Here is a 71,582-nt window from a genome sequence, read left to right on the forward strand (position 1 = left end):
GTCAAAATTGTGGGATAAAACGTTGAAATTATGAGATAAAACGTCAAAATTATGAGGTTAAAAAATGTAAATTATGAGATAAAACATCAAAATTGTGGGATAAAAAGTTGAAATTATGAGATAAAATGTTAAATTTGTGAGATAGAAAGTTGATTTAGGGATAAAATATCAAAATTGTGGGATTAATAAAGGATTCAATTATTAAATATTCAATCCAATTATTCCGTTAAATAAAATATTTCTTAATGCATTATTAAAACTATAATAAATTCTATTTTAGCTCTATTTTGTACCTCTGTGGGTCAACATGTGTGCTAAGAACTGTATTGGTATCAAATATTTTGGTTAAAAAACAGGCCATTAATGGACACTGAATATAGTCTCTACTGTAATGAAATTAATCAGTCAGGCCAAGTTAAAATGTAAACATTTGAATGCATTTGAATAAACATACAGCCCATCACAACAGATACCTGAGGTTATCTGGGGTCAGCGTTAACTTTGTGCTAAGTTGGGCTGGTCATGTGATCAGTGACATGATAATGAGCCTGGATTATTGCAGTACTGTGCCGGATATGACAGTGATCCCGTCCTATCCTAATACACACATCCACCTCATCAGGACTGAGGGTGACTTAGAAATGACCCCTGCGTCACATCAGGCCACTAAGATTAGAAAGGTGATCCCATAGTCTCTAATACCTGTTGTTTAGTCACACATTTCCAGGCAAACAGATATTATTTGTCCGGTAAGTGGTGGGAACCCCAGAGAGGAGGCTGGTGATTAAAGCACAGCTATAATTATCAGCTCATTCACCCCTGCAGGACAGAATATGACCAGCTGATGCTGACCAACGCATGACACAGCTGGGCTTCTCCTGAGATCCGTGTGTGTGTGTTTCTCTGAGCCTCAGGCTCGTGTCGCATTTATGACCTCATCTCTTAACGAGTACAGCCTAAGGACACTGACGATGTTGTGCGACTGAAACGGAAGGTAAACACCCACGCCTGTGGGTATTCAAATCAAAGCGCTAATTAGTTGAGTCATTGCAATCTGGCTTTGAAAACGCTGGATTTACTGGTTTCCATCACAGATTTAGTCATGCACAAGTGCATTTAAAGAAAACAAAAGGACAGGCTAAACTTTTATGTGAAGTAAATGAAAGCCCACTTCTGCCACTTCAGAAAAAAAAACATGCTTTGATAAATTATATTTATGGCATAAAAGCCATAATTATGACATAAAATGTCAAAATTATGACATTGTCATAACTGATAAAAAAAAAAAAAAAAAAAAAAAAATCACAAAAATAAACAACAAAACAAAAGTTGAATTAGACAGTCAAATTATGAGGTAAAAAGTCATAATCATGGAAAAAAAAAAGTCAAATTATGAGAAAAGTAACAATTTAGAGGTAAAATTTCACGGCAAACTATGAGAAATTGAGAAAAAAGTCAATTATCAGATAAAAAGTCTTAAACATGGAAAAATAAAAAAAAATTATCAGATAAAAAGTCAATTATAAGGTAAAAAGTCAATCATGTGGAAAAAAAAGTTGAATTATGAGATTAAAAAAGTAATAATTAAGAGGTAAAATATTACAGCAAAAAGTCAAATTATGAGAAAAGAAGTCACAATTATAAGGTAAAAAGTCATTATCATAGAAAAAAAAAGTCAAATTATGAGATAAAACGTCAATTATAAGGTAAAAAGTCAAACGTGGGAAAAAGTCAAATTTATGAGATAAAGTAATAATTAAGAGGTAAAATATGGCAAAAAGTCAAATTATGATGAAAAAAGTAACAATTATAAGGTAAAAAAGTCAATCATGGAAAAAAGTAAAATTATGAGATTAAAAAAAAAGTAGTAATAATTAAGAGACAAAATATGGCAAAAAAAAGTCAAATTATGAGAAAAAAAGTCAATTATAAGGTCAAAAGTCAACCATGAAAAGTCAAATTATGAAATAAAAATTAATGAGGTAAAATATAATTATGGTATAAAGTAAAAAATATAAATTATTTCTTTTTTTCTAGTAATTTCATCTCCTCATAATGATGACTTTCTCATTTTCATTATCACAATTGAAACTTTTGTTATAATTGACATTATATATATATATATATATATATTTTTTTTTTTTTGTCATAACTGACTTCTCATAATTTTGACTTTTTACCATTGTTTTTTTTAATGCAAATTTTAACTTTTTGTCATAATTGACTCTTTCAGTTGTTCTTTTTGCCATTCCTACTTTTATTTCACATTCATGACTTCGTCTCACATCATTTCAAATTACACCATAATTGTGATTTACCAAAGCATGATTGTTTTCTTTCTCTCTTATGTGGCAGAAATGGGTTTCTGCATTTACTGTGCAGAACCCACCTCAGTGAGCACCACAACACCTTCCTGAACAGAACGCATGATTTCAGGAATCATTCATACCTCACTCATCAGAAACCACAGAACAAATGAAGATCTGAGATGATTTTCAAGCCTTTAAAATGAAGTCAGTGTTTGGAAGCCGTCTGGAATGTGGCAAATTGGATCTTGCTCACCGATGCGGCATGTTTGGGCTCATTCAGCCGGCGTGTTTAAGGGAAATGAGCGTGTTATTGTCTGAGATGCTGTATTTGAGTGTTTGTTTGCTCTGGACTGAGGTCAAGTGGCAGTGAAAGTATTATGTAGGTCAAAACAAATCCCAGACATCAGGTGACGGTCAGACTTCCTGACGGGGCTCTCACCCGCCCCCTGCTGGCCTGAGCGACTCGCTGCAGAGAAACTAAATGGAAACTGTATGAAATATTAAAGAAATCAAACCCTGCACCATCAGTTTGTCCTGGACTGGCATTTTATTTACAAAAACATCGACCATAAATGAAAAATGTCGCTCACTGTCAAACACAAGGGCGCTTCTACATGACACCAGCAGTTAAAAAGAATAAGAAATGAAGGATGAGCGCAGCTGACGTCCCATAGCACACTGCAGGGCTAGAACTTGAACTCTTTGTATTTCTTGGCTCCAGAGCGCGTGTCCTGCGGCTGCGCCTTGCGCTTCTTTTGCTGCAAGGAAGAGAAATATTTCAGGAAACAGGTTAAAACACTTAACTATTTATAAAAGACGACAAACAAAGATGGTACACAAAACACATTAGTTTAATCAGATACATTTAAGTGGTCCTATTAGGAAAAACTTTAATATGGTGGTTTTAAAATTCTCACAATTTTATTTTTTTTCCCTTGCAGTTTTATAATATTTTTAATTTAAATTTATTTATTTATTTGTAATTGGCACATTCTCTCATAATATTGTATAAGTATTTTAAAAAGATGAAAGTCATATTTACCTCAGATCAAAATGTGCAAAATTACAAAAAATTTGGCATAAAGACAAAAAGACTATTTAGAATTATAGAAAGTAGGACTTTGAGTTTCATGGTAATTAAGCACATTTAGTTTCAGGGTGATGACAATAAATAAATAAATAAATAATAAAAAAAGACAACTATAAAAATGTCTGTTTATTTATGAGCATTCACACAAATGTGTATATATATATTTTTTTTTTTAAAAAAACATTGTTTTATTATAAAATTATTATACAAATAAAATTATACTTATCAATTTTGTATATATACTACTACTAAATTAAATGTTTAATAAAAATATATGTAATGGATTTATAAATATGTACAATATAAAATAAAAATGTAGAAATAAAATAAATGTAGAAATATGTATATTATACAGATGAATATTATAAAATACAAGGTACATCATACCAGCATGTCCATTCATTTAACTAGCTGATTTTATGCTTATATGCTATGAAACAACATTAGGAATATCATAATGAATGTTTTTTTTCTCTATAGCTGTATAAATGGTCATTTAATGAATCTAATGAGAAAAATTATGAACAATTATGATGAGAATTATGAAGAAAGCTCATCATAAATCCATTATGCAATACAATAATTGAAATGTGGACAAAATGCAAACCCTAATGGACCCTGAAAATGAGCTTCAATTACAGGAATAAAGCAATTTAGAATTTCTTGTTTCTTAGCTTTTGATTTTGCATTGATATATTGATCGGCTGATGCATTTTAGACCAGTCTCACGAGACTCACCTTCTGTTTGGCGGCGTGTTCTGCCACCATGTCGCTGAAGTCCTCTTTCTCCACCTGCTGCTCTCTGACGTGCTCCTCGTACTTCTGCGTCATGGCCATAGGGTCGAGCTCCAGCTCCTCCGGCGCCAGAGCCACTTCCACACCCTGAGAGTCTCCGCTCAGCGCCGCGACTCCCACTTTGCGGCTCGTCACAGTCTATATGAACAACACGAGAGATGACGACTCAATCAGAGTCTCAATCACACAAACATTTGGCCAAAATCTCACTGGTTTTTCATGTAACTGTTGAACAAATACATCTGCAGTGATATAAACGTTATATAGTTGACATTTCCGCCGGCATCATACCACCCAGCTGCTGCTCGTTTATCTCCTCGCTGTCATTTTAAATGCAAATGAGTGCCTTATGGATGGAATGATTTGCATGTGATGGCTGTGAAAGATCTGATGGAGATGTAACGTCAGCGCTCTGCAAAGGTTATCTGCCATCTAGATATTCAAACCAACCAGGCAGAGAGAACTCTGGGATACGAGCCACATGCGGTCTAGTTGTGAGGTGAAACGATTACTATAACACATACAAATCAGTATGCATTTCTGCATTAATTCAGCGTGTTTTTAAAAAAATGAATGGGAAGAATATGCATAAGACTGCATATTGACATTAAATTCTGATAAAAAAATAATCTTAGTATATATAAGAATTGATGTTGGTCCATTAAAATGAAGATCCCTAATGCATCATAAGTGTATCATTTTAAATAAAAAAAGATTTAAGTTTTAAATGTAAAAGATTTGGTTTGGTCCTCATACTGCACAGTGTGACCCAATAAACATAACTCTAAAAAATTATTTAATAATAGTGATAATATCATTGGACTTTTATTATTTTTTAATAAAAAAAAATAAAAATAAATAAATAATAATAAAGTGTGGTAATACTATTATATTTTTTTAAATAAGAAGGGCATATTAAATAAAAATACAATTATTTTATGGTAAACTTAAAAAAAAGTTTACTTTTTTATATATGAATTTTAATCATTTTCAAACCTAAATTAGCAAGCTTTTATTTTGGCGGGTTGCCAGCAAGTAAGTATTGAAAATGGCAGCCAACGGCCCAGAATTATACTTTCAGTTCGAATAGAAATCTTATACAGTATTATAGTTTGTCGATCTAAAAAGTAACCCTGAACCACAAAATCAGTCTTAAGTAGTACAGGTGTATTTGTAGCAATAGCCAAAATACATTGCGTCATGTTCCATGAAGATATTTTGTGAATTTCCTACCATAAATATATCGAAACTTAACTTTTGATTAGTAATATGCATTGCAAGAATATCATTTGCACAACTTTAAAGATAATTTTCTCAATATTTAGATTGTTTTTGCACCCTCATATTCCAGATTTTCAAATAGTTGTATCTCTGGCAAATATTGTCCTATTATAACAAACCATACATCAGTTGAAAGCTTATTTATTTAACTTTGATATGGTTTATAAATGTCAATTCAAAAATACTAATTGTGCACTAACAGCAGTTATCCAGGTCGTTACGCAAATGCACGCTCTGAACTTGTTTACACAGCGCATTTTCTTATTTTGGTCGCACATGCAGACAGCACTTATGTGCACCCCTGGTTAAAGTGAAAGTGTACAGCCGTACCGTAGTCATGTCGTAGATGTGTGTGGACGCCATCATTGCGGCCCCGACAGGCCCCGTTCTCCTCTCCGGCAGCACTGTGTACAGCTGAGGCGTCTCGTTTCTATAAAAAATAAAAAAACAAACAAAAAGAACCCCACACAAACACGAGTTACATAAACAGCGATTTATCAGACGCTTTTATCTTAAGTGCTCGAGGAGATGATGGTGATAGTTCACCAATCAGCACTTTAAGAGCTCAAACCTACAACATTCTGGTTAACAGCCACATCTCTAAGCACTACAACACATTAGACACAAATGTAATTTGTTCTCGTGTCAAACTGAGGTTAAAAATGAGGTTTCTGCAACACTAGAGGAATAATCAAGCCAACATTGCTGCATAGGGCTTGTCAGAGTTCTCACAAAAAGTATTAATAAATGAGTTACAATGCACTTTTGGACTAGTTAATATTTAAAACATGAATTTCTATGTTCTCTAAATGATCAAAACTTTGCTGAAAACCCTGTTGCACAATCTTCTACACGTCTTCTGTTGTCTGACTGACTTATAATTGTACAAACATCTACCTTTGGCTCTTTTGTCTTTATACTGTGAATTTTTTTATAAAATAAATGCAACAACTATTTTGTTATTTATATTTCAAGATGAACAGTTACTGGACTGAAGTAAAGGTTTACTACATTATCTATACATCATGTATCAAATATGATCTTAAGGTTTTATGAAAAAGATTTATTTGTTCATCTCTCAGTTATCATTGTATTGTACTGCATTGTTTTCATCAAAGTTAGGCATGTAAAAATCATCTTGCCAAGATGTATTATTGGCAGATAAAGAGTGACAACTGATATTTATATATTTTATGCAAGTAGTCCTCTATATTGTTATGAAGATCTAATTGATTACATTACAAGCATCTTTTTTCTGTCATATAAATACAGTATAAGCATCTGCACCATATTTAATTTTTTTCCTCATTTTGGGTCTTTTTTCTTCTCCATATTCTCACTATATCAAACTACATGAGGCATAAAAGCCTGATGTTTCAAATATTATAGGCCTATAAACAAAAAACTTGATTTTTCTGATTTTGTCTAATGGTATAATAATGTGTCCCATGCTCAAAAAAATGACTTTTCTTACTATAATTTCATAGACTTAAGACTTAAAGTGAAAAGCAGATGATTTGTGAATAACAGTTAGAAATTTGGCTCCTCGCACATGCTCGTATTTGTGCACAGACACTCACCCGTCCATGGCCTCTTCGATCTTCTTCTTCCTGAGCTCAATGAGCTCTGGAGTCTCCATGCCGGCAGGAACGGAGGAGAAGCCGCCCGGAGTGATCAACCCGCTGTCAAAACAGACATCTGTGAGCCTTCATGTCTCAAACACACACAAGTCAATCAAAGTCTGAAACACTGAGATGAACAGCACCTGTCTGCTGGTGTGAAGAAGCCCGTTTCGTCTGGTTTTTCCTCGTCGCTCTCCTCCTCCTCCTCTTCCTCAGATGACTCTTCGTCAGACGGCTCCAGCTCGCCCCACGGGGTTCGATCTACTTCCTCCTCCTCTGCTTTGGCCTGTTAACATTATCAGGCAAACCAAACAACTGAATCAAACTGCAGGAATGAAAAGTGTGTAAAAAGGTAATACAAACAGGAAATGTATATTTCCTTCCTGAAGATCAGTTTATTAAAAGCATTAAGGCACTTTTGCTTCTTAGAGGTTGTGGTATCTAGTGTCTAGCAATGCAATGCAAATGTGACTCTATATTCAGGACATGATTTTGTAGTTTGCTCACCTGGAAGTCTATGGCATTGGTCCCAAACACATCTCCATACAGTGGTCTTCCTGTCTCGTCCACAGGAGGTTTACCCCAACCACCCGCATGATACCCAAACGAACAGCCCTGAAAGACACACACATGCCAGTATGAAGATCACAGCTTTATATGACCTCTACACTAATGCTGCCCAGCAGCTTCACATTGTACAGCAGATTTTCATGAATGTCTTGTGCAAGTCAGATTCTCTAATGGAGATATATGTGCTTTTGTTTTTTTAATTACAGTTACAAATTTTTTTAGTTACAAATAATGCGTGTTATCTTATATGTAATAACTGACAAATAACTCTCTTCCTTCAAAATTTTGCTTATCACTGCTGGAAGTATTAATTGTCCAAAATTACAACGGCATGTTGCAGGCAAAATTAAAAATTGCCTTTTTAATACAGACCAGATACTATACTGATTTTTATTTTTAAAAAATGGTGTTTGTCATGTTTTGGAACCAAACTCTTCACACACGAGTGTGTAATATGTTATATAATTTGTAGAATTTTATATATGGGCAATGACCAGAAAATGTATCAATTTAAGGAAAAATGTCTTATTTAAACCTATCTGGCAACCACAACCATGAAAGTTTGTTGAGGCCTACAGTAGTCAACATTTGAAGTGGATCAAAAAAAAAGAAAAAAAAAAAAATTGACCTAAGACAAGAACGGTATTGTTTTGGTTTGAGGACACCTTTGATGAAACATTTTGATCCACTTCAAATCTTGACTACTTTATTAAACCACATTCACACAGGTTATCGGCATCAAAGCCCCACTTTCACTTTGAATGGAGTGACGTCAAGCATTGCCGAACTGAATTGTGGGTTCGTTGCGTCGCGTCACTGGTGTTGCTCGTGGCATAAGTAAAAAAAAAAAAAAAAAAAAAAAAGAAATGCAACTTTTCTAGCGCCAACGCAGGCATTAGCCAATCAGAACGCTTTATGCAAATACACTAATGCAGATGCTAGCCAATCGTGTTTGTGTTGTGGTCCCAGCTGGATGTGATTGGCTGTCGTCACTTTGACAGTTGCATTATCACCATGCTTCAGACACGCCCAATGCCAACACACCGTGTAAATATACAGTTACCAATGCACCAAGATATAATATAAGACATAAAAAAAAAAAAAAAAAAAAAAAGATTCATAAATAAAATATGATTCATTGCACATACAATCTAAAAGTTAAGAACATGTAAAATTTAACACAAATTTTTCCAATGATAAGGGGAATAATGCAAAGTGTTCCTAAGGCAGTGTTTCTCAAAACTTCTTTCTCAGCGTCTGAGTATGTGTCTCTCACCTCAGGAATGGGGGCATTGAGGCCGGGGATCTTCAGGTTTGGATATGAGGGTGGAGGTCCGTATCTCTGCATGGCGATCAGCCACGGCGGAGGAACTTTATGAGAGTTCTGCGGAGACAAACGCATTTTAAAAGCACAGCTAAAATTACACAAAGAATTACATAAGTGCCTGAAGAGCTCTCCCGCTATTCCACAGAACAAAACAAGTTGCTTTGTGCAAAAAGGAAATGCTTTGTTGTGTAAAGCAGAGCAGGCTGAAGCACTCACAGGTCCTGTGGGCATCCCGAGAGCGATTCGCAGCTCACCGGACAGATCGCCTGGTTTCTTCTCCTTCAGTCGCGTCTCGAACTCTTTACCCTGACAAATAACGTATAACATTCAGACGAGAGTTATTTCTACTCCAGAAGTGACAGAGTAAATGACATGATGATGAGGAAACGCCAGCACACCTCATAATACAGGTCCCCATGTATCGTGAGCTTCGGTTTGATCTGCCATTTGAAGAAAGCGTCGTGCAGCTTCTGGTAGTCGATGTCGATCTTCCCCATCTTGGGCCGAACTTTCTCTCTCATTTTGGTCTTCATGGTTTTGGCGTCTTCCTACAGGAATACAGAGATGTCAGTGAAGTTGACAGCAGTGGGAAATACATCAACACAGAATGTTAAAGTTTAAATTAACTGGATTCACGATATTATAAACATCACTCAAGCACAGTCTCGTATAAAAGCAGTATATAAAAATGAGTGCTGAACCACACAAATGATCACACATCAGTGCAAACGCTGAGGGCCTCTTGAGTTTCATTTACAGAAAAAAATGAAACACTGAGCTGCTCTCGGCAAGTTTGACAGATTTCATTATGTCTGTAGACACTTTTTTTTTTTTTTAAGCAAACTCCATATTGTTGGACATAAGTGGAAAGACCATGTATTTTGTGACCTTGCTTTTACGACCTTGTTCAGGAACAGAATGCGCCAAGAGTAGCATAACCATATGAATAAGTATCACATATGCATATGCAATTATGTTAAGCACTAAATACGCATATTAAGTTATCCATCATTCAAAAGTCTGAGATCATACGATTTTTTTAATGATTTTAAATGGTCTCTTCTGCTCACCAAGACTGCATTCATTTAAAATAACTGTTTTCAATGGAAATATATTGTAAACTGTAATTAATTTCTGTGATCAAAGCTGAATTTTCAGCATCATTATTCCAGTCTTCAGTGTCACATGATCCTTCACAAATCATTCTAATGTGTTGATTTGCTGCTCAGGAAACATTTCTGATTATTATAATAATGTTGAAAACAGTTTTACATTTTTGTGGAAACCATGACAGTTTACCTTCTCCTGCAGGGCTTCTCTCATCTCCTGGATGCCAGTTCTCTTGATGAACTCAGGCAGCTCAAATGGTGGTTTCTCTATTCCTCTCTTCCCCTGCAGGTACTTCCTCTTGAAGCACCAGTGACGTGGTACAGGTACCGTGTTCCTGGTGGCCTTCAGGTGAACCAGCAGTTTGGGCTCCTGCGCAGTCACATCATGCATCTCCACCACGTCTGGACGGGCCACAAGCTGACAGAAATAAGAGGACAAACATTATGAAGGGTGATCATTCATTTCACCTGCCATTAGTTCTGAAAATAGCAATTGCTTTTACTTTAAAATGATTTGAACTTATTTGAATACTAAGCTAAATTGAAAACGTAATTACAATGAAGGCTCACCCAAAAACGAAAACTTGCTGATAATGTACTCTAGTGTTAGTTTCTTAATGGGAATTGATTTGGAGAAATGTAACATTGCATCACTTGCTCAACAGTGGATCCTCTGCAGTGAATGGGTGCCAAACAGCTGATAAAAACATTGCAATAATCCACAACCACCAGTCCATCAGTTAACATCTTGTGAAGTGAAAAGCAAAGTGTTTGAAAGAAACAAATTCATTATATAGGAGTTTTTAAACTTTAAACCATTGTTTCTGGCTTAAATGTGAGTCCATAATCCACAATAATGCTTCATTCAGTGATAAAGCCCATCTCCTGTTGACCTCTCACATCAAAATCCACTTAAACAGTTTTGGCTTGTAAATGGTGCTTGGGTAGATGGACTGGAGTGGTGTGGATTATTGTGATGTTTTTATCAGCTGTTTGGACTCTTATTCCAACGGCACCCATTCACTGCAGAGGATCTATTAGTGAGCAAATGATGCAATGTTACATTTTTCCAAATCTGATGAAGAAACAAACTCATCTACAACTTTAATAGCCCGAGGGTGAACTCACTTATAGCCAAATTTCAGTTTTGGGTTAACTAGTCCTTTAACTACATTTACAATTCAAAGATATTTAAAAATACCTTATTTTCGCTACATTTTATATTTGCTTTAATAAAAGATAAAGCATTGAATCCCAACATGGTTTTAGGAGTAATTTTGATAAAAAGAGGAGAAAATAAACAAATGGCACATTTGTTACCTGTTTGAGCTCTGCCACTGTCAGCCTGTTCATCCTCCTCAGTTTCTTTTTGGACAGCTTTGGCATGTCCTTCTTGGTTTCCTGTCAAACGGGAAGTGGATGGGTTAAACAAGAACATCAGGAAACCACAAGAGCTGGAAAACGTTCTGGCCTTCAACTCACCTCGTCACTGTCATCGCTGTCTTTCTTCTCCAGCTCGAACCCCTTCTTCTTAAATGAAAGGATTTCTGGCTTTTCAGGCTTCTCTGGCTCTTTTTCCTTCTCCTTTTTCACATCATCTGTCAGCTGTGATAGAAAAGCCATTGAATGTCACATCCATCAAAATATGAGAGTTATTTTCAGTCTTTAAAATATCCGTCTAGGTGAATGAAGCAGGATGAATGTCAAACTGATGCAGCAGATCAAAAGATCAACATGCAACACCAAACAAGCTTCTTTATTTATACTTTCAACACACAAAGTTTTGCAGTTTAGTTTCAACAAATGTTCACTCTGGACTCTGAAAGTTACAGTGCTCATCTCAAAATATCAAGAAATGTAGCATTTTCTAACCTTGAACGTCTCAAAGATCCTCTTGAAGATGATGTAGTTTGGATCGTAGATTGCAGGCTCCTCTGTCACGTACTCAATCTCCACCTCCGGCTCCTTTTCACGGCTCTCCTCTTTCTTTTTCTCCTCCTCCTGCTGCTGCTCCTCCTGCTGTCTCTTCTTCTTGTTCTTCTTCTTCCTGTTCCTGCGCTTGCGGTTTTTCTACAAGCAGACAAAGATAAATTCACTTAGAGTTTGCAGAACAGCAAGTCAGATCAATAAGAGCCTAAATCAAATACTAATAAAACTTACATCTTTTTTAGAAAGACCACTTTCATCATCCTCATCTGAGTATCCACGGGCGGAAGAATTCAGGTCCATCTCAGTCTCTTCATCATCTTCCTCTTCTGGATAAAACAAGCCACAGAAATTATTATTAGTTCTTCTACATTGTGTAAATGTAAGCACTACTAAAGAAATTAATACTTTCATTCAGGAAGGATGCATTTAAGTGACAGTAAAAACATTTATGATGCTACAAAAGATTTTTGTTTCAAATACATGTCCTTGTGAGCTAATTTAAAGAAAAAACCCTACAAAAATATGAGTTTTCAACATAATAAATCAGAGATGTTTCTTGAGCAGCAAATCAGCATCTGAAGGATAATGTGACACTGAAGACTGGAGCAATGATGCTGAAAATGAAGCTTTGATCATAGGAATAAATTACTTCTTAAAATACATTCAAATAGAAGGCAGTTATTTTAAATAATAGAAATATTTAGCTTTTTTACTATAGTTTCCATCAAATTAAACGCTCAAATTTGTTGTCCAAGTTCTGAATAAACAGTGCAAAGACTTCAAATAATGAATAACCTGAATGAAAAACTCAATGTGCTAATTCAAGTCTCGAAAGTAAATGTAGTGTTTCTCCCACTAATAATTAGACTTGATGTGCTCAAGTGCTCTCGTCTCGTAAATATGATCATTATCGACATTAAGGCGGCGTTTGAGCATAAAATAAAGCCTGTGAATTGGCAGTCAGTTGCTGACAGTGACCTGTAGGGGCGGTGCTGAGCTGCTCCTGCCTCATTTCCTTCAGCTGCAGGATCTTCTCCAGAGCCTGAGGAATCTTTGGCCCGATTCCAACATCTTCACCCTGCCACGACTGAACAAATCAAACACACACATTAAAATCAATACAGAGACTGAGTTCAACTGATCATTCATAAAGGCTTTCAAGGTCTCGTACCTCTCTGGCATCTTCTCCTGGAGGTGGCGGGACCTTCTGTCGTTGATTAGCAGATTGGGGCAACAGAGATACACCTGGGGGGGCGGGGCCACTCTGAGGTCCAACTACAGGATGACAGAAATCATGTTTAATGTAAAAATCACCATGATCAGTAACAAGTTTGCATCTGTTATATAAAACCAGGCAAAGGTTATATTAAAAAAAAAAAAAAAAATCCCTCAGTAAAATCCTTTACAATATAAATAGAAATACAACTGTAAAATTTGGTATAAGTGAGAAACAGCCTTTAAAGAAATATGCTGTAATCTGGGTGTGAATAGATAAAGTGCAATTAAATTTAAAAGTGTATTTTGAATGTTGCTTCCCACTAGACTAAATCACCACATTATAAAAAGCCAATTATTGTAAAATCTCAAATGCATGATTTGCTATGCATAAATAAAACGTAGTTAAAGAGAGCATCACAGTGAATCATTGATTCACACATTTCTCCAGTACGTAGGCTGTTGGGAGGCTGACCTCTGAGAGGTGGGATGGGGGGCAGGAGGTTGGGTCGAGGTCCCAGTTCGGGTCCTCTGGTGCCTGGTGCCGGCCCCTGCTGGATTTTAGCAAGTTCCTGTTGCCTCTCATGTTCCAGAAGCACAGCCGCCTGAGAGACGGAGACAAACAGTCACTATAAAAATACCAATCTTTGTTTCTGAATTCATATCAATTTGCACTGAATAAGAATAATGTCTAAAAAGTGAAATGTCACAGGTTTCTTTGTACAAATTATACACATACACAATCTACATGACAGAATATGCAGCAAAATGTTTACAATACTGTTCAAATGTGTCGGTAAGATTTGTTTGTTTTGGAAAGTAGTCTTAGATGCTCAACAAAGCTGCATTTATTTATTAAAATAGGGGCAAAAACAATATATTTTTTTTAAATAATATTTCAATTCAAGATAACTGCTTTCTATTAAAATATATTATAAAACGTAACTTATTTCTGTGATGAAAAGCTGAATTTTCAGCATCATTACTCCAGTCTTCAGTGTCACATGATCATTCAGAAATCATGCTGCTGATTTGCTAAAGCATTTTTAATTATTGATAATGTTGTGCTGCTTTAAATTTTAGTGGAAACAGTGATACATTTTGAGTTTCAGGAATCTTAGATGAAGAGAAAGTTCAAAAGAACAGCATTTATTTGGAATATTGATCAATTTAATGCATCCTTTGCATTTCTTTCTTAATACTGACCCCAAAACTTTTTAACGGTAGTGCATATTAAATAATTTGCATGCATAGCTATTAATGTTTGTGCACTATACCATAAATCATTTTAAATAGCACTGGTAGCAATATTAAATATTTTCTCACCCGTTTCTGCTGCTCTAGAAGCTCCTGTTCCTTCATCTGCTCATCCATCACACGCGAATCGCCCTAAAAACACACATATGGTTTTTAAACAGTAGTCATTTGACCTGAACACGAATTAACACAATTTTATTACATTCTTAATTGTGGTTGATTATTTAACCTCTTCAGCATTGCTTTTCATTTTGACTTTTAAAAAAAAAAAATGCTTCTCTATGCTTTCTAACTTAAAGCAGTTTGCATCACAGCTCAGTCTCTCTAACCTGCGTGGCTCTGTCGTCGTGCTGCATCATGCCGGGCGGCTCGATGCCCATGTGGATAGGTGGAGGGCCGCCCATCATGTTCATGGCCGGCATCATGTTCATGCCTGGCGGCAGGGGCATTGCGGGCATCGGGGGCATGGGCGGCAGTCCTGGCATCTGAGACACACACAGCATGCTTTGATTCTCAAATACAGAAAATGAGTGATACTTGCCATTACAAATACAATTATGGCATAAAAATAATAAATAAAACATGGCAGTACCGTAGTCATGCCCTTGTCATCTCCTCCTGGCATGTTCGGCTTAGTTAAAATGATCCCAGACTGCATAAGAAATAAAGGTTAGGCTCACACAAACAAAATCCAACTCATGAGTGCAGTGAAAAAGCCTGATTAACTTACCTGTGCGTAAGATTTTAACCTGTCTATGAGCTCCTCTCTGGGACCTGAAGAACAGAAACCACAAATGGATATGATAAACAACACTGGCCTCAATTAAACATTGTTTTAAATCAGTATAAGTGTGCTGGCGTGTACAGAAATGCTGCATTTGAATCACAGTTCTCGGTGTTATAAAATAAACATTCACATTGCGATGACTAGCGTCTTCATTTACGCTTAGCTAATGCCATTCACAGCCATGCTTGATTTTTATACCCAAATACATCTAAATACAGTTTCCCATAAAACATATCTGCATATGCAACACACTTTAGCGCGAAATTTAGTGTACTGGAGGCCTGAACAGCACAGACACATAACAGGCTAACCGGCTAACGCTAGCTAACTACAGAAAAACTGAACCAAACACCGCCACAGCGATCGTAATAAAACATTTTCATCTCACCCATATTAGGTGCTCCAAATTCGGCCAGTTTGGCCTGCAGCTCGCCGTGACTCCATGTGTTAAAATCTATATTTGAATCAGCGCCCGGCGGCCCGTCGCTAGCCATGATGAACCTCTACGGAACAAACGCGTTCAGGCGCAAGGGATCACGGGAGCGCCACGCACTTCCTCATGGGGTTTGTTGTTCATTACGTCGCGCAGTTTGCAAACACCAAACGCCACTTAGAACTCTTCAACAAATAATCAGTGAATTAAGTGCTTAACCTCAAAATGTTTTGTTTTACACGTGAACATTTTTGTGCCACTAATGCTAAAATCAAAATGCGACAATAAATTGACTGTAAGTGGCTGTAACATTTTCATTCACGGTCGAAAGAAGCGGTATTATTTTAACATCCTGAGATAGCCAACAATTTTTGGTTCTCGGAACATGCTGGAAAAGTTAGTTTTGGGTTATAAAAATAAAACATTAAATAATTATTTGGAAACTTTCTGTAGGCCTAATAAAAAACTTGGAAAAAAAACGTCAGGGGAATGTTCTGTTTGCTTGAGTACTATCAGATATTTTTTATAGTTATTTTTATTTCAGTTGTAGCTTTAGTATATTTGTTACATCAATTTAAACTAAATTAAAATGTATATTAAACTGAAAATATTGCCTATATATATGTATATATGTATATGTAGGGCAAATGTTTATAAATTCTAGGATGTGTTTGCCGTGTCTGCCACAAGGTGGAGGTCTTTCTAACGCCATCACCTTTCTAACACTTAAAAAAAGCTTTAATTGATAATTAATGTTAATATATTTGACTGTTTTACTGCACATTTAGTAAGAAAATTAATGTACTTAATTATACAGCAGTATACTCAAACAATTCTAACTTAAAAATGGTGAAAGCAGTGTGATATAGTTTATTTATTTATTTAAATGAACATTTTATATTTAATTATATGTATTTTTATATTTTATTTTGACATATTATATTTTTACCAGTGTTTCTTGTTCTAAAATAATCAAAATACTTTCCGTTTTCGTTTTGTTGCGTCGCGCCGCACGCTTAAACTCGCTATGTGATTGGCCGACTAGATGCTATGCCACGCCTTCCTCTGCAACTCCGAGACGCGTCGCGTTTATCACGCATTGCGCAGACGCGCCCCGGATCCGGTGGGCGTTTGTGCTGCTGGCGGGGGGAAATCAGCAGCAAGATCTTAAACTGCATGAACTCCAGATGTTCGGAGGATCGAACAATAGTGAAAACCTCTGGATTATATACTATTTGCTCAAGTGCACTGCAAATCAAGACACGAGGTAAGTCTGAACGCGTTTGGTCTTTTCTACATCCATGCGAACGACACTTTGATACTTTGTTACTTTGTTTCACTTTTGTTGCTTTACTCCAGTTGTTGTTGACAACATGTTTGTATTATGTAAAGGTTGTGTTTTAAAATAATTGTTTATCAGCCAATAATCATAACTATCTTTTAGAGTTTATAACATCAAAAGGTGCGTGAACCTCATTTCCTTGTTTTGCAGTTTTTTTAAGACTGCCTTTTAACTGTTCATTATTAACTCTCATATTATTTGCATGCATGCACTGATGTTACAGCACTGCTAAACCATTCAATAACATGTTTAATGTGTGTGAATGCATGTAGCTGAATCACTTTCTAAGAGTTGATACTTGTTTGCATCTAGATTGAGTTCACGTTCACTTTTCCATAGCATCTGAATAGTTGGAGGCTGAATGCATGCATGCATGCATGGCTATTAAAAGCCCTTTAAACACACACACATGGTCAGCTGTTGTGGTCAGAGTGGGTTTACTGAAAGACACAGGAAGTGATGAAAGAGAAGGCAGTTTCACCATATAACCCTATTACTTCTTATCTAAAATCCACACCCAGACTGTTTGTGTTTTCATAATGTCTTAGGAAAAACTTCCAATGTTACTTAAAATTATTCTTTTAGATGCCTTAGACCCCCAAATATCATCATTCTTGTGAGAGGAAATTTATACTGTGATAATAATGTTATAAAAATGTCCAAAGTATAATTTGGAAAATATTTAGTAACATTATTACAGAACTGCATTGGTAGGTTTATTAATTTTCAATTATGTACTCATTTATTACTTACAAATAGATTAAGATATTTACAAAAAGAGATAAAATTAAATATTTATTTCATATTTATTTTCACATTTGGTTTCCACTGATCACCTAGTGGCCCCCAGTTTGAAAACCTAAGGCACTGAACCCTTCAGTTTCGTTTTTCATGTTGTATTAAAATCACGTCACACGTATGATGTAACTTGAGATGTGAGCTGCACACACAAGTGTTATTAGCATTGTTGACATTGTGATGGTATCGCAGAAGAGACTAAAGCAACGTCTCTATGGGCGCAAACACCACCATTTACATTAGGAAGAATGGACATGTGTCACAGCTTGTGGGAATGAAACCACAGAGAAAATTCTGTCATTGTATGTATATAATAGTGAGAAGTTCAGTGGTTGTTTAGGGTGTTGCCTGTGAATTCTTTGACAGTCAGCCACGCCCAAAAATACAAGGGAAAATACTACCTGTAGGCTACAGTGACCTGACCTCGTGAAAAAGTATCTGCTGTTTGCTCTTAGTATTGCACACTTAAAGTATGTTTCAAAATAACTCCAGTAGTTGTTAATTGTTGCTCACATTGATCAATGGTTGATTTAATTGTATGGTTTAAAGTTAATTTCTGCACCACTAATTGCACCAAACAGAATTGCAGAATAGTTTTTCACTCTCTTTCTGTCTATATATACACATGCATGCATAAATGCACAAAGAAATGTTATGCATATTATTATATTATATTATATTACACACTTTATGTAATAGAGCGAGTGGTCTGCTGTTGGTTTCAGGTCTTGTAAAACAAGTTTGACCTCAAGTGATTTCTCAGTAATCTTTTTCCCAGTATGTAAACGTCTTCAGTCTCTGATTGGTTGGCGTCATCTGTTCAAAAACTGTGGTTTCAAGATGTGTCTTTACTTGTTTTTCATCAGTCATCTTTCATCAGCCCATCCTTCTCTAAAGAGCTGTGAAACTGACGTTCACACCCCCACCAGAGACAAATTCAATATTTAGTTTAATGTCTTTGTGAGCTTCTGAAAGTCAGGTCTGAGTGTCCTCAACAGCAGGAATGGATGATAGCATGAACATAATATTTCATTTGTAGGGTTAATGTCAGAGTGAAGCTCATAAAAAACGATCAAGTAACGCCCGGGACTGCATTTTCCAAAAGCATTAAGTATTGGAGGAACCAATAGTCTCTACTTACGCTTATGATGCTTTCGGGAAATGCAACCCTTCTTGACATTTTATCCCAAAAATATTATTTTTTCCTCTCTCTCTTTGTTCTTTTTTTCTGTTGTGTCATTATTTCTGTGCAAATAAATGCACTGAAAATGGTGTAGAAACAATTTTCACTAAGAAATAGCTAGTAAAGTTCAGAATGGATTACAAAAAATGTCAAGGAACACATAAAATTAAATGTGCAGTTGTGAAGAAACAAGACAAATACTATTATCTTGTAAAACAGACTAAAATTCTGTATTAACGACATTTAAAAATAATTCTTACACTGCATGTTTCCCCCTCAAATTCTCATTGTAGTGCAAAAAATCTATGGTTTAAATTGTAAACTACATTTGTGACCATGGATCACAAAACCAGTCATAAGGGTCAGTTTTTTAAATTGAGATTTATACATCATCTGAATAGCTGAAAAGCTGAATAAATAAGCTTTCCACTGATATTTGTTAGGACAGGACAATATTTGTCTGAGATACAATTATTTGAAAAGCTGGAATCTGAGGGTGCAAAAAAAAAAAAAAAAAAAAAAAAAAATCTAAATATTGAGAAAATTGCATTTAAAGTTGTCCAAATGATGTTCCTAGCAATGCATATTACTAATCAAAAATTATGTTTTGATATATTTACGGTAGGAAATTTACAAAATAATTTCATGGAACATGATCTTTACTTAATATCCTAATGATTTTTGGCATAAAAGAAAAATCGATAATTCTGACCCATACAATGTATTTTTGTCTATTGCTACAAATATACCCGTGCTACTTAAGACTGGTTTTGTGGTCCAGGGTCACAATTATGTGTGTGTATATATATTTCCATATTTTCTGATCAAATAATTCCATACATTGTTATTAGGATTAGATTTGTTGATTGATTGATCAATTGAATAATGATTATTTGGGAAATTTGCTCAATTGTGATTTAAAAAAAAAAAAATGCAATATTGCAACATCTAAATAAATAAATATTTTTTTTTCTTTTGGAGGGAAATATAACCTGGGCCTTTCTTCATGAGAATATATTTCATATACATTACTGTAACTAATGTATTTCATGAGTACTCTATAAATCACAGTGCTCATTTACTCTGCTGGATGTTTTATGGTAGATGGCTGGAGATTTGCCATGAGCATCTGACATCGATTTTTAGCCTGAGATGAGCTGTTCAGAACGAACAAAATGAAAACAAAGACACTCACTACAGAGAAAAGCATTGCTGAAGACCTGAAGCAGCATTTATTAACATCTGTCTTTGACCTAGAATGCAGTAATGCTAAGTCACCATTCAAGCCCTGAACGCGGTGTTTGTCCTCCTGGCAAACATCCACGCACTCCTGCAGTTTAGTTCACTCTTGGCAGCGCGTCTTTAGCTTTCCATGGATCTCACGCACCACACCCTTCCACTGCTCTACTTTCTTTCATTTGTTTGAAGGACACTCATGTCAGTGTGTTCACAACCACAGTTCCCATTAAACTGCAGAAAATGACAAGAGTACGATGGATTGATGGCATTTAAATTAAACTAATAACGTAGTTTCAAGTTTAAAAAAAGTTTACTGAGCTTCAGCCCTAAAACTTGACCAAGGTCACGGACTAGGCTAATATTTGTTTATGGTTTAACAAAGGTAGTGCAAATCAGAACGATGAGTAAGCACCACAGTTCCTCAAATTTACCACAAATGAGAAAATGAACAGAGGAGGGGCAAGGTAAATTAGACAGGTTTAACGGGTTATTTGGAGGGAAAGGGAGGCTGTTCCTGAGCTGTATTGCAAGATGTAGATGAGTTTGTTAATCAGAACAGATTTGGATATATTCAAAATTTAGCATTTCATCACCTGCTTACCAATGGATCCACTGCGGTGAATGGGTCTGAAAGTCCAAATAGCTGATTAAAAACATCACAATAATCAACACCAGTCCATCAATTAACATCTTGTGAAGAGAAAAGCTGCATGTTTGTAGGAAACAAATCCATCATTAAGACATTTTAACTACAAGGGACAGTCCAGTTTACAGGAGGTTGTGAGAGCAGATCTCAGGCATTGTTTGAAATGATGCTAGATTATTCTGCATTCAGAGGCATGTCAGAATTACAGTTGAGGTCAAAAGTTTACATGCACTTTGCAGAAACTGCAAAATGTTCATTATTTTACCAAAATAAGAGGGATCATACAAAATGCATGTTATTTTTTATATAGTACTGACCTGAATAAGGTATTTCACATAACAGACGTTTACATATTGTTACGGGATGAACGAGACGAGAGGCAAGCGGATCCAATTGCGAACTTTTATTTAATGGACGAGGCAAAGACATGGTCAGACAGGCAGGGTCAAAATCACAGCAAACAGGTATGTTGGGGCGATGCACAATAGAAGTCCGTGAGTCAGGCGTGGGTCGATCCGTGGCGAACATAATCCATAAAGGGGCTGAGCGAAGGGAATAATCCGTAAACACGAGCGAGGGTACAAAAGGCAGGCGGCTAGACAGACGAGAACGAGAAGACCAGGCGATAGAACTAAACACTAGGAACTTGGAACCGGGAACTAGGAAACACAACAATAACAACAACAATACTCCGTGAGTGCACTGAGGGGGAGCGGGGTTTTTAAGGATGCCTGATTGGTCACGGGGACTGACGCAATAAGAGCGGTGGAGGATGGGAGATGCAGTCCGAGATTGATAGTGACAGTCAGAGTGTGTAAGTGATGCGAGAGTGACATCTGGTGGTTGGTGGACAACGAGACACAGACCAGATTCGTGACATAGCCCCCCCAAGGAGCGGCTTCCAGACGCTCGAGGGAAACAACAGTCCAGGGGAGCGGTGGGGTGGGAGCGAGACAGGGCGAGGGCTGGAGGACCAGGTCCATGAGGGAAGCCCAGAGATTGAGGCAGGACCGACAGAGCAGGTACCCTCCAGGGTGGGGCCGGAGGCGGAGCAAGAGCCCTCCAGAGCGGAGGTGGAGCAGGAGCCTTCCAGGGCGGAGCCGGAGGCAGAGCAGGAGACCCCGGGACCTTCCAGGACAGCACCGGAGGCAGAGCAGGAGGCGCCGAGGCCCTCCAGGGCGGAACAGGAGGCGCCGAGGCCCTCCAGGGCGGAACAGGAGGCGCCAGGGCCCACCAGGGCTGAGCAGGAACCCGCATAATAGACTGGGACCTGGGGAGAACAGTGACAGAGGAGGCAGACAGAATGAGGGAAGAAGCAGAGAGTTTGTAGGGGGGCGCCACCTTCAAGGGAGGATCCACAGCCACGGCTGACACCTCAGGAGGCATTGGCGCGGCTTCTCCAACTGACGGGACCTCTGGAGCAGACTTGGGACCAGACGGGGCGTGACTTGAGTCTGGGCCGTCAGGCGGGGCGTGACTTGAGTCTGGGCCGTCAGGCGGGGCGTGACTTGAGTCTGGGCCGTCAGGCGGGGCGTGACTTGAGTCTGAAACCGCTTCGGGAAGACCGGCCATGATGGGTGCCGACTCAGGAGCAGAAAACATGACGTGACCAGGCTGTGGCTTGACTGAGATGGCCTGAGCAGGCTGTGGCTTGACTGAGATGGCCTGAGCAGGCTGTGGCTTGACTGAGATGGCCTGAGCAGGCTGTGGCTTGACTGACGGGGCTTTAGCAGGCTCTGACGTGGCGGCCATCTTGTGCGGTGGCTCTGGCGTGGCGGCCATCTTGTGCGGTGGCTCTGGCGTGGCAGCCATCTTGTGCGGTGGCTCTGTAACTTCACTTGAGACAGGAAACACAGTTTTAACCCGACTTGACACAGGAACAACAGTTCTAACTTCACTTGCCTTAGGAAGAGCAGCTCTGACTTGACTTAACACAGGAAACACAGCTCCAGCTTGATTTGACACAGGAACAGCAGCTGTAGCTTGACTTGACTTGGAAACTTGACTTGAATCAGGAAACGCAGCTGCAACTTCATATGGCTCAGGTATAGCAGCTGTGACGTGACGAAGCTCCGTTCTCGCCGCCATTTTGCGAATGAGCTCCAAGTTCGCCATCATTTCGAGAAGCCGATCCAACGCGGCCACCCCTGCTTGAGCGTGCTCCAGCAGAGCCGCCGTGTCGTGAGCAGGCCAGGCGGCCGGCGTGTTCGTGGCGTCGCGCTCCGGCGCGGCCGCCATTTTGCGAGCCGGCTCCACAGTAGCCGCCATTATATGACCGCGCTCCGACGCGCCCGCCACTCCGCGAGCGGGTTGCGCGACCGGCATCACTGGGGTATCGCGTTCCTCATTAGCGACCCCCACCGTGAAAGACGAGCCCACAGTCAAATAAGTACAGTCCATACCTGGATGATGTCCGTGAAAAAAGTTGCTGGATCCTTGTATGACGGAGTATTCTGTTACGGGATGAACGAGACGAGAGGCAAGCGGATCCAATTGCGAACTTTTATTTAATGGACGAGGCAAAGACATGGTCAGACAGGCAGGGTCAAAATCACAGCAAACAGGTATGTTGGGGCGATGCACAATAGAAGTCCGTGAGTCAGGCGTGGGTCGATCCGTGGCGAACATAATCCATAAAGGGGCTGAGCGAAGGGAATAATCCGTAAACACGAGCGAGGGTACAAAAGGCAGGCGGCTAGACAGACGAGAACGAGAAGACCAGGCGATAGAACTAAACACTAGGAACTTGGAACCGGGAACTAGGAAACACAACAATAACAACAACAATACTCCGTGAGTGCACTGAGGGGGAGCGGGGTTTTTAAGGATGCCTGATTGGTCACGGGGACTGACGCAATAAGAGCGGTGGAGGATGGGAGATGCAGTCCGAGATTGATAGTGACAGTCAGAGTGTGTAAGTGATGCGAGAGTGACATCTGGTGGTTGGTGGACAACGAGACACAGACCAGATTCGTGACACATATAGTCCCCAAGAAAAAATAATAGTTGAATTTATATAAATTAACCTGTTCAAAAGTTTACATACTGTGCGCTTGATTCTTAGTACTGTGTTATTACCTGAATGATCCGCAGCTGTTTTTTTTGTTTGATTAGTGATAGTTGTTCATGAGTCCCTTGTTTGTCCTGAACAGTTTAACTGCCTGCTGTTCTTCAGAAAAATCCTTCAGGTCCCATAAATTCTTTGTTTTTGTTTTTCCAGCATTTTTGTGTATTTGAACCCTTTCCAACAATGACTGTATGATTTTGAGATCCATCTTTTCACACTGAGGACAACTGAGAGACTCATATGCAACTATTACAGAAGGTTCAAACACTCACTGATGCTTCAGAAGAAAAAAGGATGCATTAAGAGCCTTTTGAATTTGAAGATCAGGGTAAATTTAACTTATTTTGTCTTCTGGGAAACAAGTATCTTCTATAGCTTCTGAAGGGCAGTAATAATTTAAAAATATATGATATTTAGGCAAAATAAGAAAAATGCACACATCCTCATTCTGTTCAAAAGTTTTCACCCCGCCCCTGCTTTTAATGCATCGTGTTTCCTTCTGGAGCATCAGTGAGGATTTGAACTAGAGATGCACGATATTGGATTTTTGCCGATATCCGATATGCCGATATTTTTTCATCTCATTTTGGCCGATACCGATACCGATACCGATATATATCATTTTATTTGGAAAGTTAGTTTTTAACAATAACTTATTCGTTAGGATTAAATAAATAGTAATGAGTGGTTTACATTCAATCCCTTCTTTTTCATCAGTAGACTAGCATTATTTATGATCTGAATTTTGTAAATTAAGTTCACTTTTGCTATGTTATAAGCCGAACTTCGGATGCTTTCACTTTCGAATTCGCAATCTGAATACAACATTTCAAAACGAAAACAGAAAAGTAGAACTAAACTGGGTGACTGTGAGGGTGCTTTGCGGGACATGAACAGGACATAATTCATTGCTACAATTTCTTAATTCGTTCCTATGATTTATTAATTTATTAATTTGTAAAATGAGGGAACGAATTAATATGTAGTATTAATGAATTGTTAATTTATTCCCACGAAATATTTTATTTCCCACCCGCAATTTATCACAGTAAGAGATACGAAAACATGGATTAAAAGTGAATGACAAGAAAATAAACCTAAGAAATTAAAGGGTGAGACGGTGAGGATTTGGGAAAATAAAAATATTAAGTTATGTGGCAATTCGTGACCAACTGGCAAAACAGTACACTTTTTTTGCACAAGAATACCAACATGTTTACCTTCTCTGGTTTAACAAGCGGTCTTTTACCCTACTCGAAAACCAAATCCTCCGTCCGCCATCGTTTCCAGAATAGTCGCGTCCTTTTTGCCGTCACCACCTGGCTCGTGCTGACACTACAAATACAAACCAGGCTCTACACCCGAAGCGCTCACAACGAAAACTACTCTTTGCGTGATCAGTGAAATCCTGAATATGCCACGGCTTTGTAACTCTGTAACCCGCGCTGTATGGAGCAGTGCGACCACGTCAAATTTTAACTTGCACATTTAAAAAAAAAAAAAAAAAAAAAAAAGTGACAGTTTTGATCATTCTAGAGCCCTGCAATACAAAGGCATTCAACATGGAAAGAAAGTAATAGAAATGTAGTCACTAAGTCATGTTTAATTATAATTTCTAATTATTTTATACGGTGCACTGCGCTCTGACAGGGCTGCGGGACACGAACATAATTATTTCCTACAACTTGTTAATTCGTTCCTACGTTTTATTAATTTATTAATTTGTAAAATAAGGGAACGAATTAAAAAGTCGTATTAACGAATTCTTAATTTATTGCCACGAAATCTTTTATTTCCCACACGCAGTTTACCCGCATAAATGATCCGACAACATGGATTAAAAGTAAATGACAAGAAAACAAACCTGCGAAATTAAAGGGTGAGACGGTGATGATTTGTGAAAAGAAACTATAAATATTATTAAGTTTGTGGCAATTCGTGACCAACCGGGAAAACAGGACACACAGCCGCTTATGGCTTTAAATGTATTGGCTCGAACTGCATGAATGCAAAAGTATGGTCGCTACTAACATTTGCCTGCTAACCAATTATTTAACTTATAAAGAATGCTTTGTACCTCACTTGTGTCATATTCACGAAAAATGTTTCATATGAGCAACAGTGTGTTTTGCCGTTGCGCCGCCGAAGAAAGAGAATTCACTGACCGCGCGCCGTAATTACTTTTTATTTTAAATGCAGATCATGTCATGTGCAAACACAGCCATTGGGTTTCAAAATACAACAAAGAGCACCATAAAACCATTTAAAATGTGCATTTAGCGATCTAGTGACTGGATATGAAACAGGCAACAGTAAATTATCCCAAATGGAACAACGGCGCGCTTTCTCCTATAGCCGCTGCTGCCACTGCACGTGCTATTGCTATGCATCATTCTGTATGTGTATTCTCAGTTTAAATGCAGCGATACAAAACAGTGAATCTACTCCTCATTCAGTCAAAACTTTGCTTCAAGAATGAGCCACACTGCTGACGTGATCTAATCCCTAGCACACCCTTAGCACATGTGAGTTAACATATTCATCTTATCGGCAAAACATATCGGCATAATTTTTCATATCGGGCCGATGCCGATATTTACATTTGAAGTCATTATCGGCCGATTCCGATATCAGTCCGATAATATCGTGCATCCCTAATTTGAACCTTCTGTAATAGTTGCATATGAGTCCATCAGTTGTCTCAGAATCATACAGGTTACTGCTGGAAAGGGTTCAAATACACAAAATGCTGAAAAACCAAAGAATTTGTGGGCAGTTTAACTGTTCAGGACAAACAAGGGACTCATGAACAACTATGTGGACTACATGTCAGTACTAGGTCAGTACTAAATAACATGCATTTTGTATGATCCCTCTTATTTTGGTAAAATAATTTACATTTTGCAGATTCCACAAGGTGTATGTAAACTTATAACCTCAACTGTACCATATTTAAGCACCATGTAGTCAAAGTTTCCTGTGAACATGCATGACCTGATAAAAATGTTTGCCTTCGGTGCAGTGTAGGTTTCTTTGCATAAAATCATCTGCCAAATACATAAACTGCACTACTGATTGAGAATTTAAAGAAAAGCATCAGAGGTTTTTTTTTTCCCAAACAACTTAAAAATCAACATGGCCAATGTCAAACTGATCTGCAACCTAACGTAAGGGTTAAGTCTTTACTTTCAAGGTTGGTAACATTTCAGAAAGAATAATGCTAGGAATTAATTGATACTGATCATGATGTTATAATTGTCATAATTGTGATAATAATAATTGTGCACTCTGTATTCTGGTAAGAATAGTAATGAAACATCCCAGAAAATATCTCATAACTCATTATGCTGTTTTATTATAAAACATAAACTAAATTTCCCATCATTCTCTGTGATTGCATGAAAATTATAAAATACATAAAGCATCAAATACATAGCTAAAGCACAAGCTTTGCTCTTTTTATTGCATTGGTGCTAATATTTGTCTTATATTCGTCCAACAACAAAAATGACAGAAATAAATGTAAATTGTTCATATGACAAGTTGAATTTGGTCCAAATTCATTTTAACGGGTCATTCTTCTCTTTTTCAGGACTTCTGAATTAGATCTTGGACCAGACTTCATCGGCCGCTGATTGAATAAATGACATCCAACATCATCCTCCCCACTGATTCAAAATTGACATATTCATTCTACTTTTCTGCACTGTGATTGGCTTATCCCTTTCCCTTCCTCCTTTCTCATTGGCTATCTGGGATTACGTCATCTGTTTGTGCCGGTCACAGTAAAGCGGCGAAAACATGGAGCCCATTTATGCCACGGGAATGGCCGCAAAGCTGCGGAGTCAGTGGGATCGGGATGCGGGTTTGGGTCAGAACCACAATGCTGTCAAGTTGCTGGGACAGGATTACGACTCGCTGAGGGCCCAATGCCTACAGACTAGGTGCCTGTTTGAGGACCACTTGTTCCCAGCCACCGCTTCTTCTCTGGGGTTCAATGAGTTGGGCCCACGATCCTCCAAGACACACGGTGTGCGGTGGATGAGACCAACGGTGAGCTGACCATAAGGGTCGTGAGATAGATTGGTCTTGTGTTTGTTTAGCACATGCTACTTCCTCAGGCCATCCAAACTGTAGATGAGTTTTTTTCATCAGATTTGGAGAAATGTAGCATCACTTGCTCAACAATGCTTGCTCTGCAGTGAATGGGTGCCGTCAAAATGAGAGTCCAAACAGCTGATAAAAACATCACAATAATCCACAAGTAATCCACACCACTCCAGTCCATCAGTTAACATCTTGTGAAGTCAAAAACTGCGTGTTTGTATGAAAAACCATTACTTCTGGCCAAAATCCATCCAGTGAAAAAGTCCATCTCCTGTTGTTCTCCATCAAAATCCACACATATTTATTTAGAGCTGTTTTTTGCTTGTGCATGATCTTTGCATATTTCTCTTCTGATTCAGGCCAGATGACTTTTTCACTTGAGATGCAATGTTATAGATAGAGGACTTGTGTTTTTGCCAAAGGCAACGGTTTGAAGATAAGTCATTAATTGATGTACTGGAATGGTGTATTACTACTTTAGACTCTTATCCTGACGGCACCCATTCACTGCAGAGCATCCATTGTTGAGCAAGTGATGATCTGATGAAGAAAAACTCCTCTACAATTTGGATGGCAAGAGAGTGATTAAATATTTAGCAAATTTCATTATTGGATCAACTACACTTTTAAAATCACACTTCAACTCTGCCATCACATGTTTACATTCCCCAGTTTTGCAATTCTCTCTGCTTTTTACACTATCCGAACATTCTGAACATTTCCACATGCGACAGGTCACCTCTACAGTCGCGTCCCACAGGATTTTATGGCTTCTAGTCAGTACATTAATGAATGGCTTTATATAACCACATCTCTCGTGCTTGTTGCTATGGGATGCTCAAGAGCCGAAATGATTTGTCAGGAAAAATGGCTACTCATTATACATTCATTTATCCATCCTGCCTTTATTAATCAGACATGAGTTTGAATCTGAATGACATACTCAGTGTTTTTACACTTTGCTGCATGTTCTCATCACCCACAAACGTGATGCAGCTGTTGTAAACAGACCAGAGTGTGTGTGTGTGTGTGTGTGTGTGTGTGTGTCTGAATGGGAGGCTCAGTGTTGTGCATTATCTCCTGGAAATGCAAATCTAATTTAGCATCAAACGTGTGTTTACAGGAGATGTGTAAGCGTCCCCAGTTCATCACGGATGGAGCGACTCGTACTGACATCTGTCAGGGAGCTCTGGGTGAGTTTGTCTGCATCATCAGACAAGGACTTTACCTCAAACAACCCTGATTTCACCACACCTCAACCAGCTGTTCATTTACAAGACTTGACAGTGAACAACAGACTTTGATCTCAGTTTTGCTATCATTCAAGTCTTTTGTGCTCATCAATGCATCAAAAATACAGTAAAAACAGTAATATTGTGAAATATTACTGCAACTTAAAATAAGTGTTTAAATTTCAGGATTCTTTGATGAAAGTTCAAAAGAGGTTCTTTAATGACACTTTTAATCAGTTTAATGCATATTTTAATTTCTTCAAAAATACTTTGAACAGTAATGGGTTTTTGTATAAATTCATGCAAGCACAAAATGTAAAATCAGTGCATTTAGAATAACTAATTGTAATAAAATGATCTAAATCAAAGGTTTAAAACTCTTGGAAATGGGATAGTAAAAATAAAGTGTGACATTTGGTATGTGGCATATTTTACGATAGATGGAATTGAAACTGTAGGAAAGAATGGCAATGTTTACTCCAAACAGAGCCTCGTACATAATTAAAGCTTTGACCCTGCGGTCATTAAATAAAGAGCTGCTGTTTCGCAGCGGAGCAGCTAATGCGTTATGATGACATCATAAAACCATACAGCGTTTAGATGTGTGAAGAAGGGCTCTGATTGGTCAGGATGTTTGTGGCAGCCCAGTGAGCACTGGTGTGCTTTAACAAGCTTTAGTGAACATGGAAACAAAATGACTGTCGCTCTTTTGTATCAGGTTTGTTTGGGCCTGATGGCTATTTTAAGTTATTTACACATTCGCTGCATTGTAAGGAGTCGGGTCATCTTCTAATAGCAGATGTGCTGTTTGGGGCAATAAATTGTCATGTTGAAAGAATCCCAGACATTGCAACATAGAGATGTAAAAATGAAAATGCAGAGAGGAATTACTGGATTAGCGTTTAGTACACCAAAAGACCATTTGTTGGTGGACTCATTGGTAGTTAGAGACAATTTTCTATGGCTCTATACAGCATAAAGATCTTTTAAACAACTTTACTGCAATAAAACAACATTGACTTTTATCCTTTTTACTATCCTATTTCATTTTGTATGTGCCCATGTATATGTACAGTACTAGTCTTTGAACAGTAAGACTCTTCTGCTCACCAAGCCTGCATTCATTTAATCCAAAATACAGCAAAAACCGTAATATTGTGAAATATTTTTACCATTTAAAATAACTGCTTTCAATTTGTGTATAATTTAAAATGTATTTTATTCTTGATCAAAGTAAAATTTTCAGTATCATTACTCCAGTCTTCAGTGTCACATGATCCTTCAGAAATCATTTTAATTTCTAATATGCTAATTTGCTAATTTTATAGAAAATTAATACTTTCATTGATAATAATTGATAATAAAGACATTTATAATGTTACAAAAGTGTTCTACTTCAGATAAATGCCGTTCTTCTGAACTATCTATTCATCAGTGAAACCTGAAAAAAAAATCTACTCAGCTGTTTTCAACATAATAATAAATAATAATAATAATAATAATAATAATAAAAATGTTTTTTGAGCAGCAAATCAGAATATTAGAATGATTTTTGAAAGATCATGTGACTGGAGTAATGATGCTAAAAATCCAGCTTTGAAATCACAGGAATAAATTACATTTTAAAATATATATATTCAAATAGAAAAACAGTTATTTTAAATAGTAAAATATTTCAAAATTTTACTGATTTTGCTGTATTTTGGATCATATAAATGCAAGGCTTGATCTTTAAAAAACAAAAACTTTTGACAGGTATTGTACATAAAATCTCTAATTGTTACCTCAGACAACGTTATATTGAATATCTGTTCATGTTCTTGTCTACACTGAATCTCAGCTGTTCATTATTTGTCATCTGTTTTTCTCAGGTGACTGTTGGTTGTTGGCGGCCATTGCATCTTTGACTCTAAACGATGACCTCCTGCACCGCGTGGTGCCGCACGGCCAGAGCTTTGACAGCTGCTACGCTGGAATATTTCACTTTCAGGTAAATTGCGTGACAAATGCTGCAACATGACAACAGAGAGGTAGGTGTGACAGTGAGAGAGTGTAATTTTATATATACTTAAAAAAAAAAAAAAAGGGTCTTTTTTTCCTTTTCTTTTTTTTTTTTTTGCAGTAATGCCATAGACAAATCATTTTGGTTCCTTAAAGAATCCTTCAGTGAACAGTTCCGAAAAGAACTATTACATTTAAAATAATCTAAAGAACCTGTTCCAGTTTAAAGATTCTATAGATTTGAAAGGTTCTAAATGGAATTTTAAAAACCGATTAGGTTAAGATGCAGTTGTTTCTGTTGTTTCTGACAAACAGTCAGCGCTTATTTGTAGCTATAAACCATCCATGAACTTTGCTCCGTTAACAGACTAGCATGAGCTGTTGTGTATGCGTATTACAAAATAATGAAGCGCTGCTCAGAACCAGTGTAAGGCAATCTGATCGATCTGTTCCTCGTGTGGGATATTGCTTGTGTGTGTCACTAGGGAAATATTGAAGCACAACTTATGTTTCTGTTTCGGTGAGGTGAGGGGGAGGGTAGGGCTGCTCACTACTGTTCAAACAACCACAATGAAGTGGATTATGGGTAATGAGGTGATACGGCATGCCAAGCATCCTTTACAGTTTGTATAGACAGCAAATGACAATGCAATACAAAATCCATCTTATCTGGGAAATACCTTAGCACTAAATAATTAAAATATTCATGAGTCTTAGTATTTACACATTATATTGAATGAGTATCATGTTGCTACTTATGTGCATTTTATTTGGAACTTTTATGCAGAATGGCACAAAAACACATTGCAGTCAGAAAGACACACAAAACTTCATCAAGACCCTGAACTGCTAAATATGTCATCATCAAATACTCGCTCACACACAGATGCTCTAAAAATACATGCATCATGCATGAATGAGTGTGCGAACAAAAACACAGGATCCAAATGTGTTCACTAATGCGTCACACACACACACACACACACACACACACACACACACACACACACACACACACACACACACACACACACAGCTAGTTCTTGCAGGCTCATCTGGGACTCATTTAGATTAAATTAGAAGCAGAAATGTACTGAGTGTCTGTAAAAGCTAATTATGAGAGAGAGGGGCATAGAGAGAATTCACAGACAGGAAAAATGCTACAGTGTGCTTTAAACAATTTATGGGAGTGAATCCCAAAACAAGTTAATGCTACATGGTAATATTTAATTAGTGAAGAAAGTGAGTGCTATGTTAGGACAATTTACATGTTTCGCATCGTGTTTTAATGAAAATTACTTACATTTTATGACTTATTATAAAAAATTAATTGGTACAAATCATACTTTTTTAACCTTTATTTATATAGTCTTTATGCAATACAGGTTGTGTCAAGGCAGCTTTCCAGTGTCAAACAGGAAAATAGTTTGTCAATAATGCAAGGGAACAATAACAAACAGTGAATTATTCAGTTAAAGTCACTTCATGTAGAAATATTAAAACTAAAATTATATATTTTGTTGAAAAACAAATAAATATGTGGGTCAAAGACGTTAAGATGTCCACATCAAATGAAATTTAGAAAAGTGATTTTATGTCCATAGAAAGCACATTAAATATAAGTAAAGTGTCTACTTTTAAGGTTTCAAATAAGTTTTTGGAGAATAAAAGTCAAAATTTGGTTGAAATAGCGTTACATTGTCATTCAGTATAACAATATTTATGTAAAAATTCAAACAGCATGCTTATTCTGACTTGAACATTAAAATATATAAAAGAATAAGGGGCATATTAAAATTTATTGTGTTTTAAATAAGTAAAAAAATCTTACTGACAAATGGGCAAAACATAGGATAGTGGCAAATTTAAAAAAAATTTAGAATTACAGCTAATTAGTATTTGGGTTGAAAGTAATTCATCTTTTAATTGATTTTTGTTGTAAATATGCCTGACAAGATTGTTACACTGAATGACATTTTAGTGGGTGTCTTCTGTAAATTAAGGAAAAATGTATGATATTATTTCTTTGTTCAGAAAAACAAAAATGCAATTAAATTAAACAGCAACAATTTAGAGCAGTGTTACACTTTTTGTTTTTATGCTTAAAACCTTTTTCGTCTTTGACCCATGTATAAATGTGAATACAGTTTGCATAAAGAATATATATTAATTTGTAGATTTTTTTTTTATTTCTTGCTATAATGTACTATAATAGTATATATTCATATTTTGATTTAGCTTTTATATTTTTAGTTTTTATTTAAATTTTAGTATTAATAACTTTGTTGTGCTCATAGTTACTGGATTTTGTTTTTATATTTTTCTATTTTATTTTATTTTTATGTCTGTGTCTTCTAACTGTATCTAATATTGATATTTTATTTTAAGTTTTACTGAAATGAAAAAAAACACTGTTAAAATGACTATTTTTTCATCTTTGTTAGAATTATATAAAAAATATTTCCTTATAATCTTGCTAAATAAATAAAGAATAGTTTGGAGAATATTTCTTTATATTTTAAATATGAAAACGACCCAGAAATGTTCTTGACAGGCTGTGTGACTTTTAATCTCTCTTCTGTATTGCTATATAAATCAAATATCCTGAAAAGAAATTTCTCAGAGATGTGCAGCATGATTCATGGTTTCATTTATGTCTCTCAAATCCATCTTAAGCCTTATCTGAATGGCTGTTTACGCAAGTGCTCATATAGGATGAGGGTGTGCATATAGGGTGTGTATGTATACGTGTAGATGGTAGATAATGTGAACGGAAATCTGCAAGTACAGGTGATTCCTGCTGCAACAATAAAAACTGGAGTACACATTCTTGAATAATTTATGAGGGTTCACTAACATGCTGCAGCCACACTAAGAATTCATCCTCAGCTCCTTTCACAGAGTTTCTGCTTACAAGTTTGGATGTTGTAATTGCATTATGATGTGGGTGGACATCAATTGTTGACTTTTTCATGAGTCTTTCTCTGTTTATGTCTTCCTGACAAACCCAAAAAGCCTTTTACCACTAATGCAGCCAAACAAACAGCAGAGAATGTGCATTACCTGTGTAGTTAATGTTTTATCTGCGTATTTTATAATGTTATGCTTTTGTAGGCCAACCCAGAACTTTAGCTTTCCTTGCCAAAAAAAAGATTTTTCCTTTGGCTTATGGATTATTGCGGAAAATAAACTTTGTGAGCAACAATGTTTTGTTCACCATGATAATCTTTATAAATGAGTGCAACTTGAATGCATTTTGAAGCCTTTGAAAATTTGCTTTAGAATAGTTTGCAAGAACGCAATTATAAATAAAGAGAGGCTGTGAAAGTGACTAGTGAGTAGATGAGTTTCTGTTCGCTGTGATGTTTAACATACTTGACAATCTTTATAGCGCCACCTGCTGGACATGCTCATTTAAAAATTAAGGTTTCAAATGGGATTTTTTTTTGCAGCCATGCCATAAAAGAACCGTTTTTAATACTTTAAAGGACCCTTTTCCACAATAAAAAACCTTTTGCGGAATGGAAAGTTTCCACATTCTTAAAAATGGTTCTTTCTGGCATTAATGGTTCCATGAAGAAAAATGTTCTAAAGATTATTAACACACTTAAAAAAAAACAAAACAAAACAACAACAACAACAAAAAAACAATAGTTCTTTTAAAACTGTTCAATGCAAGGTTCTTCAGGAAACCTCGCTGCTGAAACAACAACAATAACAAAACAATAGAAACCATCACAGAAATTATAATGGTTTCCACCACAAATGGCATTACAAACCATCCACTTTTAACCTTTAGAACCATTTAAAAATGGTTTCCTGTAGTGCGTTTTGCGACATATTCCGTGGTGGTTTTACCAAGCTACCAATTACTAGTAGAAACCCACAGGTGCCATTACAGTTTCCTTTAAAACCAATACAAGTCCCATTATAACCAGTAAAACCATTAGAAATTTTGTGATGGTGTCTGTTATTTTTCAGCTGAGCGAAAATGGTTCCACATTTTAGAACCTTTATTTTTAAAAGTGCATGAATGTTAAAGGTTCTTCATGGAACCGTTGTTTTAGTTTTAAGTGCATGTTAAACTGAATGTCTCTCTTTCTGTAGTTCTGGCAGTTCGGCGAGTGGGTGGATGTAGTGATTGACGACCGGTTGCCCGTGAAGGACGGGAAGCTGTTGTTCGTTCACTCGGCGGAGGGTGAAGAGTTCTGGAGCGCTCTGCTGGAGAAGGCCTACGCCAAGTACGATAATGCTCAACTGTGCATTTGAATCAAATACAAGTAATGTATACTTATTTAGTACATTTATCGCTGTGTTCATCAGGCTGAATGGCTGTTATGAGGCTCTGTCGGGCGGCAGCACGTCTGAGGGCTTTGAGGACTTCACGGGTGGAGTCATAGAGACGTACGAGTTAAAGAAAGCACCCGCTGACCTCTACAGCATTATCGCCCGTGCCATCGAGAGAGGATCACTGCTGGGCTGCTCTATAGATGTGAGCATTGATTTTTGCTTTTCACACCATGCTTAAATCAAGGTTACAAGTGGAGACATTTAAAAGCAGATTAGTTCAGTTTTTAAACTTTATGATGGCTCTGAAGCCTGCAACCCTGAACTGCAGTGCCAAACGTGTTACATGCAACACAGAGGTGCTAGAATGTACTTTTAACCAATCAGAAACAACCTCATTAAATAGTCATGAGCTTTGTAGAACTGCAGAAACTGTTTAGTTACAAATTCTGAAAGAAAGAGTCAATTTTGTAGACGGATAATAAACACACTCTTCTTTTTGCTTTGTTTTTTGCAGAATTACATGAACAAGCTGTTACCAGATCCTATACGTGTGTAGCTCTTGTGCAATCAGTGCTATAAGTAAATTAATCATAAAAAAAACGAAAGACCTGAAAATTATGATCCATTACTAACCCAGGTTTTACAATGACATATGAATTGTAAATTATGAATTTTATATGAAAATATATTTTGAACTTTAGCTTTTATGCTTATTTCTTTATGCTTATTTTTATTTTTACATTTTTATATAGCTTGGTTCAGTTTTAGTTTATTTGGTTTATATTATTTTAATGATAACAGCACATTTAATTATGCTTATTTGTCATTACATGCTTTTGCCATTTTTATTAGATTTAAAAAAAAAATATTTCTAGTTAGCTTTTATTTTTATTTATTTACATTTAGTAATTTTAGTACTAACTTAAACCTAAGGTTTTAGTGTGACATGTAACATTTTTGCTTAATTTCAGCTTTATTTAAATTCCCGTAAATACTTTATAATAGTTGTAGTTAATGATAACAACACTGGTAAGGATGATTATTTTGCGCATCATATTAGTTATTAAACATCCTGTTTGCATTGGTGATGCTGCTCAGCATCAGTGTCTGATTGCATTATGCTTCTTTTTCTCCTGAAGATCACCAGTAAGTTTGACATGGAGGCGGTGACCTTCAAGAAGCTGGTCAAAGGTCATGCATACTCAGTGACTGGAGTGGAAGAGGTGAGCCAGAAAACACAAAGACATACTAAAACGCTTACTATACACAACAGTTTAGCATGTTTTAGATGCAGGATATCTTTCTTTGAAAGTTCCTAGGGAATGTATGGATGCCCTCAAAGTGTCCACCAAATGCATAAATGTGAAAGAAACATGAAATCAAAATGGACTTTGTCGTAATAGATGTTTCTGGTCTTAATGTGTGTATTTGATCAATGCATGTTATTCCAAAGGAAAATATATCTTTGAAATCAGAAATATTTATGATCTGTTGATCAGGTGGTGTACAGGGGAAACATGACTAAACTGGTGCGCATCAGGAACCCGTGGGGTGAAGTGGAGTGGACGGGAGCCTGGAGTGACGAGTGAGAATCACACCAGTGTGCTGATTGATGCTTCATTCTTACTGCATTTGACTGTGATGTGATTGTTCTGATGACTGTTCTGATGTATGATGTGTTTAGCTCCCGGGAATGGGACAATGTAGACCGCTCCGTCCGGGGCAAATTACAGAACCGCAGCGAGGATGGAGAGTTCTGGTGAGCAGATCATGATCAGAGATAATCAGCTGAGAGTTAGTAGTTAGTCTCACTAGTGGAAAAAGTCAGCAGAACTCAAGAAAGTCAAAACCATCCTGCAACTACACAGAACACTGTAACAATGACATAGAAATGCCCTATGAACTTTTCAAAACACCTTAGCAACCACATAGCAACACCCTAGAAACCAAAAGAATACCTTTGTGATGACTTATAAATGACCATAAACTCTTTCAAACACAATAGCAGCCCTAGAACCCCTCTAGCAACAACACAAAACCATAACAACGACCTATAAATGCCCTAGAAACTTTTTAGAACACCTTAGCAAACACATAGCAACACCCTGGAAACCACCTAGCAACAGCATAGAACACCTTAGGAATGACCTATAAATGTCTTATAAAATCAAAATACCTTAGCAACTACATAGTAGCGCCCTAGCAACCACCCAACATCATGGCAACAAGTTATGCATTGGCAAATACCACTCAAATTGTCCTAATTTTTTGTCCTAAAAGTACAAAACTCATTACCAACACCCTATCAACAACCAATAAATTCTCTATAAACAATTCAAAACATACCAACTGCTAACAACAACACAGAACACTATAGCAACCCATAAATGCCCTGCAAACCATGTAAAACATTATAACACCTCGGAAACCAGCTAACAACCACATAAAACATCCTATCAGCAACGTAAAAATGCCTTGCAAACCATTCAGAACATAGCAAGCCCTAGAAACAACCTAACAACCACACAGAACACCCTATCAACAACCTATAAACCATTCGAAACATAGCAATGCCTTAGAAAGCACCTGACAACTGGACAAAACACACTATCAACAACCTATGAATGCCTTATAAACCATTCACAATGTAGCAACACCCTAGAAACAACCAAACAACCATACAGAACACCCTATCAACAACCTATAAACCATTCAAAACATAGCAACACCCTAGAAACCACTAACAACCACACAGAACACTGTAGCAACAACCTATAAATGCCATGCAAACTGTTCAGAACATAGCAAGCCCTAGAAACAACCTAACAACCACACAGAACACCCTATCAACAACCTATAGACCATTCAAAACATAGCAACGCCCTAGAAACCACCAACAATAACACACAACACTATAGCAACAACCTGTAAATGCCCTGTAAACCATTTAAAACATTGAAACACCTTAGAAACCACCTAACAACCACACAGAACACTATAGCGACGACCTACAGTATAAATGCCACGCAAACCATTCAGAACATAGCAACACCCTAGAAATCACAAACAACACAGATCACCATAGCAACGGCCTAAAAATGCCCTATAAATAGGGCTGCAACGATTAATCGCACGATGTCGTGAGGCGCGTTTAGTCAATGAAGCCGGTACGTTGATTAGTAGTAAAGCTCCACCACGTGCGTTCAGCTGGAGCGGCAAGTAATACACAGAGCCGTACATCACTGACAAGCTACGCCAAAAAAAAAAAAAACTACTAATCAAAGTACCGGCTTCACTGACTAAACGCGCCTCACGACATCGTGCGATTAATCGTTGCAGCCCTACCTATAAACCATTCAGAACATAGAAACCACCTAATTTTCTAATTATTCTAAGACCTAGAAACCACCTAATTATCACATAGAACACCATAGCAACAATCTACAAATGCCATGCAAACCATTCAGAACATAGCAACACCCTAGAAACCACTAACAACATTGAACACCATAGCAATGGCCTATAAATGCCCTGTAAACTGTGTAGCAACTTTATAATTTGCCAGCACCGCTCAGGAGGGTCACTGGGTCTCTCTCTCTGTCAGGATGTCGTTCAGTGATTTTCTGCGTGAGTTCAGTCGGCTGGAGATCTGTAACCTGACGCCAGACGCTCTCCAGGCAAGTCATTTGAAGAAGTGGAGCACATCTGTCTATCAGGGCGAGTGGAGGAGAGGAAGCACAGCCGGCGGCTGCAGAAACTACCCAGGTACAGCAGCTGTGGGGTCGGGAAATGGTGGCTCAGTGGCAGCAGAACAGCCAAATCCTCATCTGCCTTTTTTGTTCCTATAAACCACAGCCACATTCTGGATCAACCCTCAGTTCAAGGTGGCCCTAAAACACCCGGATTCTCCCGGCCAATCGGATTGCAGCTTCCTGGTGGCACTGATGCAGAAGGACCGCAGGAAGAAGCGGAGAGAAGGACAGGACATGGAGACCATCGGATTCGCCATTTATGAGGTCAGAGATCAGATTGCTTACATTTAACTCGGCTCAAGTTTGTGTTCATGTGTTATTGACTTCTTTTCTGATTGGTTGCTTTTTCACTTTTATTTTTCCAGGTGCCAAGAGAGGTATGATGAGAGCCACCCAGAGCCTTTTATGTGCTTTATGCAGTACAGATTGATACAAAGAGGCTTGTGAGATGATTCAAGTGTTTGAGGCCTTGAAATACTCTAGAATCTTGAGTCAAATCTTGAGAACCTTGATGACACTAGGTCAGTTTTATTAATGATTGCATGGATCGTTCATATTTATACTCACGGGAAAAAACATTCTGCCTAATTTGCATACGCATATGAATTTATTTGTAACCTCATTTTAATTGTAGTGAATGTGTAGTATTCTAAATGAGTGACAACATGCCCAGTGTTAGTAATTTGAATATGACATGCCCACACCATCTCCATATAAGGGCTTCCCGCACAGTCTTTACATTACACCATAGCAACAATCTATATATACCATATAAACTGTTCAGACACCCTAGAAGCCACCTACGAACCACACAGAACATCTTAGCAACACATAGCGATGCCCTAGCAACTACACATTAGGAAACAAGCTATAAATGCCCTAAAAACATAAAAAAACTCTAGCAACCACATAGCAACACCCGAATAGTCACCTAGAAATTATCTATAAATCCCATATAAACCTTTCAAAATACTTTAGCAACCACACACACACACACACAACACCCTGGAAACCATGGCAATAAGTTTTGCACAAGCAAACAGATCCTAGAAACCCCTCGGAACCCTAGCAACACCCTAGAAACCCCCTCAGAACCATAGCAACACCCTATAAAACCACCTAGGAACCCTAGCAACACCTTAGAAACCACCCAGGAACCTTAACAACACCCTAGAAACCACCAGGGAACCCTGGCAACATCCTAGAAACCAGCCAGGAACCTTAACAACACCTTAGAAACCACCTAGGAACCACACAGAACACCCAAAAAATGATCTATAAATGCCATATAAACTGTTCAAAACACCTTAGTGTCCACACAGAGCACACTAGCAACAGTCTATAAATCAAAACACATTAGAAACTACATAGCAACACCCTGGCAACCCATGATAACAAGTTTTGCACTGTCAAATAGAAACTACCCTAGAAACCACATAGGAACCCTAGCGACACCCTAGAAACCCCCTAGGAACCCTAGCAACTCCCTAGAAACCACCCAGCAACCTTAACAACACCCTAGAAACCTAGAAACCCTAGCAACACCCTAGAAACCAGCCAGGAACCTTAACACCTTAGAAAACACCTAGGAACCACACGGAACACCTAAGAAATGATCTATAAATGCCATATAAACTGTTCAGAACACCTTAGTGTCCACACAGAACACCCTAGCAACAGCCTATAAATCAAAACACCTTAGAAACTACATAGCAACACCCTGGCAACCCATGATAACAAGTTTTGCACTGGCGAATAGAAACTACCATACAAACTACCTAGGAACCCTAGCAATGCCCCAGAGACCACCTATTAACCCTAGCAACACCCTAGAAAGCACCTAAGAACCCTAGCAACACCTTAGAAACCACCTAGGAACCCTAGCAACACCATAGAAACCTAAAAAAAAACAAACAAAAAAAAAACCACACAGAACACCCTAGAAATGAGCTATAAATGCCCGATAAACCGTTCAAAACATCCTGCCAGCTACATAGCAACACCCTGTCAACCCATGTTAACAAGTTTTGCACTGGAAAGAAACTACCATACAAACTACCTACGAACCCTAGCAACACCCTAGAAACCACACAGAACTCCCTAGAAATGATCTGTAGATGCCCTATAAATCGCTCAAAACGCACAGATTTCCTGCTCAATTTTAAAGCAGAGGTGACTCTGTGTTAATGCCATGTTGATCTGCCTGTGTGTTTGTGCTCAGTTTGTGGGGAATTCAGGTGTTCATCTGAAGCGGGATTTCTTCCTCACTCACGCGTCCAGTGCTCGCTCAGAGCTCTTCATTAACCTGCGGGAGGTGAGCTCACGCTTCCGGCTGCCCGCCGGCGAGTACATCATCGTACCCTCCACATTCGAGCCGCAGAAAGAGGCCGACTTTGTGCTCAGAGTTTTCTCTGAAAAACCCGCCAACTCAGAGTAAGTCTTGCACAGACCGACACGCACTTACTGATCCAGCTGTCATTCAGGGTTAAACATGAGATTTCTTAACAGGCTCCAGAATGAACAGGAGGCCATGAATACTTTTCATTAACCATGCACATATATTTTGCATTATTTCCTCAAATACATCAATTTAATCCTATTTGCATATTGTATTATTCAGCTGTTTTAACTGTTGCATGTGTGCAACAAACAGCGTAGCATGTGACTATTGTATTATAGGCCTTAAAAGCAAGAATGACAGTAAATCCAAGTTAAACCCAAGCTAACTAAACCCAAGTAAATTTTTAACTTGCTCTGTTGCTGTTACGTTGCAAATTAGACCATTATTTTGCAGTTATTGGTCAGCCGATTTCATTGTCTCTTGTTTTATTTATTCACTAAATGTTTATTTAGAAGCATTAATTTTGGACCTTTTTAATTAAATTGTGCCAGTATTGTGCTTGTTCTAATGCTGAAACATTAAACTGTGATAGCTGGTCTGTTCATCCAGGCTGATATTCATTTTCTGTCTTTACCTACACTTCAGAGAAATGGACGATAAAGTCACAGCTGATATTCCTGAGGAGGTGAGATGATCAGATCAAGATTTTTCTATAGTTCAGCAAAAATACATACAAATATATTCTCCGTTTAAGGGTGTTATTAGGCACCACATACAGTTATATTCAAAATATACCTCACGCTTGATTGTTTTTACTGCTAAAAACATTTCATACTACAAAATATATTGTCTATAGTCTAGTAGAGTAAATTCAGGTTAGTAGATGGTTCATATAGAAGTCTACATTTATTTTTGTAGAAGTATATTCTCTCTCTCTTAATTGTTTTAGAAACGTCTGGATGAGAGTCAGATCGACGCCGGGTTTAAGAGTCTCTTCAGGCAACTGGCTGGACCGGTGAGAGACTGATGAACAACTGCTGTGTGCAGACATTAAATATTATGATGAATTTATGCACAAAATCATGTGTGAATGTGTTTTCTAGGACATGGAGATCAGCACAACAGAGCTGCAGACCATCCTGAACAGAATCATCTCCAAACGTGAGACCTTCATGATTCAATATCTCTGTTTCAAACCCTAGTGAACCACTTTACTGTCTACATAGGCAGCTCACTATTAAGACAGCATCCTATTAGTTAAATCCTACAGTATATATGATATATATCGACTTGCTTTTGTCAGATTGTGTATTAGCTTCTGAATATTTAGCAGTAAACTTAAAATATCCTTATACTTGTAAGTATTGACTAGAAGTCATACTTTTATAAATTTAAAACAATTTTTTGGTTCAGTTATTTTCACGGAATGAAAACTTTTGTATTGTTGAACTCTAGACTTTGCAAAAAAAAAAATTTTGTTGTCTCACTAACATTTCAATGAAGTGTCAGACCACAGTTTAAGAAAAGAATGTGATTCATTCTGAAAACTCATCTCTGTTCTGTGTCTTTATTCACAGATAAAGATTTAAAGACAGACGGGTTTGGTAAAGAGTCGTGCCGCAGTATGATTAACCTCATGGACGTATCCTTTACACACAATCAGCTTTGAAAAATAATTAGTCTGGTAATGCAGACATCACTGAATCTAACTCATCTAACATATATTGGTCATTGAGGGTTTTGTAGTTTCTTTTTGTCACCGGATACATTTACACTCTAGTGTCAAAATCTCAAGTCTTACTGTGTCTCTTAAATTTCAGACTGAATTGTTGTTTGTTTTGCTCTGATTGTCCTTGACTTGTTTGTAGACGGATGGGAGCGGGAAGCTTGGACTCACAGAATTTCATGTCTTATGGGAAAAGATTAAACGCTACCTGGTGAGACGATGTGATATTTTATATTCATGTTTTTTAAAGGTAGTCTTACTGTAAGTGAACATTCTTATGTTGGGTTTGTCTGGGCTGGTCAACACATTAACATATCAACACACATTCAGTGTTCAGCATCTTAACTGGGACATTACTACTAATGCCACATGCAAACAGCTCAGCCAGTCATAACAGAGCTCACTTACATACAGAAGTATTAAAAGTGCAGCAGAAAAGCAACATGTTAATTTCTACGAGTCAGAGTGAGGGTAATGGTTAGCTAAACCCTAAAAAAAACCCTAAAATCATTACTTATAAACACTGTGAAATTTACTGTTTTTAAAAACATATTTAATTTCACTAGTTGATGAAATAACTAATAAAAACTATATAAACATTTAAAAAAAAAATACAACATTTTCAAAATTACCAAAGCAAACTAAAAATGAAAGCATATAATATAGAAAAACATTCAAAATATGAATAAAAACTATGATAGTATCTCATTAATACTAAAATAGCCATCATAAAATAGAAGTTGCAAGCAACTCTATTGCCATAATGATTTTTCGACCAAAACAGCTAAATAAACATTTCTAACTGAAGTATAACAGGAAGAGCAAGTTATATTTTAATTAAACATTACAAAAAATAAAATAGATAGATAGATAGATAGACAGATAGATGCAGTGTGCAGTCTGTGGTTTGAAGACGATTGCCTTAAGAAATGAAATACTGTCAGCTCTGATTGCATGATTTCAAATTCCAGTTATTTACGTTAAATTTTCTTGCACCTTTCTTTCCTCTCATATGTTTACAGCAAATCTTTAGAGACCATGATGTAGATAAATCGGGTACTATGAGCTCTTATGAAATGAGGAAAGCTCTGGACGCTGCAGGTAAACTGACTAAAAACTCTTATATTGTCTCTTTTGTTTCTATTGTCCGCTCATCTCACTCATCCTGACTCTCTGTTTGTCTCTCTGTCCAGGGTTTAAGTTGAACAATCATTTATTCCAGCTGATCATCCTTCGATACACAGAGCAAGATCTGTCTGTGGATTTTGACAACTTTGTCACCTGTTTAGTTCGACTGGAGACCATGTTCAGTAAGTCCATGCGTCATGGGCATAGCCTTTTTTTTTTATGGTTTCACAAAAATATAAAGCAGCACAACTGTTTTCATAACTGATAATAATCAGAAATGTTTCTTGAGCAGCAAATTAGCATATTAGAATTTTTTCTGAAGGATTATGTAACACTGAAGACTGGAGAAATGATGCTGAAAATACAGATTTGAACACAAAAATAAATAATATTTTAAAATATATTCACATAGAAATGCTTATTTTAAATTCTAAAAATATTTCACAATATTACAGATTTTTATTGCATTTTCCAAATTATGAGCGTTGCATATATGAGACGTGTGTGCGTGTGTGTTTTTACAGAGACCTTTAAGACGCTGGACACAGATGCTGATGGATTCATATCGCTCACGTTCTTTCAGGTTTCACTTCATTTAACTTACACCCAAAACATAGAGAGCATGTATGAATATGTGTGAATAACTTGTCTGCTTCAACGAATGTTTGCAGTGTGTCAGTCAAGCAATTGCATTCTTCCCTGGTTTAATACAATCCAATTTCTTTCTCTATTTCACAGTGGATTTCTCTGACCATGTTTGCCTGAAATAGACACAGATTTTCGCCATTTGTCTGCACTGAGACTGTCTTCTCTTCTGTAGCCCTGCCATCTGAAGAGTGCCTTCATTTTTACACTTCTGTAATGCATTTCTAAGCGGAAAAACAGCCTTAATAAAGCAACCCTGTTTACATAGTCTACATGCAAAACAAAACTGTGCCAAATGCATTTCTAAAGCCAAGAGAAAAACATTTACGGTATGTTTTTAGCATTTCTGGATCAGTTTTGCATGTATTGCCCCAGATAAAACACGTTTACACTTTCTGTGCCAAACGAATCATTGCCAATTTCAAAACTGCCATTTTTAATCAATAGTTCATGTTCATCAGCTGCATATCTTTCAGTGAATGTCATATCTGAATGTTGTATGTATAAAGAACTCTGTATTAGAAATGCATGTGCTGATGCACTGATGATACTGTAGATTGAATCCAGCTTTACTTACTGAATGTGCTTTGGTTTAGACTTCGTTTCATGCATGCAGCTGTTTTATGGGACAAACTGTTTACTGTTTATGTACTGAAACCAAAGGATCTTTTAACAATCTACTTTTTAAAAATGTCATATACATTCCTGTAGTTCTGTTTATACGAGCAATTCAAAACATCCATTCAATACAATCTAGACAGGAGCAAGAGAACTGGGAACAGGTTGAATCTGGTTTACTTCATACACAGAGCCAACAAGATGGCGCTTTTCTTTAAAAAAAAAAAACCATGTATTTGAAAAGGTGAAGGATGTTTTTTTTTTTTTTTTCCAATGCCAAGCAAAAGATTTTACAGGACGTTTTTTCCTCCACTTTCGGTTCATGTGGCTTTTCAATAAACTTTCTTTAAAAGTAAAATCTGTGTCCAATTATTCATTTTAACATTTTGACTTATTGTAGGAATAGGGTTGGAGGTCTTGTTAATGACGTTTCAAACTTAAGTAAGCACATATCTGTAATAATGTTGGTTGATTTATATCAGCATTTCCAAAACGATCAATTCAGTTTTTTAATTTAATGCAGTTTATCATGCATGCAGCTTTATGAGCTCATCAGTTTAGAGATTACACTGAATATTTGTAATGAAAATATTGCTGGCACTGCTTGGGTACCTATTTAAACTTTAAAAAGGTTAAACGTAAATTATGAAAATGTTTAAAAGCAAAGTCCCTTTCAAGGATTTCATTGTATTTCTATAGTTTTTGTTGAAGAGTCAATAACTAAAACACATTACATCACATTTTAATCTAAACGACTGGTGATCTTTAAGAGTAAGATTTTGTTTAAATTTTGTTTAAATTTAAAGAAATGTATAAAATGCAGAAGTGTATAAAATAAACTATTTTTTCTTTATTGTTTTACTTCATTTACTAATTAATTAACATCAGGCATCACATCCAGTCAAACCAAAATGTATTCAGATATGTTCAACATTTCTCACATTATCACTTTATTCACTATAGTTTAGAAAATAGTAAATAAATATGAAAGGACCTAGTGTTAAACTGTGTGGGAACAAATTCATCTTGATAATATCAGATAACTTTGATAGAAAGGTATGTAATGGATTACAATCAACCATTAATTCAACCTGTTAGTATGAAAATATTAACTATTATTAATTACAAACACTTATGCAAAACATGGTCAAAGTGGCTAATGATTTTTGGTCCCAAATTTTTTATTAATTTTACTGGTAGTCCACTGTATGAGGAATTTTTGGGTATAATATGTCACAGTTTACTTTATTTTGCTATCCTCACTTACATAAATTAAACAGTGTCCTGCACCCACTAGTAAAAAAAATATCAAAAATTATATCTGGTGTCTGAATATTTTTTGTTTGACTGTACAAATAAGATTGCAACATTTCTAAAGTCTTTATACTGTTTGAGTTCCGTATTTTATATTTATAAGTAATGATGTAGTAATAAAAGTAATATAGAACGTATTGTTATGGAAAGTCACCTGTATGATTGCTAATGTTTGAAGAGGGTCTTTTATTTTGAAATTAACTGGTGTTCCAAACTAAAAGTTCCCCGCTTTCTTTTTACAGCCTTTCTCTTCAGTTCCACAACGTAAAGTCTGTAAATAAAGATGAATTCTCTGGCGCAGGAGATCCAGGGTTTCTCCGCGGCGCGTTTGAGGAAGCAAAGCACGAGAGTGACGACCGTGACGGGCGAGAAACTGGTAGAGACACGCAGCGGCGATCATTTCCACGTCACGCACGATACGGAACGCGAGAGTGACGACTCATGCGGGTTCGTGCAGGACTTAAGCCTCGACCTGCAAGTGGGCATCATTAGACCCTTCCTCCTGCTCTGTGCGTGATGCTTTTAATGTATAATTGCCATATTTAGTATGAAAACTTGCCACAACCCTTACTGTGGTGGTACCATGTAATGCCATGGTGATTACTATAAATTTATGGGCGTAAAGTTACCAGTGTCTATATGCATGGTACTTTTTGTATAACGAAGAATATCAATGATGAGCAACCTGTTATTAAAATAAATAAATAAATAAAGTTTACAACGGTCATCGCCACCACCAGCAATAATAATAATAAATAGAAAATTCAGAATTATATCATTTATAATTGAATTTAAACAAACAAAAATAAATAAATAAATAATTGTCCAGATATGTTTATAACTAACTCCAATTTAATAAAAAATATATTGTCTAATATGTCTAATAAATGCATGGCACTTTTTGTATAACGAAGCATGTCAATGATGCACAACCTTTAATTAAAAAACAACAGCAACACAAAAAAGTTAACCATGCTCACGACCTCCACCAATAATAATAATAATAATAATAATAATAATAATAATAATAAATAGAAAATTCAGAATTATATAATTTATAATTGAATTTAAACCAAAAAATAACTAAATAAATACATAAATAATTGTCTATGTTTATAACTAACTCCAATTTAAAAAAACTAATAAATGCATGGTACTTTTTGTATAACGAAGCATATCAATGATGCACAACCTTTAATTAAAAAACAACAGCAACACAAAAAAGTTAACCATGCTCACGACCACCACCAAATAATAATAATAATAATAATAATAATAATAATAATAATAATAATAATAATAATAAATAGAAAATTCAGAATTATATAATTTATAATTGAATTTAAACCAATAAATAAATAAATAAATAAATAAATAATTGTCCAGATATGTTTATAACTAACTCAAATTTAATAAAAAATATATTGTCTAATATGTCTAATAAATGCATGGTAGTTTTTGTATAATGAAGCATATCAATGATGCACAACCTTTAATCAAAAAACAACAACAGCAATAAAAAAGTTAACCATGCTCATGACCACCACCAATAATAATAATAATAATAAATAGAAAATTCAGAATTATATAATTTATTATTAAATATAAAAACAAAACAAATTTCCAGATATGTTTAAGACTAATTCCAATTTAATAAAAATATCTTATTTAAAACATTTATTATTATTATTATTTACAACATTTAATTGAAAGCTTGGTTACCACAACATATTGAGTATTAATCCTACCTGTTATATTTAACTAATTATGTGATTTTCAGCTTCACAGGATGCTGCCCATGATATAGACACATTGAAGAAATTAAAGGTAATGTAATGTTTATTTTTAATTATTTTATATATATATATAATTTTTATTTTTTATATTATTTAATTTATTTGACTTTCTCATAAACATTTATATAAAATAAGCAGGCCAATTTATATAATATTAAAAATAATAATATATATTTCTCTGCTGTTGTGTTTTAGGTGACTCATGTGCTGAATGTGGCGTATGGGGTTGAGAACGCATTCCCTGATCTTTTCACGTATAAGACAGTTACCATGTTAGATCTTCCAGAGACAGACATCACCTCATATTTCCCTGAATGTTTCCAGTTCATAAATGAAGCCAGTCAGCAGGTGTGTATGTGGACTTCAAACAAACATCCAGAGATGTGTGCGTGTGTGTGCGTGTAACCTGTTTCTTGCGTGTTCCTCAGGATGGAGTGGTGCTGGTCCACTGTAACGCTGGCGTTTCTCGCTCTGCTTCTGTTGTCATCGGGTTCCTCATGTGCCAGGAGAAGATGTCATTCGATGAAGCCTTCAGCGCTGTGAAAGCCGCCAGGCCTTACATTCAACCAAACCCAGGCTTTATGAATCAGCTGAAGAAATATAATCCATGATGCCACACAAAGACTGATTTTGTAAACCGGAATGTTCTGTTTTTAGCATTTAAATGTTGCTCGAGTACTGCATATGTAAGATTTCACACAGCACCTGATGAGTTAATGAGCTGAAATGAAACAGGTGTGTTAGATATGTTAAACATCTTACGTCTGTGGTGTTTGGGGACCCCAGGACCAGGATTGAGGAGCTGTTTTAGTGCCAACATCTTTTTTTTTTCATATGTAAATTTTATTACATATTTTTATGAATGTTTACGTGTACACTTGTTCCAAAAATAAAACATTTTGAACTCTTGCTGATTTATTAACAGTCTTTGTGGAGGACTTTTATTTTAAAATCCGTCATGACGGGAAACCGTTCAACCGAGCAGAGTCGACACACACGTCACAACACAGTAACTGAGGAGACTTTAACAAAACAAATAAATGAATGATATATGCACGTTTTATGGATTTTTGATGATATTTCACAGGTTTGTATAGAAGCATGTCGTGTGAGGGGTCTGTCCAGAAACAAGTGCTCTCAATAATGGACAGTTTAGTCACATCCATAGTGACAGAAATTTGTCAACTCGATTTTTTTCAGTCAAAGCGTCAAAATGGAAATGCAGACACCGATATTAAAATGGTAAGTTAGTTCAAATATATAATCATTTATTTTTAACGTTTGTAAAGATGTTACGCTTTCACTCAGATGTTAACTTTCACTCAAATTACCCTAGTAAGCATGGTTACTGGCAAAATGTACCATAATTAAGTTATTTTATTACTGTAAAATTCTAATACACTAAAATGTGATTTCATTCGCTTGAGTTACTTAATTGTACGTGTTGTTTTTATAATAATTCTTTAGTTCGATGATTGTTGGTTAATATCAAACTACATCAGTTAATGTTTAAACACCCAGAAAAGATAAAAAAAGATAACTGCTAATAATTTACAGTGGATCTGGAAAAAAGATAATACTAAATAAATAAATAAATAAATAAAATAAAACTTTTCAACTATGCACATGTTAAAGAAACCTTAATGGGTATTTAAACTTTGTAATTTATAGGTATTTAAACTTTTTTATTAAATGTTGGAGCTTTGATCCTCAACATTACATGTGTAGAAACGTAATAAAGTTAACCTGTTGTATGCACCAGTTACAATACCAGTCAAAAGTTTTTGAACATAAAGATTTGTAATGTCTTTTCTGCTCTCCAAGCCTGCATTTCTTTGATCAAATGTACAGCAAAAACATTGACATTAAAAAAAAAAAAAAAAAAAAAAAAAAAAAAATTAAAATAACTGCTTTCTATGTAAATATATGTTAAAATCTAATTTATTCCTGTGATTTTTAAAGCTTATTTTTTAGCATCATTACTCCAGTCACATGATCCTTTAGAAATCATTCTAAAATTTTTATTTGCTGCTCAAAAAACATTTACTATTATTATTATGCTGAAAACAGCTGAGTATAATTTTTTTTTCACATTTTTTAATGAATAGTCAAAGGCTGTTAAAAGTTAAGAAAACCAGGGTTCATTCATTATCAATTTAAAACATTGTAAATGTATTTTTCATCATTTTTGATCAATTTAAAGCATCCTTGCTAAATAAACATATTTATTTCTGTAACTTCTCTAATTTCTATATTTTTTCCGACTCCAAGCTTTTGAATGGTATAGTGTATAATGTTACAAAAGTTTTTTGTTTCAGATAATTGTTTATCTTTGTATCTTTCTATTCATCAAATAATGTACTCAACAGTTTTAAATACTGATAATAATAATAATAATAATAATAATACATGTTTCTTGAACAACAAATCATCATTTTAGAGTGATTTCTGAAGGTTCATGTGACACTGAAGACTGATGCTGAAAATTCAGCTTTGATCACAGGAGTAAAATACATTTTAAAATATTTTCACAATACTACTGATTTTACTGTATTTTGGATCAAATAAATGCAGGCTTGATGAAGATAATTTTAAAAAACATTAAACATCTTTTCAAAAACTTTTCACTGGTAGTGTAGGTAAGCAAGACTTTTTACTTTACCTCAACAGTTAAACTGATTATTTTTCTTGTTTGATTCACAAGAATCTGACAGCTGCTATAAGGAAAATAACAAACTCAACAGCTGAACACATCTGCAGAATCCTTCATACAGCATCAAGTGGACCAAGAAAAGATCTTACACAACCAGATCAAATCAATCATATGGTAGAGCAACAGACTCATATCAAAGATGAGGAACATGTCAAAGGTGGTTCTTCTCATAATTAAACCACGTATTAATGATACTGTAATAGATTAAATAAGACAAATGCATTGTTGTAGGAGGAGACCAGCAAGATTACACCTCAGAGGTTGTGTCGGGAATCCAAGAAAGTTTGAATTGCATCTCATCTGGTGGACATCTTCTTCAGACTGTTGAAGTAACCCACATCCTGCTGTAATTTTTGTGTTTTTGAATATACAAATGCTTTAATTTGCTGTATAGCAAACTAACATAGTCCTGTCTTCATCTAGGAAGAGACTGAGTTTAGATTTGAAGAAGCATTTGGCCACGAAGAGGTGCAAGTAGTGTGTCAAACTCCTGCTGTAGATGGTACAGACTCCCTGACATTAATGCAATAGGATTAACATGGTATGATATACAATATCACATCTATAAACATGCCTTGTTCATGTTACAGAATCAACAGAGCCTAGTCCAGAAGAAACTGAATTGGTAGATCATCAAATAGTAGAGCTGAGCACCATTGATCCAAACTCTAAAGATGAATCAAATGACATTTCAGAAGAATTAAACACACTGGATCCACCTGACATTATCGAGACAGAATTGGACATCCCAACAGAAGTGCAACTGGACACAAGCAATGAGCAAAACACATGCATAACCTGCGGAAAGACCTTCACCCACCTCAACAACCTCAGAAGACATGAGCAGAAGTTCCACAGCGGAGAAACACCTCACGCTTGCCACGAATGCGGAGAGCGTTTCGCCTCCAGACGCCTCCTCCAAATCCACCGCAGAGTCCACAAGGTGGAAAAACCTCACAAATGCACGCTCTGCGACAAGGTGTTTCGCTTACCCAACCACTTGAGGAATCACATGACAAGTCACGGTGACGAGAGACCGTTCGCCTGTTCCACATGTGGGAAGAGCTTCACATTACTAAGCATCCTCAGAGCTCATGAGCGAACGCATGGAGGCGAGAAGAACTTTGTCTGCTTGCATTGCGGTTCCCGGTTCCTCACCAAGTCTTACTTGGACTATCACCAGCGAGTTCACACTGGAGAAAAGCCATACCTGTGCAAACACTGCGGCAAGAGCTTCGCCCAAAAGGGCAACCTCAAGGCGCACGAAAGGCTTCACACGGGCGAACAGCCCTTCAGATGCGATGAGTGCGGGAAAACCTTCGTACATGCGAACACCTTCAAATCCCACAAGCAGCTCCACACTGGAGTCAAAGCTTTTTGCTGTGAGCTTTGCGGAAAGGGATTTCGGCGAGGAACGCATCTCAAGACTCATCTACTAACGCATTCTGGAGACAAACCATTTAGTTGTGATATATGTAGGAAGACTTTTGCACTCAAAGGATCTTTAAAGACACACAAGCTCACTCATACGGGACAGAAGAGTTATGCTTGTAACGTTTGTAATAAGCAGTTTACTCAGGCCAGCTCGCTGGCGAAACACAAGCGGGTTCACACCGGAGAAAAGCCACACCGCTGTGAAAATTGCAATAAGTGTTTCTCTCAAAGCAGCCATCTTAAGTACCACTCGAAGGTTTGCCAATCTGGGACAAAAAGTTCTGCGAACTCAAATGTGGAAGAGAACTAACTCATTCCAGTTGTGCCTTTCTTGAATAAACCCAACTGTGACCAAATATTTGAGACATTTCTTAGAAGATCTGCAAGATGTTTCCTCCTCAATTACTTGATATTATTGGGGCGAATCTAAGAAGAGCCTTGGTCATTTTACACTGAAATAAAGCAATTATATTTTGCATAAATTAACAAAATGTGAGACCATTAACATTTGTACATTTAATGCTCATGTAAAATGTCTCAAAATCTGCAATAAATGAGTACATGCACATTTTAAATAAGATTTAAAATGTGAAATACTTTGCTATGTTTTCTGAACATAAGTTAGTATGTTGGTAGTCGAAGTAATGCAAAATATTTTTATTTGTTCTTTTTATTTCAGGGTGAAATGTACAAAGCTCCCTATAGGACCGTTTTTTTATTTGCTTCTCTCACAAATGTTTGCATCTAAAGCATTGAAGTATTGTTTTTTTTCTCCCAATTAATATTATTTCCATCACAAATGTTTTGGAAGAAAGCAAACATATTAAATTTAAAAAAAAAAAAAAAATTTCTTCCATCTCAATTTTCCCCCCACCCCCCATGTCCCTTTATGGGCTTTGTAGAAAAACTACTTTGCCCAAAACTCACTTTTTCCATCACAGACGAAAGGGAGACATTCATAATAAATAGTCAATTTTACTAATAAATGTTAAAAAACACATTAGACAAATACAGACAAATACTACAAAGCAATCAAAGTTTTACAGAGAATTCAATTTTTAAATTAAGACATAGTAACAAATAGTAAACATTAACTTAGACAAAAGAAACATTAGTTCTAGCATTCAGAGGAATGTAACAATTATTTGTATTTTTTCTTTTCTGAAGAAAGAGAGAGAGAGAGAGAGAGAGAGAAACACAAGTACTGTCCTGTTGACCGAGTTTATATACATAAGAGCAAAATATCACAGACCAAAACTGAATGAACGCTTTAAAAGGCTTTAAAAAGATTCAACAAATATAAATAAGTGGAATTCACCTGTATAACAGAGTTTTTGAAACCATAACTGAAATGTTCATTCACAGATGAGTCTGCGTTCTTTGGTCTGTGACTGATCTGAGAACAGTCTTAAGCAAAATTATTGTTGTGTTCTAGCCGGGTGACTATGGTGGACACCAGCCTCTCTAGCTGCTCCGCCCTCTGTTTGCCCGTCTGCAGAACTTCCTCATGATTGGCCTTTTCCTCGCTGTCATAGTCCATCACCGCCTTATTAGTTATCAAAGACAGAGCGAAGACGCGCATCCCGCAGTGCCGTGCCACGATCACCTCATGAACCGTACTCATGCCTAAAACACATGAAGCCTGCTTATTAAACTAGTTTGCATAAAAAAAAAAAAAAAAAAAAAAAAAAAGTTTGTATATAAACAAATTTAAATTTCAGGCGTTTTTATACAAAGAGACTTGCATTACATTTAAGGTATACATTTCATTACTTTTTGCATTCCCTGGGAATCGAACCTACGATCTAAAGGAATACTAACTGTTGTCAGTACAAATGCCCTTTTCTTAGTCTGTCAGAGAACTGCATAATAATCTGCATAATAATAAAAGAAGCTAACAGCAGACGAGATTCTTACCGACGGCATCAGCTCCCAGCTTGTGTAGCATTCGACATTCTGCAATCGTCTCAAACGACGGTCCTCCTAAAACACAGTACACTCCCTCTCGTAGGAAGTCGCTGAAACCGAGCTCTGAACCCACGTCGAATGCCAGCTGCTGAAGCTCTCGATCGTATGCGTCAGACATGCAGGGGAAACGAACACCAAACCTAAAAAGGAAAAGTAAGGTTTATATAATGAGCAATGTCTGCTTGGGCACATGTGGAATCTCTACTTGTCAAAACAGCTCCGTGACGTCAGTGTAGTCCTTAAAGGACCTAAATAAACACACATAAACATGCCTTTCGTCATTGGGTCCAGCCAGAGGGTTGTTTCCAGCAAATCCAGGCATGTTGAGGTGATCTTTGATGATCATGATGTCGCCTACTTTATAGTCCTGGTTCAAGCCGCCAGCAGCGTTGGTGAGAATCACGGTCTCCACACCCAACAGTTTGAATATCCGCATTGGCATTGTGATCTAAAGCAGAACAACAATGTTAGTTTGAGATGCTGTGAATCTCAAATCAGTTGCAGTTTACACCAGTTTTTTTACTTGTTGGTCTTTCTACACAAGCATCAGATGGAGATCCTGTTTCAAGTTTTAGATTTTAGCACAGAAATAACCTGTGTGAATGCCAAAAGTCTTCTGGTCTTTGCATTCCACTGGGTCAGAGAGTTTACGCTTCAATCACGCACACAACACAACCAGTTAAAACTAATTTAGTTTTCACTAAGGTCATGTGTCAACCAAATATGGCTCAATTAGTTAGTTAGCTCTTGGTTAAGAAGGATCTTTAGGTCAGAGTCATTCAAGTCAGTGCAACTTTCAATTTTCTGTGCTATTTAAATACATAGTTCAGTTCTTTAAACCCTCAAGCTTGGATCAGGAAGCAAGACCATCTGGATCTTCAATCCAACAATACAGACAAAACTACCTCTCAGTTTAGCTGACAAAGAGCTGTATTGTTTACATGTTTTGGACTCAGCCAGAACGTGTGTATTATAGGGTCTTCGTACCTTTTGGATCGGATATCCCTCATAAAGATGAAATCGTCCCTGCATGCAGACACAAGGTCTGCCCTTCAAAGTGCCAAACACCAGCCGTCCTGCATGACCATGCACTACAGAAGAGAAAGAAACACACAGATTTAGCACTGGCAAAGTAGAAGCTAAGGTAGACAATATCCGAAATCGTAAAGAAACACTCACCTGTACTTTGGGGGAAGTTGGGGATGTCCCTGTAGTTGAAGGCCACCTGGTCTTTTAAGGCATCAGCCAGTCCACCCAAACCAGATCCGCACACAATGCCCACCAGAGGACGCACTGCAGTCTGGGAAAGAAGCCAGTCCGCTGTGGCCTGGCAGTCCTCAAAACTGTACCTGCAAAGAGAGTGGAAAATATGAGCTTATGAGCACACATGACTGTAACTAAAAGTGTTTCCAGCTCACTGAATTCACAGCACACACATGCTCATTTCCCATTCAGAAGTCACGCTTTCCTGACAGACTTGAATGTCACACACATTCAACTTGTATACATAACATATAACATATTTACACCACTGACATTTAAACAAAAGCATTTATATATGCATTATATCACTATTGTATATAAATTAGATGCTGAATACTGTAAAGTATCTGAATGTCTATAAAGCCTGCAGATACCAAATAAAAATATCTAGGCAGATCTGAAACATGAGCCACTTTTTGACACATCACTACTGTAATCTGAGCAGCTGACTACCAAAATAAACTTTCTGTGACAGAGCATCTTTATGATTGGTACTATGGCCTTTACAGTTCGGAAAGCGGTGACAGTTTATATCTAAAAGTTTAATTTAATTATAGGAAATGTATATTTACAATAAAACCAACTGTCGAAAGTCTCATTATCAAAAAGTGAAAGCAGTGAAAATGGTAAATGTCCAAAAAAAACGAAGTGTTTTTTTTTTTGTTATGAGTTTTGTTATGAGTCAAGCATCTTTCCAGTGGTGGACTGAAGGTATTACTGTAGTATTTAAAAGTAATAGGCTAATACTGACCAATATTAATGACTAGTTAAAACATATTTAGAGAGTACGGTGTTAAATGGTACTGTGTGTGTATGTTGTATAAGTTGTGTTTTGTGTATTTTACAGTTTTGTTACAAAATGTACATTTCAACAATTTCAATAAAATCAATTCAAAGTGAAAACAAATCTCAATTCTCCAAAATTACTAAAAATAAATAAATAAATAACTATTGAACGGGACGCTTTTCCAAAGAATTCATCATTCAAAGCGTTCTGTCTCGAATCCCGCGTTTAAAAAAAACGTTATTTAAACGTAGCTTAAATAACGGTTCCGTTCGCTGGCAGCTGTTCAAGACACGCCAGCGCCCGCGGATCACCACGTGCTGCTAACTGCTACGACTTGGTTAAATTACATTTCACACTGTTATTCAAAGAACGAATGGATGAATTATTACAGGTCAAGTTTAACCAACCAACTCCCTGGTTGGTATACCATTATTCAAGTAAACTATATTCACCATCAAAATAAGAATTATATAATTACTTAACCATATACTCTTACAAAATACAAAATACAGAAAGCAGAATTACAGTTTAATATGAAAAATTAAAAATCGTTTACCCAGTGCTGCTCTCAGGAAACATGATTGAAATCGCTGGTCAGATCCTTCAAGAATATGGAACGGAAATATCGATGTTTTTATAGCGACGGATGGTAAACACAAAAGTCCGCGACGAACTAAGTTACCGATGAAACAAACACCGGAGATAAAAATAAAACAAAGCCACGTCGAATAAAACGCGAGAGTGAATAAACGCTCTTTAAAATTCCTGAAGCGTCGCTCACGTAGCCGGTATTCTTATAGACCCTCCGCTTCCGCCGCTCCTCCCCGCGTTCTGACGCAAATGAAAAACGGAACACACCTCCTGACGCAACACCCCGCCGGCCAGGGTGGGCCATGAAGGGCTCCTGGTCTGTTATCAGTAAAATCTGACTTTAACACTTGAGTAACAGCTGTCAGACTAAACACTTGATGACCTGGAAATTGGTTTTCCGGTATAAGATTTACGGTCGAACAACACAAACGCATGTGACTACGAGGCATCCAAATATAAACACTGTCTTGTGTATTGTGCTTTTTCAAACTAATTCACAATGATTTCTATAAAGAAATCACAAACGTTTACACACATAGCCTCAACTATCTTTTCTTTCCGACTTTGTATCACCAAACGTAAACAACGTATGTTACGTAATGCTAATATTATTGAACTTTAGCGCGTGTATTTAAAAACATTAAATATGTAAAACCTATTTTGTTGAGTTTCAAATTGCTTAGCTTTGGCTGTTCCTGAGTCAACATTGCAGAAATGCCTAAGAAAGTTTCATAAGTCAAAGAATTCAGTCTTTCAGCATTCCCCTCAGGCTAAATCAGGGGTGTCCAGTACTGCTAAGTCCTAAATAAACACACCTAAACTAACGAAACAACGTCTTGACATTCTCTAGAAACTTCCACGCAAGTGTGTTGAAGCTGGTTGGAGGCAAACCTAGGCAAACAGGACGCTGGCCCTCCTGGAGCAGGAATGGACGCCCTTAAATGTACCCTGGATTTATCACAGTTATTGTGGCATATGGATGCTTTATTTTAGACCTAACCTAAGTACAGGACCTACCAGGGAGCCTCAAGAACAAAGTTCATGACCCTTGTTGACCTATGACCTGTTTCAAACATATCACATTAGGTAGAAGTATCCTATTTCTATTAGCACCTCATATGACACAGTTCTCACACATGATCATGTCAGTCAAAACAATCTTAGGGTTATCAATGAAGAATGAAGTCAATATCACTTTCGGTGACCTCTGTGACTCCCAGTTTAATGCAATATTTATCGTAATAGCATGGTTTTCGTACATCAGTCCTTTAAATTACTCAATGGCTCCTAAATACCGGCATCAGCGCAATTCGTGACATCATTATTGTTTGAAACTGCTTCTGCTTTTTGTGTCATATCCTGTTGTTGCGATCATCCGGTAGTTCAAGGTACCCATGCACGACTAAATGACAAACAGATAAGCATAATATTTACAGCCTCACCTCTAATGAAAGGCCTGATAGGGGCCTCTGTTTTTGCCTCAGTCACAACTGAGGCTGTTTACAATCAACCTAAGAACATATTTGTAGAGAAGAAATGGCTGTGCAGAGCTCAACCTGTATTGATGACGTGGTTTTTCTTTGAACAAGCTGACACGCCTGTATTCTGACCAATGGAGTGACCACTCGGCTCATGATGCCACAAAACAATTTAGCCTTTTCCTCAGAGGTTACAGCCTTGTAGGAATCAATAAAAATGTTCCCGAAGCCGTCCCGCTGCCAACTTTGTTATGCAACAAGTCCTGCAGAACAAGGTCAGGAGGCCCTTAGAATTTCTCATCTTTATAATTTGAAGCTATTAAACATTACTTGAAAGCCTAGACTTCATAAGATATACTTCAACTACAGCTGACGTCAAAAGTTTACTTACACCTTGCAGATTCTGCAAAATGTTAATTATTTGACCAAAATAAGAAGGATCATACCACATTCATGTTATTGTTTATTTAGTACTGACCTGAATAAGATATTTCACATAAAAGACGTTTACATATAGCCCACACAAGAAAATAATAGTTGAATTGATAAAAATGACCTTGTTCAAAAGTTTACATATGCTTGAATCTTAATACTGTGTTGTTACTTGAATGATCCACAGCTGTGTTTTTTTTTTTGTTTCGTGATAGTTGTTCGTGAGTCCCTTCTTTGTTTTGAACAATTAAAACTGCCTGCTGTTCTTCAGAAAAATCCTTCAGGTCTCACAAATTCTTTGGTTTTTCAGCGTGTTTGTGTATTTGAAGCTTTTCTAACAATGATTGTATGATTTTTAGATTCATTTTTTTTACACTGAGGACAACTGAGGGACTCATATGCAACTACTACAGAAGGTTCAAACACTGACTGATGCTTCAGAAAAATAAACAATGCATTAAGAGCCGGGGGGTGAAAATTTTTTAATTTGAAGATCAGGGTAAAATGAAAAATATGATATTTAGGGAAAATAAGAAAAATGCACATATCCTCATTCTGTACAAACGTTTTCACCCCCTGGCTCTTAATGCATTGTTTTTCCTTCTGGAGCATCAGTGAGTGTTTGAACCTTCTGTAATAGTTGCATATGAGTCTCTCAGTTGTCCTCAGTGTGAAAAGATGGATCTCAAAATCATACAATCATTGTTGGAACGTGTTTAAATACACAAAACGCTGAAAAACCAAAGAATTTGTGGGACCTGAAAGATTTTTTCTCAAGAACAGCAGGCAGTTTAACTGTTTAGGACAAACAAGGAGCTGTGGATCATTCAGGTAACAACTCAGTATTAAGAATCAAGCGTATGTAAACTTTTGAACAAGGTCATTTTTTTAATTTTTCTCTTGTGGACTATATGTAAACATCTTTTATGTGAAATCTTATTCAGGTCAGTTCTAAATAAAAAATAACATGCATTTTGTATGATCCCTCTTATTGTGGTAAAATAATGAACATTTTGCCGATTCTGCAAGGTGTATGTAAACTTTTGACCTCAACTGTACATACAAAATTCTTGCAACTGAGGGGGTTTCTTTTAGATTATAAAAGCTGTTTCTAATCAGCATGAGTCTTGAATGAACACACGAGACTTTACACAACAAACTGCATGCATAACATCTGGTAATATTGTTTTCCACGTCTGATAATTGCAAAGCATACTCACTTCAGACCAAGGGTGTGCATGAAAGTCACATGTCACAGGAAGTGAGCCTGCATGTCGTCATCATACATAACGACCCCATTATTCTTGATTGAGAGTGTGTGTGGAACGTGTGAAATTCCTGTGAGTTTAATGGGTTTGGCTTGACGTCTTTGAACTTGACGAGACAAGGATATGCGGTTTGGCTAATGCATGCATCAGTCCTTTCTTTTAGCCCTCATATTTATTGATTAGGAAGACCACAAGCTCAGCTGAGACATGTTATGAGCAAAATCTAGCAGATCTATTTTCCAGGCATCAGTTTTGCTCAATCCGATTAATATCTATAGACTGACACAGGAACGCATGACTGAGAATCAGCAGAAACATTTGTCCTGCATCGAAACGCTTATATAAAGAGCAGGTTTTATGGTAGAATCAAGTGTAGTCAAAGTACCAAATGGGACACTTTTTGTGTGATCTTCATGAAAAGGGCCGGTCCAGTAAGAATCTTCTAGTCTAGTAGGACTGAGAAACCTTGTTGAATTTGGTCTATACTGTTACATAATAAATGTGTGGGTCAGTCTGACTGCAGAAATTCACTGCCAAACATATTTGGACTCAGACCAAAACAAATGTAGACTTTAACTCGTTTTTTTCTCTCACAGCCTTACATTAAACTTACTGTGCAGCAAACACTGAGTTTAGTAAATATGCAGACAGGTCCAAAAGTCAATCTTGAACTACTTCTGTTTGGCATTTTTGCTGAATTAAAACAGAATTTTCAACACCTTTTGAAGAGGAAGAACATTGAGAAACATGAGAAAATGTTGGACAGTGATGCAATAGTGGGTTCAAACATGTAGACATCAAGTCTTGTCTTTCTTATTCAACTCTTCATAGTAAAGCTATAGTTAAGTCCAGATGAACTCATTGTGCTTTATCAGTCTTATGAAAAAATTATCACCAAGTCACTTGACTGTCACCTTATATTAGAATGTGGACATCGTGCCAACCTTCCCCTTCTAGAACATGCCATCAGTCTGTCTTTACATAATCTCTCTCTTATCACCCTCATAAGCCAATAGTGGGATGAAAAGAGACAGTAAATAAGACAGGAAATGTGAGATAAGCCATGATAAGTTTTATCAACAAGGCATTCTTTTGTGTCCACCATAAAACAATTCCCATCACTTTAAGACTTTGTTAATAACAGAAACGTGCTGGAATTTACAGTTTTAACATGTCACAACAAACCCATTATGAAACTCACCCAGTCGCAAGAATACAGGCCTCATTTAACGTTATTAAATTCCAAATGAAGAAATTGGAAAAAAAAGCTGCAGATATATTTTTTAGACAAACACTATTTATTTTACCAAATATGTAGGCCAAGGCCCTGTACAGGTCAGTTAACACATATTAGACACATGAAGTGAAGGAACCGCGGCACACCAGTGATTGGCGCGTACAGGAGGTGGTGCGATGATAGTGGCGCTTACTGTCATTTTGAGTATAAAAGTGAATGTCCTGTATGTCCCTCCCACAACTCTGAGTTTAACAGACTGTTTTTTTCAATTACCATTGCACAACACTTCATGCTTTTTGCAAGTCACTGTATGATAAGGCATCAGTTGGGTTGCTGATGTTATGAACAGATTCAAAGACAAATACCACAGTGTTCTTTCCTAAAAGAGCTCATTCTCTGGCTGTTAAAAAATTCTGAATTAATTCACTTACTTAAAGCGATAGTTCACCCAAAAATGAAAACGATTAGTTCACTTCCAGAATAAAAATTTCCAGATAATTTACCCTTATGTCATTTAAAATGTTCTTGTCTTTCTTTCTATAGTTGAAAAGAAATTAGTTGGAGGATTTTTCTCCATATAGTGGACTTTGATGGAAGCCAACAGGATTAAAGGAGTAGTTCACTTCCAGAACAAAGATTTACAGATAATTTACTCACCGTGTCTTTCTTTCTTCAGTCGTAAAGAAATCATGTTTCTTGAGGAAAACATTCCAGAATTTTTTTTCCATATAACGGACTTCTATGGTGCCCACAAGTTTGAACTTCCAAAATGCAGTTCCAAAATGATAAATGGGAAAATGAGATGGGAGTTTTCTGTATTGACCCGGTATTGTGCCAATTTTTGACCCCTGCCAAATTATTACCCCCCTCTCGTTGAAATCGCTACCTGATTTGCCTAATCCTAGAACCTCCCCCACACCTAACGCTAAACCTACCAATACTAGGGGGGTATTTTTGAACCAAAGTATGAAGACTTAACTATGCATGACTTTTCCAATGTGACTAAGTAATGCGTGAAGACACACATGTGCATTGCAGAGCTAGTGCAAGATGAGCATTTGTGGTTAAAAAAAGTATATGCATTTTATAGACCCTTATTCCTCTGTTGAGATCGTGTAGAGCCCTTTGAAGCTGCAGTGAAACTGCAATTTAGACCTTCAACCCATTGGCCACCATTGAATATGGAGAAATTATGTTTTTGAAGAAGAAAGAAAGACATCTTGATGACATGGGGTGAGTTTTTTTTATTCTCCATATAATGGACAGATATGGTGCCTCAAGTTTGAACTTCCAAAATGCAGTTTAAATGCGGCTTCAAACAATCCCAAATGTGGTTGTAAATGATCCCAGCCAAGGAAGAAGGGTCTTATCTAGCGAAACGATCGGTTATTTTCATAAATATAATACAATTTACATACTTTTTAATGTCAAACACTCGTCTCGTCTTACTCTGCCTGGACTGTTTTTTTTTCTGGTTCATGACAGTTGTCGAAAAACTTCCATCTCATGTTCTCCCTCAACTTCCAAATCATCTTATATTGCCCTTTTACCTTTTTTTATTAAGGGTGTTTGATCTTCTTTGCATGCTCACTTTGCAAAGACTGGGTCTGTACTTCTGCAGTGATGTAGGATGATTTTGAAATGATTTTTGAAGTTAAGGGAGAACATTTTCGACATACCCTAAGTATTTTTTAAATGAAAATAACTGGTCGTTTCGCTGGATAAGACCCTTCTTCCTCGGCTGTGATCGTTTACAATCGCATTTGGGATAGTTTGAAGCCGCGTTTAAACTGCTTTTTGAAAGTTCAATATTGGGGCACCATATCAGTCCATTATATGGAGAAAAATCCTGAAATGTTTAACTCAAAGAAAAAAACATAATTTCTTTGCGGCTGAAAAAAAAAAGACATGAAAATCTTGTATGACAAGGGGGGTGAGTACATTATCTGTAAATTTTTGTTCTGGAAGTGGACTTCTCCTTTAAGTACTCACCCTCATGTCGTTCCAAACCCGTAGTTTGTTTATCTTCAAAACAAATTAAGATATTTTTTATGAAATCCAAGAGCTTTTTAACCCTGCATAGACAGCAATGCAACTGACACGTTTAAGGGCCAGAAAAGTAGTAAGGACATCGTTAAAATAGTCCATGTGACATCAGAGGTTCAACCTTCATTTCATGAAGGTATGAGAATACATCTCGGGCGAAAAGAAGAAAAAAATAACGACTTTTTTCCTCAACGCATGTTCACAAGAGTACTACGACGCATCCGAATTCTATGTCAGAATGCCGGCTCCTGCGTCAGCATCACACTCATGCATCGTGGTACTCTTATGAATGAGCAGCTTGGCCAAACAAACATTGCAAAATCTCTTCTTTGTGCTCTATGGGAAAAAAAAGTAAGTCATCACTGATAATGGAAAACAGACTGTTCTTAACAATTACATAAAATTAGAACATCGAGTTTTGTGACAGCGACGGGGTCATTGACTTTGGCTGTGGTTCTTGATGTCAGAGTTTTTTTTTAAGCTCTCGCTTTTCTCTCAACATAAATTAGATCTTTGTAGAACAGAGTCGGTTATGTGAGAACATATCTGGAGAATCTCACTGCAGTGTCATGCGTGAAACCTGCGACATTTACTTTGGTCCTCACAAGAGTGATCTTGAAGGCCTTTATTGTTGTAAGTAACGTGCTCCTCCTGAAACTGAAAATTAGATGAGCTATTTGAAGGGACGTGCCGTTTCGTATTATGGCAAACGAGTTGAAATGCAAAAAGCAAACTCTCCCATACCCTGCACGTGAGAGAGATAAAGACAATTAGAAAAACAGAAAGGGATGACTTTACTAGTTAAAAAATAAAAGATCCTTAAATTCAATTACACACACACATACACAAAAACATACCTCTATTGTTTGTTACTTAACAAGTTTATAAAAAAACCCATAGAAGAGAAATCAGCCTGCTGCCGTTTCCTTTCTTGATCTTTCTTGATAATTAGATGAATGACCATGTGTCACCAGTAATGTGAGGAAAGACATGGAGAAGAACAAACCTAAACACACAGACTGAATGTATTTGATGCGGTCTGGGACAGTAAAATATTGCAGAATTAGTATCTGAAATGGATACATGCAATAACATACAGATTAAGTATAGCATCTGTGAATGTGCTGATAAATATATTAAGATAAGATAATAGATGACTTACTGTATGACTGAAAGGAACAGATAAGGCTCTCAATCAAAGGTGTTTTTTACCTGATAAATACAATGAAAGGGCACAACAAACAAGAGTCCTAAAGGCTTTGCATGTGTTGGAGACTCTTAATTCTGAATGAAAAGGGTCTAGAAAAGAGGTCTCTGTGACAGCACTGGATATTCCAGCCTAACTCATGAATTATGTCATAACATTACAGCTTTAAGATGATGCATTTGTCATAATTTGGAATGGAATTAAAAGGTGTCAATTTACTTACTTTATGTCGTTCCAAACATATATGAGGTGCTTTCCACTGAAGATAAAAGAAAATGTTCTGAAGAGGGATTTTCTTCTGAAATACAACAGTTGGCTGAAGAACAGCAAGAACTGAAGTCATCATTTTCTAAAAATACTCAATTTACTGCACTATGCACATTTTGCCTTCATTTTACAACTCTTTGACCACACTTCAGGCAAAAATGCTAGTATGAGTGAAACTCCTGTCATTCTGATCCTGCCCCACAAGCCCTTAAAAGCATGTAGGTTTAAAGATACATGCAAGACCTGAGATGCAATTCTCCAGTTTATGAGACCGGTTTAACACACACACACACATTGTGTTTCCATGTGTATGGGGACATTCCATAGGCGTAATGGTTTTTATACTGTACACACTGTATTTTCTATCGCCCTGCACCTAAACCTAGCTCTCACGGGAGACTTTTACTTTCTGAATAAAACTCATTCTGCATGATTTATAAGCCTGTTTCCTCATGGGGACCTTAAAAAAAAACATTAGGTCCCCATAACGTGATAAATACCAGGTACACACACACACACACACACACACACACAATGTTATAAATGCTTATTATAGTTATTATATATTATACATCTTTTGTACATAAATCATGCTACAACTCACTACATTGCATGTTTAGTAAAGCAAACCACCACCATTTATTAGTTTGAAAAAAAAATATGGTTATATTGATTTTTTTTTTTTTCCATTTATTGATTTTGCTTTTCACCTTTTTTTTGTGTAAAAGTGTGTAAAACTTGTGTAAAACCAAAACAAGTTTTAGTTCATTCATTAAATCAAGGTTAGGTTAATTGTTCTAAGCAAATGACAAATTTGTCAGCTCTGCACTGTATATATAATATATATTGCAGAAAAGTAATTGGAGTTTGTCAGTGTGCCAATACAAACTTGCATACCCTGTTTGTCCCAGTGCTCTTCATTCGGTCCATACTGGAGATGAATTGTGCAGCATCGCCCTCTACTGGAGGTATTCATTCATAGCTCATTTCTGAGCTTTTTAAAAGAGGTAGAGGATCTGGAAAGCTGCTTAAAGAGAAGAAACCCAAATCAGCCAGGTTTTATATGTATATGAATTTTTAAAGAGAAGAATAATTTTGGTGCTGTTATTGTTTCCCAATTATTCTGAAGTCACAAAATGCACACACAGTTATAAAAATATTACCAAAATGCTGTTTAAAACAGTTTTAGATGTACAGATGCCATGTCACACCACACAACGTGTACTTCCTAAAACTATTAATGCCAAGTTGTCTAATATAAGAACAAGACAGATTGCACAACAAAATAATAACTGAATAAAGTCTTTGTTTCATCTACCAGTTGGAATGGTCTTTTTAATAGCCACAGGAGGGCTCTAGAGCGAAGGGTTCCTAAGAGACCATGGATCTAATTTCAGGAATGGAGGAACACGGTGGAGAATCCCTTGGCTGAAGCATGAGGCCAGCTGTGAGTTACAGGAGTTAACACAGTCAGAGCACTGATTGCCCTAATAAAACTTCTCTCGCTGATTGTACAAATAAAACTTTTCTCACTGGGAAGGCATAAAACTTCGCGGAGCGGCTCCCTTGGACAGAAAATGGGCACTGCTATCCCAGACATAGTGGTAATGGTTTCCTCTTTCTCTTTGAATAAAAATCCTGAATGAAAGTCTCTGCTCAGTGTGTGTGTGTGTGTGTGTGTGTGTGTGAAACTCACTATAATGTTCAGCTTAGCCTATAAAAAAGGTTGTAGTTAGGTTGTAGCTGAACTGACAGAAAGGGTATGATACCAAATTAGAAAATCAGAATATCAACAGCTCAGGAGGGGACACTTGAGAGAGAAACAGAGAGAGAGAGGGACGGATGTTAAGTGGGAAAAGCAAGTAAACCATGTGTTCAGTAAACAAATGAAGTGTAATGCCAAGGAAAAGGGTCAACAAAGAGGGAACAGAAGAAAAAGTCTCTTCCGACAGAGCCGTCCAGCCAAAAAGAGTCCTGATCGACTTACTTACTTTGTGCCTCATCCTGTTCTCTTCCATCCATCCTTTCTTCTCTTGTGTCTCCACATCCTCTCATTTGCATCTTACATCACTGAGTGACATATTAACTAACTTTCCTTATTAGATTACCTTTTTTGGTATTTTTTTTTTTCAGTTTAGTCAGATGCCATATTTAAGTCTCACAATTTTTCGTTCCTAGATTTGATCTTCAAAACAATTAAAAGCTTCTCCAACTTTGAGTTCTTCCGGCCTAAGAAAATTGCGCGCTTTGGCAGGTGGGCGGGAATTCAAGATTGACGCGCGTGTGAAAAAAGCGGCGCACAAACAGGATTGTACCGCCGTCCGCGCGAAGATTTATGTGTCTGGTCCGTCCAGGGGACGCGGTAAATTTAACCTCCGCCAAAACAAGCGGTTTTACCTTGTTCAGCTTTCAGAAATAACCTTTAGAGTAAATAATTAAATCTCATTATTTTTGTATGACAGCCGTTTGTTAAATTTACGCCCGATAATTTAGACGCAAACGACCAACAACTGTGAATAAGACAAACCGAAATTAAAACACAACATGAGCTTTTAATGTGTGAAAGATAACCTTGATTTACTAATGTAGGATAAATGTTGACTTTCTTCTTGTGAAATTAAAAAAATATATATATCACCGACACATCCACAACTACTGCCACAAAATTCAAATCAACCGCGAAACGCCATATGCAATCTGTTCAAAAGACCAGCATTCCAGAATTCTGCTAATGCAACATTAAAAATATATATTTTACACAAACAAATAAATTAACGTGGCTTTTTTTTTAAAAACTTTGGGTTGTAAAAAGACCTGATAGACTATTAAAACTCACTGACGCTACAATACATTAAAATTTCTTAATTCTTTACAGACGCATTTTTGCGGAAAAATATGAGATCTATACCCCAAAAGGTTTTTTTTTTCAAAAACGATCTTTTAAAATGATTTCCCTCTCCACATTATGATTAAATTTAATTATGAAACATTAGGATCGTTTATTGTTTATTTATTACCTTTTTATTTGCATTTTGTTTGGTTGCCTAATTATTAACATTTATTTTTAGAAGTAGTAAAAAAAATATCAGTGTTGCATAACACGAATAGTAATCATAATTACGGTAATTCTTTCCCTGTTCCCATCAGCGCCTCTTTCAAAGGTTTGCACCTGTTTTCTGCGCAGTTATTCAAGCGGACATGGATCGACTTCAAAGTCATGTCACTCTGCAAGTCGCAAATTCCGCTTGGATAAAGAAACGAAAGAGGGAAAATCGCCACAGAACTACATCAACATCCGAGGTCGCATTTATAAATAATGTATGTGTCCTGCAAACAACAGCAACATACAGTTTTTTCATTTCGACATATTTAAATCAAGCAGAAAAGTTTACAAAGGCTGAAGAGCGGAGGAGCTCAACAAGGGCTCTATTTACAGACGGAGACACGGGGGGCGGGAGGAGGAGCGGAGGGCCGCTGAATTAATGAATTAAATAGTGCTGAGGCGCTGAAAGTACGTATTTTCATCAACAATGAAAGGCAGGACTGAGACGAGAGGAGAAAGTTTTCAGATAGAGCTGCTAACAAAACTTATTGAGGAGTCCCACTTAAGACAAGACAATAGTTAGAAAGAGAGCGTAGAGGAGGAGAGAGAGAGAGAGATAGAGATAGACAGGAGGGCATTACATAATAAATCGGTAACATTCGACCGGGACCGGCACTGACTGACACTTAGGCTAACTTATTGCTAGGATCGAACCGATTATCCTATATATTTTTTTAACTTGGCTGATTTTGTATATTTGCACAAATATTTAGGTGTATACATTGTTTAAAATCGTATTACCTGTTTTAAATGTGTTTATCTGAATGATAAACATTATGCGACCTCCGCGGCTTGTCACTCTCCTGGCGCGGATGATGTTGACAAAGTTGTCAGAAACGCGCTTCTCTCCGTTCTGAACGCTTTCACAACTTTCGCCTCAGATTATCCTCTGATGTTTCCTGAAACTGGAAAACAGCAGTGACTGTTGTAAATTACAAAAAGAGAGAGCTCTTCTTTCAAGTCCTCAGTAAAAGGTAAGTGCTGAAGTAAACCTATAACATCCATGCTAAAGTCACTTGTGAGGCCTAGAGTTCAATGTGCTGAGATTGTGTTAACTTAAGATGAAGGAGCTTTATGAAGACGCTTTATGAAGAAACTAAACCATAAGCATAATTTATGCTACATCTGTGCAGTTTTGAATACAAGAAGTCTAATATGAGTAAAAACTGTACCTATGTGAGACAGCAAATACATTAGTGTTCAGACAGGTGCATCTCTAAATTGTAAAAACCTATATCACTGTTAAGCATTAGTAAATAAACATTATAGTGCAGTAGGTTGTTCTGATGTGTAACCTGCAGACTAATTGCTTAAATGTTCTGTCACATGTTTAATTTGTTGTTTAATTAGCTAAAATGAATTAATAATAAGCACTTCTAACTGTGTCAATATTAGATTGCTCCAGCTTTATTAGAGTTTTGAATGTCAGTATGTGTAATATTTAATGCGAAATAGAAAAAAAAAAGGAAAACAGAATGTTTACCATAAATCATGTTTTGTTTAATGAAAAATATAACCGCGAAATTGAACCTCCAAAAGGTTTTTGTTTGTCAGGTACTGGTTTTGTTCTTGTAGAATGCATTCGTCTGTAATAAATATCATGATAATTTATTATTAATTGTAACCCTGGACCACAAAAAAATAGTCATTAGGGTTAATTTCAAGATTTATACATCATCTGTAAGTTTAATAAATAAGCCTTTAAAAATGTGTAACCTGAGGGTGCAAAAAATGAAAGAAAATCGACTTTAAAGTTGTCCAAGTGAAGTTCTTAGCAATGCATATTACTAATTAAAAATTAAGTTTTGATATATTTATGGTAGGGAATTTACAAAATATGTTCATGGAACATGATCTTTACTTAATATCCTAATGATTTTTGGCATAAAAGAAGAATTTATAATTTTGACCCATACAAGGCATTTTTGGCTATTGCTACAAATATACCTGTGCTACTTCTGACTGGTTTTGTGGTCCAGGTTCACAATTATTTATTATTAATTTATAGTGTGTTTGAAGCTTGCTCTATTAAATAATACTGCTTCAGTTTCATGCATGAGCTGTACAGAAATAATATTTACTGATGCAGAGATATAAAAGAGGAGGGTTATCTGTTGCTATCAAAATAATTTCATAGACTTTGACTCAAACACAGCATCGCGTGGGTATTCTTTTCTTTTTTTTGTTCCTTTCAACCGATCTGATATGCTCCCCATGGCTCTTTCTGGCAAACATCAGAACTGGCCAAGCTTTTGGATTTCCTTTTTGGACTTTTCCCTTGCTTTTCCCCCCCTCCTACATTTCAACCTGGTTATTTTGGAGATTTAAACCAAGCTAGACAATGAAATAAAGGATCTGCTCATTAGAGGTTAAGGAAATGTTGATCTGTCATCAGTGATTTCTAGAGTATAGTAACGTCAAGTGCATTCGACTACGGCTGTGAGAATTGCATTGGATCTGGTGAACAGAGGAAAGTAAAAGTTTGCACATCCACAGAATACTGATGAGAGAGTTTTAATATCGGCCTGTTTTCTGTCCATCTCTCCATGTCATTCCTTCCTTTCTCTCTCTCTCTCTCTGTCTCACTTACTCTCTCTCACTCACACACATGCAGTGTTGTATTTTTCAATGGTGGCTTTTGTCTCTTTCATCTCATTTCTAAACAAAAGGATTCTTGTGTATACAGGACAGCGAGTGAGAAAGAAAGACATCGAGGGAGGACAGAAAGTGAGAGGAAAAGTGAGAAAAAAGACGAAGACAATTTGTAAACTCTCGCAGTGAAACAACATGGCTTCATTTTTGATGCTCTTAGTGAATTCATCTCAGCGTGCAACAATAA

At 36.7% G+C, this 71,582-nt stretch overlaps 6 protein-coding genes across 8 annotated transcripts in view; 4 read left to right on the top strand and 2 right to left on the bottom strand.

Moving 5' to 3' along the window:
- Positions 1-2,836: 2,836 nt before the first annotated feature.
- On the bottom strand, positions 2,837-15,840 carry sf3b2 (splicing factor 3b, subunit 2). Its single transcript, XM_051115817.1, has 22 exons — positions 15,680-15,840; positions 15,235-15,278; positions 15,097-15,156; positions 14,834-14,989; positions 14,574-14,636; positions 13,723-13,852; positions 13,204-13,307; positions 13,011-13,119; positions 12,264-12,358; positions 11,976-12,173; positions 11,586-11,708; positions 11,424-11,504; positions 10,294-10,521; positions 9,393-9,542; positions 9,211-9,300; positions 8,944-9,051; positions 7,605-7,712; positions 7,241-7,383; positions 7,056-7,157; positions 5,806-5,905; positions 4,138-4,332; positions 2,837-3,067 (listed from the first exon to the last, which is right to left on the bottom strand). The coding sequence occupies exons 1-22, from the start codon at positions 15,783-15,785 to the stop codon at positions 2,996-2,998; spliced, it is 2,565 nt and encodes an 854-aa protein (XP_050971774.1). The 5' UTR covers positions 15,786-15,840; the 3' UTR covers positions 2,837-2,995.
- A 1,000-nt stretch (positions 15,841-16,840) lies between these two features.
- Positions 16,841-46,197, top strand: capn1 (calpain 1). 2 transcript variants are annotated; one of them, XM_051114990.1, is made up of 22 exons: positions 16,841-16,991; positions 27,592-28,052; positions 29,230-29,299; positions 31,210-31,328; positions 35,447-35,580; positions 35,663-35,831; positions 36,769-36,852; positions 37,129-37,214; positions 37,314-37,388; positions 39,234-39,394; positions 39,485-39,645; positions 39,747-39,758; positions 41,603-41,814; positions 42,368-42,407; positions 42,672-42,737; positions 42,826-42,883; positions 43,300-43,364; positions 43,591-43,659; positions 44,471-44,549; positions 44,642-44,758; positions 45,101-45,159; positions 45,315-46,197. In XM_051114990.1, the coding sequence occupies exons 2-22, from the start codon at positions 27,801-27,803 to the stop codon at positions 45,339-45,341; spliced, it is 2,115 nt and encodes a 704-aa protein (XP_050970947.1). In that variant the 5' UTR covers positions 16,841-16,991; positions 27,592-27,800; the 3' UTR covers positions 45,342-46,197. The 2 variants fall into 2 exon arrangements, with proteins under 2 accessions (XP_050970947.1, XP_050970948.1); XM_051114991.1 differs by lacking the exons at positions 16,841-16,991; positions 27,592-28,052; positions 29,230-29,299; ... (7 more) ...; positions 39,485-39,645; positions 39,747-39,758 and adding an exon at positions 39,803-39,902.
- A 1,185-nt stretch (positions 46,198-47,382) lies between these two features.
- Positions 47,383-49,871, top strand: dusp19b (dual specificity phosphatase 19b). The gene is made up of 4 exons (XM_051115398.1): positions 47,383-47,662; positions 48,934-48,980; positions 49,145-49,297; positions 49,378-49,871. Exons 1-4 carry the CDS (start codon positions 47,437-47,439, stop codon positions 49,558-49,560), a joined length of 609 nt encoding a protein of 202 aa, XP_050971355.1. The 5' UTR covers positions 47,383-47,436; the 3' UTR covers positions 49,561-49,871.
- A 41-nt stretch (positions 49,872-49,912) lies between these two features.
- On the top strand, positions 49,913-53,943 carry LOC127168320 (zinc finger protein OZF). 2 transcript variants are annotated; one of them, XM_051115122.1, is made up of 6 exons: positions 49,913-50,036; positions 50,150-50,191; positions 51,654-51,819; positions 51,894-51,991; positions 52,086-52,164; positions 52,253-53,943. In XM_051115122.1, the coding sequence occupies exons 1-6, from the start codon at positions 50,001-50,003 to the stop codon at positions 53,404-53,406; spliced, it is 1,575 nt and encodes a 524-aa protein (XP_050971079.1). In that variant the 5' UTR covers positions 49,913-50,000; the 3' UTR covers positions 53,407-53,943. The 2 variants fall into 2 exon arrangements, with proteins under 2 accessions (XP_050971079.1, XP_050971078.1); XM_051115121.1 differs by having other exon boundaries at positions 49,913-50,191.
- A 112-nt stretch (positions 53,944-54,055) lies between these two features.
- Positions 54,056-57,892, bottom strand: pnp5a (purine nucleoside phosphorylase 5a). Its single transcript, XM_051115123.1, has 6 exons — positions 57,671-57,892; positions 56,244-56,413; positions 56,052-56,155; positions 55,337-55,512; positions 55,014-55,204; positions 54,056-54,722 (listed from the first exon to the last, which is right to left on the bottom strand). The coding sequence occupies exons 1-6, from the start codon at positions 57,691-57,693 to the stop codon at positions 54,505-54,507; spliced, it is 882 nt and encodes a 293-aa protein (XP_050971080.1). The 5' UTR covers positions 57,694-57,892; the 3' UTR covers positions 54,056-54,504.
- Positions 57,893-69,126: 11,234 nt separating this feature from the next.
- The window catches only part of kcnj10a (potassium inwardly rectifying channel subfamily J member 10a), a 22,060-nt gene continuing 19,604 nt past the window's right edge, over positions 69,127-71,582 (top strand). Inside the window, exon 1 of the mRNA XM_051115577.1 lies at positions 69,127-69,717. The gene's annotated coding sequence lies outside the window, so the exon portion shown is untranslated. The remainder of the gene's footprint in view (positions 69,718-71,582) is intronic.

The sequence above is a fragment of the Labeo rohita genome, chromosome 7 (assembly GCF_022985175.1).
Source record: "Labeo rohita strain BAU-BD-2019 chromosome 7, IGBB_LRoh.1.0, whole genome shotgun sequence".
In the NCBI taxonomy this organism is placed as follows: domain Eukaryota; kingdom Metazoa; phylum Chordata; class Actinopteri; order Cypriniformes; family Cyprinidae; genus Labeo; species Labeo rohita.

Bases quoted from the DNA above. Each gene is read 5' to 3' on its own strand.
- sf3b2 (XM_051115817.1), bottom strand. From the start codon at position 15,785: ATGGCTAGCGACGGGCCGCCGGGCGCTGATTCAAATATAGATTTTAAC. The intron at 9,052-9,210 runs GTGAGTGCTTCA...TTGTCTCCGCAG, and splicing joins TCGGGATGCCCACAGGACCT to AACTCTCATAAAGTTCCTCC. The intron at 5,906-7,055 runs GTGAGTGTCTGT...TATTTTTTATAG, and splicing joins ATCGAAGAGGCCATGGACGG to AAACGAGACGCCTCAGCTGT.
- LOC127168320 (XM_051115121.1), top strand. From the start codon at position 50,051: ATGTCGTGTGAGGGGTCTGTCCAGAAACAAGTGCTCTCAATAATGGAC. The intron at 50,192-51,653 runs GTAAGTTAGTTC...TTGATTCACAAG, and splicing joins CAGACACCGATATTAAAATG to AATCTGACAGCTGCTATAAG. The intron at 51,992-52,085 runs GTAACCCACATC...GTCTTCATCTAG, and splicing joins ATCTTCTTCAGACTGTTGAA to GAAGAGACTGAGTTTAGATT.
- capn1 (XM_051114990.1), top strand. From the start codon at position 27,801: ATGGAGCCCATTTATGCCACGGGAATGGCCGCAAAGCTGCGGAGTCAG. The intron at 37,389-39,233 runs GTGAGCAGATCA...TCTCTCTGTCAG, and splicing joins AGCGAGGATGGAGAGTTCTG to GATGTCGTTCAGTGATTTTC. The intron at 39,395-39,484 runs GTACAGCAGCTG...TATAAACCACAG, and splicing joins CGGCTGCAGAAACTACCCAG to CCACATTCTGGATCAACCCT.
- pnp5a (XM_051115123.1), bottom strand. From the start codon at position 57,693: ATGTTTCCTGAGAGCAGCACTGG. The intron at 55,513-56,051 runs GTACGAAGACCC...GTTCTGCTTTAG, and splicing joins AGGGATATCCGATCCAAAAG to ATCACAATGCCAATGCGGAT. The intron at 55,205-55,336 runs GCATGTTTATGT...TTTCCTTTTTAG, and splicing joins GCTGGACCCAATGACGAAAG to GTTTGGTGTTCGTTTCCCCT.
- dusp19b (XM_051115398.1), top strand. From the start codon at position 47,437: ATGAATTCTCTGGCGCAGGAGATCCAGGGTTTCTCCGCGGCGCGTTTG. The intron at 48,981-49,144 runs GTAATGTAATGT...GTTGTGTTTTAG, and splicing joins ACACATTGAAGAAATTAAAG to GTGACTCATGTGCTGAATGT. The intron at 49,298-49,377 runs GTGTGTATGTGG...CGTGTTCCTCAG, and splicing joins TAAATGAAGCCAGTCAGCAG to GATGGAGTGGTGCTGGTCCA.